Below are 71,744 nucleotides of genomic sequence, written 5' to 3'. Positions count from 1 at the left end.
CATCCAACGGGCACAGATTCATTCTGGTGGCCATTGATTATTTCACCAAGTGGGTTGAGTCTAAAACTTTCAAGTCGGTGACCAAGAAAGCAGTGGTCGATTTCGTTCACTCAAATATCATTTGTCGATTTGGGATACCAAAGGTGATCGTCACAGATAATGGTGCTAATCTTAACAGTAACTTGATGAAAGAGGTATATCAACAATTTAAGATTACGCATCACAATTCTACCCCTTATCGCCCCAAGGCAAATGGAGCAGTCGAGGCAACCAATAAGAACATAAAGAAAATACTTCGAAAAATGGTGGAAGGCTCCAGGAAATGGCATGAAAAGTTACCATTTGCGTTGCTAGGTTATCGTACTACTGTTCGCACTTCAGTAGGTGCAACTCCTTATTCGTTGGTATATGGCACTGAAGTAGTGATACCTGCGGAAGTTGAAATCCCGTCCCTTCGGATTGTTGCTGAGGCCAAGATTGAGGATGATGAGTGGGTCAAAACCCGTTTGAAGCAGTTAAGTTTGATCGATGAGAAAAGATTGGCAGCAGTGTGTCATGGGCAGTTATATCAAAAAAGAATGGCAAGAGCGTACAACAAAAATGTGCGCCCCAAAAGTTTGAAGTGGGTCAGCAAGTATTAAAGCGCATCCTTCCACACCAGGCCAAAGCGAAGGGCAAGTTCGCCCCAAATTGACAAGGACCGTTCATTGTGACAAGAGTGTTGTCCAATGGTGCTTTGCATCTAACAACTATCGAAGGCAAATGTGTAGACATGGCTATCAATTCTGATGCAGTCAAGAGATATTATGTATGATTTCTTTGGTTCAATTGTTGATTGCTTGTACTTGGCATTGTTTCGAAGATTGGAATGATGAAGGCAATTTGTTCTACTATCTAAACACTCTACCCTTTGTTTTCCCTTTTGAGCCTTATTTATTTTATTTCATACCCCCTCTTTTGGAATCAAAAACGAAAAAGAGAGAAAAGAAAGAAAAGAAAAATAAAGAAAAGAAGAAAAGAAAAGAAAAGAAGCAAAAAGAGAAAGTACAAAATAAAGAAATTCACGTGTGAACTACGTTTGACCTGATTCCTGTTAAGGATACGTAGGCAGCCTCACGGCTCGGTCATATCAAAATAAAAAATAAAAAATCCTCAAATAAGAAACTGGGCAGAAGTTGTGATTGTGGTAAGAAATCAGATTCCAAAAGTTGTAATTTTGAACCCATCTAAGCTATTTTGAGCCTTTTTGATACCCTTTTCTTTCCGAACATATCCAAGAGCCTGCATTACTGTCCAAAGAAAGACCTCCCGATCAATATTCGAGAGATGCCAAGTCAAGCAAGTAAAGAGGATTTATATCAGGGGCAACACTCCGGTTTAAGCAAGAGAAATCAAAAAATGAGAGAGTCTTATTGGTGAAAACCCTCGTGGGCACCATGAGACGACGAAAGCTGAGAGAAAGTAAAAATGAGAGTGTCTTATTGGTGAAAACCCTCACGGGCATCATGAAGTGACAAGGAATTGAGGAATGAACAAATGAGAGAGGTTTGTCGGTGAAAACCCTTCCGGGCACTGCAAGTCGAACAAGGTCTGTAAATTGGCAGAAAGTAAAAATTGGGTTATGGAGATCTTGGAGCAAAAAGTAAAACAATTGGAAAAGTTATTGGTTAAATAAACTGGGTTGATTAATCCAAAATGCATACCATGATTATTGGTGCCAGTTAATCCACTCAGATAAGTTTCTTTTCCTCTCTCCAACAGTCATCCAAATTTGGATTTTCTTCTTTATTCTTAATTCTCAAAATTGTCACATTTCATTGTTGTTAATTTTACTCTATAAAGCTCTTCCAAGGTTAGCCTTGTTTCAACAAATAAGAAGGAATTTCAAAGTTTACTACCAGTTTCAAAATTGTACAAAGCAAAATGCGGTTAGGACATGCCAGAGATAGTGTGATGAAAAGTGGGACATAAAGTGTAAGCAAAAGTTAAATCGGTGGAATGCTTCAGTAATGTCGCGGGAGATGCAGAGGCTAATATAGAAAGGTCAGAAATGAAAAACAACGGTTGGGGTGTAGAGCACTCGGGTCATCTAGGATCCTTTGTTTAAGGATCAATCAGAAGTTCAAACAATTTTCGACCAGTTCAAGGCAGCCAGTCAAAGCAAAGCATTGCAAAGGAAGAACCACCTTCAGCAAGAATGCCATAATTAACCACTATATTTTAAACTGACAAGATTTTCTTTGATTTGAAACAAGGGCAAAAATTTCGTTTGTTTCGGAAAGACCCCCGTAAGGAAAGCAAGTACCAAGCAGGTTTGATCGCAAAATTCTCAGAACCCTCCTAAATAATGGGACTTAGTTAAAATTCAATACAATTATAAATAACAAGATCTAGCATAAGTCTTACCTCAAAAAAAATGTAAGTTGTCTTTGAAGTTTTCATTCTTAGAATAGGATTCAATTCGACATTTCAGGATCCTCCTGAATAATGGGACCTAGCTTTAAGAATTACATTATAACAAGATTTAGCGTAAGTTCTACTGTAAGGGACTATAATTTAACCTTAAAATTGTCACTCTTAAGATAAAACTTGATTTTGATTTTCAGGACCCTCCTGGATAATGGGATGAGTTTTAAGACTGTCTTAGATAACAAGATTCAACAGAAGTCATACCTTTAGAAGATATAATGTAGCTTTGAAACATGCATTTTACTAGAAGTTTTCACGACCATCTTGGATAATGGGATCTAGTGTTCAAATTCTTATAGATATTTGATAGAAGAATTCAATTAACACTCACGGATATGCCCGGCTACCAAACTGGGGCAGAAATTTTTGTTTTGTCTGTTTTGTGCAAGTCAGGTGCCCATTTGAAGAACAAGGAAGGACAACACTAGTTTCAAAGAATAGAAAGCAGTTCATACCCAAGCAATCAGGCACCCACCTGGAGAGCAAGGGAATACAATTCAAGTTTCAGCAGTCAGGCGCCCACCTGGAGAACAAGGAAAGAAATACAATTCAAGTTTCAGTAATCAGGAGCCCGCCTGGAGAACGAAGGGAAGAAGCAATTCAAGTGTTGGTAATCAGGAGCCCGCCTGGAGAATGAAGGGAAGCAGTTTAAATGTTGACAATCAGGAGCCCACCTGGAGAACAGAGGGAAGACAACAATGGTCAAAGGAAGACAGTTCAAGTTTCAAGGGGAAAGCAATTCGAGTTTCATAGGAAGGGAACACAATTCAAGTATTGGAAATCGGGAGCCCACCTGGAGAACAAAGGAAAGACAACAGTGGTCAAAGGAAAACGGTTCAAGTTCAGCAATCAGGTGCCCGCCTGAAAAACAAAGGGAAAACACCCCAAAATACCATTCAAGACAGCAACAAATGAATCTCACCTAGAGAGTACAAGTCAACAAAGCAGCATAAACTGCAAGATCAAGTTTGAAGAAGTATAAATAGGATTCTTGTAATGCATACATCATAGCTAGTATAGCTTCTTTTATTCTATCTTGGTGTAATAAGGGGATCAACAAGCAGTAGCAGCAACAACAACAGTGAAATCACAGACTCCAGGAAGTCCCAGCTACTGAAACTTCCAGAACTACACTGACCTGATTCCTTTATAGCCAAGGATATGTAGGCAACCTTTGAAGCAAAGGTTCGATCAGGTTCTATTTCAAAAATGCTTCCCACGGAGTATTCAAACGGGTAAAAATCGCTCGTATCCGCTCACTTTATCTTTGCACGAAAACTCTTTATGTTTTCGGACAAAGAGGGGCAGCTGTGAGCACGTGATTTTTTCCTTATATGAATTACTCCCACAAATTCAAAATAAAATATATATTTTTTCATTGTTAGCAATTTTGTGAGTTTTGTGGTATTTTCCGTTAATTATTTGTATTTGTGTGTGAGTGTTTATTTTATTTAATTAATAAAAAATACAAAAATACACTGCATTTGCATTTACGATTTGACTTTGCATTTTCCAGAATTGATTATTAATTAATTAGTTGTTTTAAAAATGGAAAGATTAAAAATAGTTTATGTTGCACTTTTTAAATATTGGTAGTTTTCCCTTTTAATTTAGAAATCAATTAATTATGGTAATTATTTAGTTTTAATTAGTATTTTTTGATAAGTTAATATTATTTAATTTAGGATTTTAGTTTCAATTTTTGAAAAAAAAAAAGAAAAAGAAGAAAACAAATGGAAATTAGGAAAATGAAAGAAAGAAAAAGGGAAAAGAAAGAGGAGTAAAATCTGTTGGGCCATCTCTCATTTTTACCCAGGCCCAAGCAAAATCCACCGCCATTACCCGCCCAGACCTGTCTCCCCTACCCGACCCGACCTAGCTTAACCAAAACGACGTTGTTTCATGCTGGGATTAATCACAGTTGTTGGATTTCAATCATCCAACAGCTCTAAATTCCCCATTTTAATATACCCAAAAAATACCTCAGACCCCTTACCCCAAATCAAATTCACAGACCCCACCGTCCCTAAATCGTCTCCGCCTTACTCCGCCCACCGGAAATCGCCTCGCGGCGGTTCCGGTGGCTCAATCACCTCTAAATTGATACCATAGAATCCCCATGACTCCCTCATACCAAATCCATAACGATATTCCCTCCAATCTAGCTAGAAATCGTCGAATCTTAAATCTAAGTTCGAACCTTAAAAATTCAAAAATCAAATTCCATTGAAACTGATGACATGCATCGATCCAGGCCTCTGGCCTTTCATGATTACAAGGCTAATTCATCATAAAACTGATGCTGTTCATTTGTTCTTTACAAAGAACAAGTGATTATCATCAGTTTCGTGTGAGTCGTGATATCAAGGGTGAATTCAAGCCTATCTGGTGAGTTCCCTTTCGTTTTTCTGTTCATTTTTTTTAATTTGTTTCACCTTTTATTCTTCTTCTTTTCTTCTTGTTTTCTTTCTTCAGCATTCTTCTAAATTATTTCCATTCACAAGTCTGTTTCCTTCATCAGCATTAATCTTATTTCAATAGCATTTTTGAATTTATAATCATATAAGAAAGGTCTAGGTTTAATTGAATTGGTCGAGGCTTATTCGAATATGTTTTGGAAGTCATTAGTTCCATTTAGAGTCTTATAGCAGATTAATTCAATGAATTGATATGATTCAGTTGTTAGATGTTTTCTTAATTTTGAAGTGCATTTGTATTAGCTCGTTTGTTTCCTGTTTATACGAACTCAGAGTTTAGGAGTGATAAATAACAGAAGCTTTGAGGGTAATTTAGGTAGTCTAGCCTAAGGAAACCTATCAATAATTGAATTAGGAAGCTTCTAATAAGTGGTAGGGTTTAAGAATGCACTACTAACTAATTTAAAGAACAAAGTTAAGTGAAGTTAATTAAAAATTATTGAAAGGGCATTTGTGAATCCAAGTGGGTATTTTCTACTGCCTATATAGAGATCAGAATTGAAAGAAGGAAGTGGGGAGAAAAGAAGAGAGATAGAGATCCAGAGAGAAAAAGAAACAGAGAATTTTAAGATAGAGATTTCAGGAAAAAAAATCACAAACGACTGAGTCTACTGTTCCTTTGAGCTTCATCAGGATTTTCTGAGTTTTTTTTTCTGAAAGCAAGCTTTCTTATTATGAGATTTGGAATGGATTGATATCAGTTTTTTTAAAAGTCTTCTGGTTCATGCTTTGTTAAGAGTCACTATTCCATTGGTTTCTAATTTCAAGTTTTGAGGTTTATGAGCTCTTGAACCAATTCCGATTCATCTGGGCTTGCGGTTGTTTTGAATCAAGAGTTGTGGTTATTTCCTTGTTGTTTGGTCTGCTGTTACTGCTGCCCTGAGTCTCAGGCTGATTTTGGTTCTTTATCTTGTTATTGTTCATGTATATGCTTCTATTTTCACTTAATGTAAAACTTAACTTGGAATCAAAAATGGATTTATGGAGCTTTGATTAGTAGTTGTGTTGTGATTAGTTTACTTGTTTATTTCTATTTCATTTAGGTAGTTCTGCTTGTTACCCCTCTACCCCTGAATATGTGACCAAGAGATTAATATTCTGAATATTGTAGATTACATAATAGTTTGGATTGGTATCTCTTTTAGTCTAAGCCTTTTAAATGTATCCAGTTGGTTGCCTGTTTTTGCTTTAAGGTCTGGATTTGAGCCTTGTTGAATATAGATGATTCAGGATCTTTTGGATTGTTAAATGTGTACTAGTTAAGGTTGTTCTAAGTTTACTATAGCATAGACTTGAATCTAGTATGCAGAATTTGCATAATGAGTTTCAACGTAAGTGCATGTCTACCTTCCTACAACGTGGCTTTAGATTTGTTTCTTCACTTTACCTTTAGATCTAGTTTAAATTGATTTCAGGTTTGGTTCAGTTTTCTTAAGCATCTGAGTCTGGCATTACAATTTTTTTTATCTCAATGTCTGTTAAAATTCAAGTAAGGCATTTGTGTCTTGAAGAACCATGATTCAAATAATGAATTATGGTTTGACAGGTTGCTGGACTATGCTCATGTTAAAGTCTTTGTTTCTAGATCTAGCTTTTGCATTCTTCTACTTCTTTGAATCCAATTAATTCTCGTCCGTAATTATTATCATGATTCTGGTTACGATTTTAATGCATAAATCGTTTAGTTTAGTAAAGTAATTTGATAAATATTAGCTTATGAGGTTTGGAAGTACTTAACTGAATTTTACATGTCTCTTTGACTTGATTTTATTTCATTACTAAAAATATCTCAAAAAGCTAAAAGTACTGCATACAGGATCTTTATTGTGAAAGTGCTTAGTAAATGACAATTAAAGTTCTGTAGTCAACAAGAGGAAAGTGAAACATGCGTGTAAGGAAAATTGAAAGAGGTTTACTATATTATGTCTTGTTTGATAGTGACCTTTTATTATATGAGTGTCTTTCTTCCGACCAATGTGCATTTTAGGCAAAAGTAGAAGTATTAAATTGCATAAGGGTGGGAATGGAACAAAATTCAATATTGCGTCTTGGTATGCGTTCTTGGTGGGGTAATATCTCGTGTAGATGTTTGTTTTCAATTGAAATCTTGACCAAAGGATGTTAAAATCCTACTGCATTGTTTTTCTCTGATTTTTTTTAATCAATTAAATGGTGCGTTTTGTATTATGAACGTGTGTTAGAAGCAATCAGCTATTGGACTTGAGTAATTCGCATTAAGCATACTTGGAACCTCACGATTACGGGTATGGTTCCCATGGCGTAGTAGTGACACCTAATTTCAAACTAGTTTAATATGAATATCCATAGTTTATTTAGTTGAATAAACTTGGGGCGTGCCATAATAGACAAGATGTAGTTTGTGGTCCTCAAAAGCTTAGTTTTGAATCCCTTTTTTAAAATTGGAATCGAGGTGCGCTGTGCCAAACAAAATCTAAAATGCATGGCCCTCGCTTAATTGATATTTTTATCCTTAGATATCGAGGTGTGCCATTTAGCGAACTTTCCATGGCCCTCGCAAAATTACAAATGCGTAGTTGCTTAGGCGCATTATTTTAATAATTAATTTCCTAAACTCGGGTGCACATTTATGTGACTCAAATCCAAATCTCAACAACGTTAGATAAAATGTGTTGCGGACTACAGGTGCATTTATGTGACGTGGTTTAAAACGCGTTTTATGTGACGTTGAATTTTTCCTAAAACTAAATAAAAGCGGTTTAAAGTAAAAAAGGCACCTAGGTTTAAAAATGTACTAAAATCAGATAATAAGCCAATTATAACAGTTGAACGACCCTGCTAGAACCACGGAACCCGAGAATGCCTAACACCTTCTCTCGGATTAACGGAATTCCTTACCTGGATTTCTGTGTTCGCGGACTGTAAAACAGAGTCAATCTTTTCTTCGATTCGGGATTTGAACCAGTGACTTGGGACACCATAAAATTATCCCAAGTGGCGACTCTGAATTTAATAAATAAATAATCCTGTTTAGATTGTCACTTTAAGTTGGAAAAAATCCCTTATGCCCCTTCCGGGGTGTAGGAAAAAACAGAGGTGTGATACACGAAACAGCCCACAAAACAGTCCCACAAGTTCATCAACTCAAAAATAATTTTTCAGTTTACTTAAACACGTTTCGACTTGTCTTTTATTTCAAATTGAGAAACACAACCAAAAGTACATAATTATACCTCTTATCCAATAAACCATCCATGAATTCAACTTAAAAATAAGTTCACAACCAACCAACCATTACACAAGAACAAACAACATACCATTCTTTCGAAACTAGCTAGGTCTATTCTTTACGATCAAGTTACAACTCGCAAACGCATAGATAATGGAAGGAGAAGCATAACCTTACCTTGTACTGAGTATAACCCACGAAATATGGTCCTTCTTCATCAAAAATAGAAGGAGAAAGAGAAACTAGCAAACTGTCCGAACTTTTCAGCACTAGAATCGAGTCGTAACATCCGGAATAACCTAGGATTTGTGTGGGAGTTTTGGGGAGGAGTTGCAGGGGTTCAATTAGGTTTTCAAGGTCTGGAATATGGGTGAAATAAATGATTTGATAATCCCTTAAAAGACCTCTCTTGGCCGACTTTGGGGCTTTTAATTGAGTCCTCTCATTTTGGCAAGTAGGTGATGCACCTACTTGTCACCTACCAGCCTGCGCAGTCTCGCAAAAATATAAGTATCTCTCTACTCCGACTACGTATCGAAAACGGTTTAATTCTTTAGAAACTATACTCATAGATCTTTAATTTGGTAGGTAGATCATCCCCTAATTCCAAGTATATTGGGAGAAAAGCTCAGTTACATTCGACCTAATTTTCAGCACACTTAAGAATGAAACTTGTGATGACCTTTTCTAACTTTTGTTCCATAACTCGCTTGACTTCAAAACATAACATCAACTATCATATGACTAAAATAACTAATATTATAATCTCCTTATAATGTTAATAACCCTAGTTTCACCCCAAAAGTACATGGTAAAATATTCCAACTTGTCGACTTTCGACGAAACTTATTTGCTTCAATTTGTTTAGCTTCCAATCCTTCAAACCCTCTTGCTACTTGGTATCAATGATCTTAAATATTTGTAACCTTCACGTTAACATGATGAACTAACTTTGTAAACTTTTCAAAGATGATTCTATTTCTGAGCTTACATTAATTGACTTATATCATACTCTTACGTACGAAAACATGGGGTGTAACAGACACGATGTGTTCAGTTCTGACGAAGAAGTACTTATGCCAAAATTTGCGACTCGTCCAGTCATCAGTTCCAACTACCAGCCCTTTTGTCCCACGGTGCTTCAGATGCACCATAGTACCTTTGTGAAAGCTAGGAGAAAACAAGTGTAAGAGGTGGTGAATGGTAACTTTGCACCCCGCCAACTCCGCGTATTTTGTCAACACCAGGAGTATTTTGCACGTGTAGGAGGAGATCTACGTCGGGCAAACCTGACAGAATCGACAAAATTCTTCTGCTAACGGGATAAGGGGGGACGGAATAACAAATCATAAAGGGGTATTCATAAAAAGTACAGTACCCCGGTCTATGGACTTCTATGAAGTCCCTTCCCGCTGGAACCATCTCAATATGGGGGAATGTTGAATTTAGCGCGGAAGGCATCGATATGGACCTACTCAGTTTCAGAAAATACTGAGGCGGGAGTAGGAGGGGGTTCTTTAAGAAAGCCACTTCGAGACATGGGGTGTCTCGGTAGTAACTCTTCTACGATGGGAAAACTGCCCCTTCCTCCATCGCCATGTCCTCACCACAAGAGGGGGGAGCCATGGACAACGGGGTGGCATCAGAAATCCCCTCACGTGATCGATGTGTTCTAGGCATATCTATGGTGGGAGATGTGTTACTATAACAGAAAAAGCTAAGAACGGAGAACGGAGGAGAGAAAGCAAAGAAATCGCTAGAGCAAAAGCGGAAGGGATGAGAAGGATTAACCAAAGAAGAAATGGCCAAGAGTTTTTGAAAAAATAAACCCCCACCTATTTATAGGATTGGGTGGCACCAGAATCGAAGCGGGAGGCTGCAAAAAGGCACCGAAATTGAAGCGACAAACCATCAACCTCTGTCTCGAAAACACGCATAATGATGACCGCATGTGGAAGTGACATCATTTTCCGATAAGATACACCACCCAGGATATCGTTGAGCACGCTAAACTTCCGTTGTTGTCCAAACCATTACGATTTGTAAACCAAATTTCTCCGCAGGTGTGGGCGATGTCTGCTTATCGAGGACGCATCAAGCCGCAACCTCGACAAGCAAATGGACTAACTGTATAGGTCCAAATTTGGATGATCATAACCATTGATGAATACGACAAGGGACGAGACCCTTACGACACAACGTCATGTGGTCGTTGAAGACGGTGACGACTGATAGCAGTTAGAAGACGCACGACATTTGTAGTAGTGTACGCTCAACAGGAGGCAGTAGGAATACACTTTCGAATATTCTCTATGTTATATCTTTTAAGGTTCAAGAGGGGGTTGTCCCTTATAAATAGAAGGGGAAGACTTTGTAAAAGGGGGATCCAAATTTCTTACTCATCTTTGGATAAGAGCATCCATTACAATATCTCTCTACATTCAAAGTTGTCATATTCACGCATAATCATTCGGTTTCAAGATATTAAAGAAACATTATTCATCTTGTTCATCCCTTGCATCTTTCAATCTAGAGTTTATTATACTTGACTGAGATTTACCTCTTCATCTTCTTTAATTAATTTAATCAAAAAGGTTTCAATATCTTTTGGGTCAAACAATATGCACTCTCAGGGGCAGATGCATGCTTACCGAAGCGGTGTCACGCGATACAGCTTTGTCAAAAATTTTTACTAAATATATGTGCTAATTATAATATTCTCAGTTCTCAACTCAAAGTTAATGAAACAGTAACCAAAAGATTCAACTATATTAATAAGATGGACATATGATTACAACTCAAATAGGAAAAGATCATAACTAGTTAACATAAGACATTAGGAATTGCAGAAAAATAAGAGCTAAAGATAGATAGAAGAATGAGGTGAGGTGCTAGAAGAAAGAGGTGAGAAACCAGAAGAAAGGAGATGGGAATTAGAGTTCACTCATAACAGAATTGTCTGCCCTTAATGTCATACTGCTGGTACTTATATAGTTCACTCCCCATAACAAACCCTATCCTTTTATTCACGCGATCCCCCACCTTTCCAAACGTAATCCTCAAGTCTAGCTGGTGCAATTATTTTTCTAGAATTCCTATGTGGCAGACCCATGGGTTCTTCTCTCGTGGCATCCTTGTTGTCATCTATGTCAGCATTTACTGGATTTGTATTCACAACATTAATATTGCACGAAAAAGGATAAGTAGGAAAAAACGACACCACTTGACATAAATTGTGTCTTGGTGTGTTGATTGTGTGCTTGATTTTGCTCTAAGAGGCCAAAGGTTCAAACCTCAACTAGCACATTTTTCTTTGGCATATATTTGAGAGAGTCTCTGTGGTTAAAAGTTATGATGAAGTAGAATTAAACTCAGAACCTTTTCTAACTTAAGACTCAACAAAACCAATAGACTAATGCTAGTTCTTGTCTAAAAGTATGACAATCAAACTTATATTCCAATTCTTCTATAAATTTCGATATTGTTTACAAAAATTCCTGCGTACGTCCTTGTGCACTCTTACCTTGCATTTCTACAAGAAACTTTTTCGTGGTTCAAATCATAACCCATTTTCATGGCTTTTTCATCTGGTATTTGGTATCAGCATCATAATCTTAATAAGTTTTAATTCACACACCATAAAATTTATTAAAATGGAAATATATTTTTTTCTTTCCAAAATTTCAAACTCAAAATTGCTTATTCCACCACAATTTAATGATGGGTGAGAATGAAAGGCAAGCTGGTTTTGGATCGTAGCAAAATTGTTTATAATATAATAATGTATTTATTAATATAGTAGTAGTACACTACAAACGTTTTAGCTTGGTTTTGTGGGAAATCCAGGCCAGGGTGGTGTGCTACAAAAATTAGAAGTGGGGTCATTCTCTCTTTATTAGGAGTTGGCACATAGTAATAAAGAGAGAATGACCACTTGTTGTTGGTCTTTGCTGTCTTTTGCCCCCTCTCCCCTTTTCCCAACTGACCACTTACCCCCTTTTCGCTTTTAATTTTAATTACTCCTATGACTTGTAATAGTACTAGTAGTAGTATAGAATTTGTCATTCTTCATGTAAACTCCAATCTTTCTTTCTCTCTCTTCACGCAATCCAATATCTTTCTTGCATTTTTGTTCTCCCCCCTTTTCTTGATTTGGTCTTGTTACTGAGTTATTAACAGAACAACCTTTTTTTCTTTTTTCCTGATTTTGGAATGTTTTTTTCTGTCAGTAGATAGAATATTTGTCTCGTGACATAATACATGTGTGCATATATGAGAAATCAACCGGGTTGGATTCTTAAATTGTGTTCAAGATTGAGTCTTTGTTCATCCAACAAGGGGATAATTCTATTTTCTTGAATTTGCCAGCTGGGTTCTTGGATGTTGACCTGAACTTATTAAAGGAGATTAAACTCTGTACTTGTTGTTTATTGTGATTTTTGGTATTGAGATTCATGCTTGGAGTGAGACAATGGAGAGGTTTATGGCCTGCTTTCATTTTTCTTTAACACTTTGTTCAGAGGTTTAGTTAAGACAAGAATGAAAAATCTTCTCAAGAAACTCCATTTAGTGCCAAATGAATCAGTGGATTCAGAAGGGTCAACGTCATCAGCAAAGACCAAGAGATTAAGTGATGTTTCATTCCCTGATAATAAGCCCTTTTCAGCTATTTCAGGATGGTTAAATTCAGTTACTAATAGGCATAATAGTCCTAGTCCTCCATCATCTTCAAATGTGAGTAGAGGGAATAATAATAGAATGGAACCTTGTGATTCTGCTAGTAGTAGTGGATTAGATGCTGCTTTAGATTCTGTAAGGCGCGATTCGGAGTCTAGCAATTCGAGGGAGCCTGATATAGAGGAAGAATATCAAATACAATTAGCTCTGGAGTTGAGTGCAAAGGAAGATCCTGAGGCAGTTCAGATTGAAGCTGTTAAACAGATAAGTTTAGGCTCTTGTGCCCCAGAGAACACTCCAGCTGAAATTGTTGCTTATAGATATTGGGTAAGTTTGTTTTGATCTATTTGGTTGTTTCTAAATTGTTTTTTCTTTAGCTTGCTTCCTCTCTGCATTAATAGGCATTTAGTTTAGGTTAACTAATTGAATTGAACATGTTGTTTTGGGACTTAATTAAACGGCAGCCCAGTATATAAGCATCCCGCGTTCATGCAGGGTTCGGGGAAGGGCCGCATCCCACAGAGGTGTGATATAGGGTAGGCATATAGGCAGCCTACCCTGATGCAAGCATCAATGGAATTGGCTGATTCCACTGCTCGAACCCGTGACTTATAGGTTACACGGAGACAACTTGACCGTTGCTCAAATGCCCCCTTCCGTTTTTGGACCTAATTGAGCATGTTAATGAATTACTTAAAAGTCTGACAATATAAGTTCTTGTGTGTTGGTGATCAAGTTTGTTATACTGTTCTGGTTGGTCAAAGGTTGGTTTCAGCTAAGCATTGCTGGAAGCCTGGAACAGGGGTTTAATATGCGGTTGCTGTTAAGCAAATCCAGTCTTCATTGAGCCATCATTGTCGAATAATGATAATGGTACTGACACTATGTTGCCGTTGATTGTACTTGGCATTCCTCAAGCTGTTGGTACTGGATCATGGAACCCTAATGCCCAATCAATTGCTTAGGTTCTTACCATTCGTTCTTCTAGATCGAATGTGGTCTCAAGCTAGCTGGAGGTCAAAATTTTCATGGCAGAATTATGAAGACATTGAAACATAACAACACGGGAGAATAATTCGATGGCATTACATGGAACAGAAGATGCGTTGACACTGAAATACTATTATTATAGTGTATTATAGTTATTCTGATGCGGCGTATTGAATAGTACCTGTTAAACATGGATATGTTATCATTTATCAGAAAAGGAAAAAAGAATGGATATGTTACAGCAAGACAAGACTTCATCAGTGAATTTTTACTGAAATACATGTCTCCAAATGCGGCAGTGAAGTTCATGGAAAATCTTAGAAGTAAAAGAAAACATAGTGCACTTGCTTGCTCGATGGATGTATTAAAGGGTGAGCAATGAAGGAGTATAGTAAAGGGAAGTTTCAACTCATGTTTTATAGAAAACACGCTTATACTAGATAATGCATTTCCCTGACACACTGTTTTCGTCCTTCTCACACTCTGTAGATGAAAGGAAATGACCTGAGTTTAAAAATGGTTAATTCTCATTTTCGATTCATTTTCTCTTTTAATCCTGGTTTTCTTATTTCAATGCCGTTGATTTGAAAGAAGATAGAAGCACACCCTTACTAACAATCCTGGACCAGAAATTACAATTAATTACAATTAATCAGGAAAGGACTAAAATTACAAACCGGACGAGAAAACATTCGGATAGACTTCAGTAACCAAATCTTTCTTTTGTAATTAACGTACAATCCTGGCAGGCATGCGTTGAAGAGTTATGTGCATTACTTCCATTTTCCTATTTGGTTGGGTTTGGGGGTTGGGAAGCCTTATATCTGATCAACCCCTAACTGCATAACCAAATTCTCAATTGGCATTTCACTGTTAAAAAGGCTATTGTTCATACACAAGGGTTTTTTATCTCTATTATTTTGTCAGAGTAATTACCATGCACATTCCTGTTTTTTCTGTTCTGTCCGATTTTCTTGTTACACATTTTTTAGTAACTGTAAGTGAGCTGTTTTTAATAATTTAAAAAAAAATAAAGTTAACACAGCCAGAGAACAAGGTTTTATAGAAAATACCATTATCTAACATTCGAATATTTACTCTATTATTTGATCAACTCATGATACTTATTTTGTAGAAAACATCCATGTTTCTGTTCCATATTCCATTCTAACACATGAATTATCTCACATTTATAGAATTATGAATGCTTTACAGAATTACAATGCTCTAAGCTTTGATGACGAGATCCTCGATGGTTTTTATGATCTGTATGGGATCATGACAGAGTCCAATTCCTCAAAAATGCCCTCCCTTGTTGATCTACAAAGAACACCGGTATCAGACCAGATCGCTTGGGAAGCTATCCTTGTTAATAGAGCTGCGGACTCCAAGCTGTTGATGCTAGAACAGAAAGCTCTAGAGATATCTGTCAAGGTCAGGTCAGAATCCATAGGTTTTACAGGTGGCAATTTGGTTCAGACGCTTGCTATGCTAGTTTCTGAACACATGGGCGGTCGAGTTGGTGATCCTGAAAGCATGTTAGTAGCATGGAGAAGTCTTAGTTATAATCTAAAGGCCACTTTTGGGAGCATGGTTTTGCCTCTCGGTTCTTTGACCATTGGACTGGCTCGTCATCGTGCTTTGTTATTCAAGGTACTGACTCTTTTGACCTTCAAAACATTTAAAATTAGTGTGTATATATATTTATCCCCAGACCCCACTTGTGGGATTACACTGGGTTGTTGTTGTTGTTGTTGTTGTTGTGTATATATATATATATGTATATGAGAAATATATAAAACTCAGTAGTTTCATGTGTAATTGTTTGGTCAAGGAAGGAGTGCTGGTTGACTATGATATTGAGATGTTTGAATTTCCTTATCTTACGTAAGAAGCCTGATTTACTTTCACAGTTGTGTCACGACTGTAATGATACCCATGTTCTATTAAGCGAAGACTACATGCACATTGAGAAAGCTTATTAGTTTTATAATAGAGGGCATACTATCTTAATATAAACAAATGGAGCTCATTTAGGTAGAATAATAGAAGTGTGCCACGGATACGCTATTGGACGAGTTTAGTTCAGTTTTATTTGAATGTTTCTTAAATCTTTGTTTGAAGTACTTGACTCAAACATGAGTTAAATCCAGTACATCCTCCCCATATACTGTTCAGCATTCCACATCCGTCTTTTCTGGTGTTGTATGCAGGTGTGCTATATCCGTCCTTTATAGAGATGTCAATTCAAGTATGCTGTGCCTTAATCAAATCTGAGTTGAATCCAGTAATGTCCCCCACATTCTGTTCAGCATTCCTCATCTATCTTTCTTCTGTTTGTGCATAAGTGATATCCCCATCTTTACTGGAGAATCAATGGCAAGTGTCTGCATGATATCCTTGTCACTTATCAGTAGCTTTACATATCAAACATCATGTCTGTTGATGCATTTGATGCATGATATTAACTTAGAGTATGTTTTCCTTTGTCCCCTGTAATTTGTTAGTCTTTAGTAATATTTAACTATATCCCCCTCATCTTCGACGGATTTGATTAAAATGAAATTTTGCTGCGTTCGTTAAAATTTTGAGCCAAAGAATAACAGCTTTGTACTGACTGTATCTTAATTCAAAATGACTTGAAAAGTGAAATTGCAGAAAACAGAGCTTGTAGGCACTCATGTTTTTAAAGTTTAGGTTCCATACCCTCTCACTCAATAAAATTTATTCCGTTACACCTATGGCTAGCACATTCTGCCAACTTTTTCTTTATTTTTGTTGTAAAGTGTTTAGTATTGCATATCTCAATTTTGAGACTAGATGTCAGTATTTTTTGTTTTCAAGAGTTAAAGAATAAGAAAAAGTATGAAAGGAATCAGATCAGGCCAAACATTCAAGATGGAATTCTTTTAGCTTTTCTCTACGAAAAAAGATTCTTTTGCTCCTTGCCTTCTCTTAAGTAAGAAAGCTTAGATCTCCATGCCGTTTCCTTTCTCAAGTTAGATATTGTTTGTCATCTTTTTCATATTTGAGCAATGTATTTTTGGTCAAACAAATTATATTATTCAAATAAGCAAAAAGAATGGCAACACATATCTCACCTAAGAAGGAAAGCCAATATTTGCTTCAAACAACTTATTTTATTTGTCTCTATCTGTGTGTGTCTGTATACATGTCTGTGTGATTTCAGTTTCTTATTTTCCTTCAAACACAGAAAATAGTAAAACATACTGAAGGAGTGAAGGTAAACTTCCTCTTAATCCTGTAAGGATCCAAAAAAGGAAAGAAATGAAGATAGCTAAAAATGACATGAGGATTTGCTGCTAAATCCTGTAGCTTGTCCCGAGGACTAATCAAGTTGGATTCTCATGTGTCTAGAACATATTATGGGGTTCACAATAGCACCTCCTCTGATAAAGGTTTTGGGTTTCACCCCATTATGTAGTTCTTATAGTTGTTTATTATTACTACTATGATTTTCTATCACTTGGCTTGTGCTGATGGTCAACCATGCCCTTTCCTTTTGGCCATGATTTGATTTACTTCTGAAAATGCGTGCAGGTTTTGGCTGATTGTGTGGGGCTCCCGTGCCGATTAGTAAAGGGGCAAGAATACACAGGTTCAGATGAAGTTGCAATGAACTATGTAAAGATTGAAGATGGAAGGTTCCTACCATTTTTCTTTTTTATTCGAACTAATTTCATTTGTGATTCCTATTTTTTCATAACTTAGTTGGTATACAGTCAGTTAGCATTTTCATAAGCAAGGGCATCTTAAACATTCAAGCAACACTGCTGGATAATCTTCTTTGTTTTTTGCTACTACACTCTTTTTTGATAAGTTAAATACACAACTTTTCTTTAAAGCAGTTAGGTGATCTATTTTGAACCTTTAATTTTGTTTTTTTTTCCTTTCATATTTGTAGCTCTTTTGGTGCTTAGATTGGTGCTGTTTTTCAACAAATTTATAAATATAAATTTTAATTCTTCTCGGAAAAGAAGTTTATTCTAGGATATAATTACTCTTCCTGAAGTTGCCTCTTTTGTTTACAAGGTCATGTGCTTTGCAGGGAATATATTGTTGATTTGATGGCAGACCCTGGCACCCTTATTCCCTCTGATACATCTGGAACACAAGTAGACTATGAGGAATCTATCCTCTCCATCAGTCCATCTTACAAAGATGTTGATTCTCATATGGGTTCTTCTAGTAGCGGGGTTGCTTGTTCGTCAGAAGATCATTCTGAGTATGGAACGGCAGAGAGGAGATCCAGGTTCAGGGAAAGCAGCACAGAAAATGCGTCTCCCTCTTCTAGTAATAATTCAGAAAAGCAGATTAAAGCTGAGAAAGGATGCAATAACTCCTCTAAGGAATTTACAAAGCTTCGGACCGTGAAGAAGGGACAAAGACAGGAAACTTCACCCGGGACTGGGCATGCAAGATCTCCTTATACACATGCAAGGTCACCTTCCTGGACTGAAGGTGTTAGCTCCCCGGCTGTACGGCGAATGAAAGTTAAGGATGTTTCACAGTACATGATTGATGCTGCTAAAGAGAATCCACAGCTAGCTCAAAAGCTTCATGATGTTTTACTTGAAAGTGGGGTTGTTGCACCACCAAATCTGTTCACTGAAGTCTATACAGAGGAGTTGGATGTGTCCCCTGTGGAGGGAAAATCTGGGCCAGAGGATATGGAAAGTAAGGGGAGCGATGAGATTGAGAAAAACAAGAGTCAAGCTGATCTAGATCGTAATAGTTTCTTGCCTCCTTTGCCTTATCATGGTATGTCCAAGGCCAATCCCCTTAGGCCATTTGATCCTCATCTTGATGGCGGAGAAGTTAGTGGGCATCAAGTTTCTCCACACTCTGAACTGGCTGCAGTGAAATTCACAAAAAGCATGCCTGTTGCTGCAGCTGCTGCGGCAGCAGCAGCTGTGGTTGCCTCTTCAATGGTGGTTGCTGCAGCAAAGACCACATATGGTTCAAAAGCTGATCTCCCTGTTGCAGCTGCTGTGACAGCCACAGCTGCAGCAGTGGTAGCAACAACTGCAGCTGTCACTAAGCAATACGAAAACCTGGAGCCGTCTGCTCATTCACCAGATAGTCCTGCATTCTTCCTTAATTTAATAGACTCTGGAAGAGTTGATGGAGATGCAGATGGTGCTGTGTATGAGCAGCGGGGTAGTGGTGATCAAGTGCATGAGGCATTAGGAGTGAATTCTGAGAGTGAAAGAATATCAGATAGGTCAACCAGTAATGATAGTGTTAAATCTGATGTGACCCTTGATGATGTCGCAGATTGTGAGATTCCATTCGAGGATATCACCTTGGGTGAGCGTATCGGACTTGGTATTGACCTGCATTAAATATTTACATTTGTAGAAGCTTCTATAAAGTAGGTAAAACCTGTGTCGTGTTACATTTTCATTGTTTCACTATCTTCCCATTGCAGGATCTTATGGAGAGGTCTATCGTGGAGACTGGCACGGAACTGTAAGTTTATGTATTCTTGTGCAAATTAGATTTCTTTCTTTAGTTTTAGGTTTTTCTGTAATGAATTTTTGCATTTTTTTCCTTTACATAGTTGAGAGCTTGAACTTCTTTTATCATCTAATTACTAGATGCAAGTTGTTAGAGTAATGATATAGGGCATCTGAAACTTGTGGAGGTTCTTAGTGTGTGAAGTTATTGAAGACTGCCAAGTTTTATCTACAATTTCGTATTCTTGGAGATAAATTTGTACCACATTAGCTTTGAAGAGTCTCCCGAATAGTTTATAATGGCCTTGAGCTGCTCCATATTCTTTGACTTGAAGTTTTGGGTTGGATCCTCATATTCTTTGACAAACTATTCTGTCACGCATGCTGAAGTGTCACGGCCCATTTTTTGAACAAGCCGTGACCGGCACCCGATCACTAAACATGATCGAGCGTACCATCTGTGCTTATTAAATCTATTATAACTTCATACTTTATATGCAACAAGGCAGTACTTTAACCAAATACTTTTGATTAATTTAAATATTTAAAATAAATCAACTCCAAAACTTTATTCGTAGTAACTACTGAAATACTACTAAGTTATTATCCAAAAACATCTGAATCTTAACCCACTGACTGTGTCTATGAAGCCTCTACTGATAAACTGACGCACTGCTCAGGACATGAGATTTCCTGGCCAGTTCTCTAAGTAAACAAAGAAATAACTAAATAAAGATGACTCTAAGGAATACTCCACGAACAAAAGTGGAGCTCATCAATAGCACTAGAAGGGAGGGAAGTTTTAAACTGTAGCCTGCTCGCCTGCAAAACCGGTTCCTACGTTGTACCGCAGACCAACGTAGGTACCCAAAAGAGAACGTCAGTATCATCCATTGTACTCAGTGAAGCTCAAAGACAGGAAACGAAACTTTAATAAAATATACATTACGAGCAAAGATTCTAAATGCATGGAAACATAAAGCTTCTAAGAAGAATTCTAAAATAATTGCATAATAGCACTTTATGAATATTCTAAAAGAAGTTCTTTTCTTTTTCTTTTTTTTTTTTAAAAAAATACTTCACTTCGTAAAAAATATCTCCGCTTCCAACCGAGAGGTTGTGAGTTCGAGTCTCCCCAAGAGCAAGGTGGGAAGTTCTTGGAGGGAAGGATGCCGGGGGTCTATTTGGAAACAGTCTCTCTACCCCAGGGTAGGGGTAAGGTCTGCGGACACACTACCCTCCCCAGACCCCACTAAGTGGGATTATACTGGGTTGTTGTTGTTGTTTCGTACTTCGGGAGTTCCAACTATCCTGACTTATTTCTGTCTTAGTTACCATGTGATCGGCACGGGTTCGATCCCAACCTGATCGAATAGGCCCAATCCACGAGGTGTCACTCGCTTCATGGTTCTCAGCGCTCATGTACCATACCTTAGCTTGGCTAGGCAAAATCCTCAGCAACGAGACCCTCGGCTCGTGTGCTCCCTACTTTGACACAAGTAGTTTCAGGAAATCAACACCTTGGTCAGGACCCTTGGCCTGGACGATGATCCCTTCTCAGAATAGAGGATACTTTGAAAAATCTTTTCTTTCTAAAACTTCTTCTTGTGACTTTTCAAGTCTAAATCTTTCAAACATACTTATTCTGGAATCCTTAAAGGTAAGGTATGGCATAAGAATGAAATAAACATTCAAAATTATTTCTAAAGATTCTTGCTTCTTCATGATTTTTCAACATGAAAATGACATATAAGCATAACACAAAAATCTGAAAATTTATGCACATATATCAAAATAATCATCTAAACTTTAGCTGGAAAATAATTCTAAGCTAATAGGTACTCACACACTCCAATTAAGTGCATATTAGCTCTTTTAAGCAATTCATCAAACACCTTGTATGCGTGCTTTTGTGAGTTAAACTACTTTAATAAAGGGTTATATCAACTCACCTCAAAACTCCTTGAGCTAATACGTAGGCCCCAATCTAATTTATACCCGTCAAATAATTGATTCTGAGTTCAAGAATAAGTGAGTTGTGAAAAACCCTAGAATTTTCGTCGCCTGCGTGAATAGTTTGTTGCCTCTGTTTCTTGAGTGTTAATTCTGTTTTGTTTCTTGTAAGGCTATTATGTTTACACCTCTTGTACGCTATTCTGTTTGGTCCAACAACCCTTTATGGGCTTGGCTTGGCACGTGCTTATTTTAGTATTATTATTTTTTTTTGTCTTTTTTATTTTGACTTAATTAGTAGTATTTAGTTATACCTGTTTTTAATAATTAATAATATTAAAATTATTAATATTCCCCTAATTGTATATCCAATTATTTATAAATAGAGAAATAACAAAAAAAATCAATCACAAGGGTTTAAATCCATAATAGAAGTATAATTTAAGATTATAGAAATTATAATCTATATTTAACGTGTCTTGAAACTTTTATAGATTTGAGGAGTGTTACATGAATAGTGTTGGAGATATACAAATTCTCATACCGGGTATTTAAGGGCATTCAAAGACCTTTATAAACCCTTATTAGATCCTGTATATACCTGATGTGGGATTTAGTATACCGAGGACATGCATGATTGCTCTAAGTTGATTCAACATAGATAGGTCAGCCGAAGCTGCCGACAATAAGTCAATTACAAAAATATTTGCTCTTCCTGAACTTACTGAATCTTCTTACACTTGTCATTCCCAAAATAAATAAACAAACTAATAAGAAGTTTGTCCACTATGAATTACATTTTGTTTAGCATGTGACCATTATTTAAAGTTGTAATAGACTTTTTTGGCAGTTTCCTTTTCTTTTTTCTTTTTGTAAATTTTGAATGTCCATGCCTCTTCGGGAAAATGTCCTACTGGATCACTTTCTTCATGATTTCACGGCCACTATTATTGCGGATTAGCGGTGAATGTGATATAGCTGATATCTTAAGTTTGGTATGGACTGTTTATTTTGTTTTAACTTCAGGTTGTTGCTAAAATCTGTATTTGGGTTATGAAGTCATACTTCACTTGCGTCAAATATAAATGGGAAAAATGAATTGCTCTTACAAGCCTTCATCATTGTCACCAACTTAAACTGATACAATGTAGAACTTTCTTATTTTCAGGAAGTCGCTGTGAAGAAATTCATAGACCAAGATATAACTGGTGAATCCCTTGAAGAATTTAAGAGTGAGGTATACCCTTTCTTGTCCAGCATAGGCCCGTTTTCCCTGGGTTTTCAGCAAATTTTGTAAATTACAATTCATATCATTACTATCTTAATCAGATATCTTATTTTTTTTCTTCTTGATGATGCATGCCTCGGAATCTTTAGAAAGTCAGTGAACAATTTTGAAAAGCTAATGAATAAATGCCGAAGGAAGTTCTAATTTTCTGTAAAGATTCCGGAATAAGAACACTAAAATGTGGATACAAGCCCTAGTACTACAGACCTAACAATAAGAAGACTAGCTCAATTCATGCCCTAGTCGCTGACTCGCTATAGTCCAGCACAGGATACTGGCGGAAAGTAATGCTTGCTTTTAAGTTATAATTATCAACTGATGGGATAAGAGAAGGACTAGTGGTAAAGACCCAATAATCCAATCATAAATTTGGGGGTTCAAGCCACCAGGGGAGCAAAGTGGGAATAGGCCACAGTTGGCTCCTGGGTAGGGGTGCTGACAGAGGAGTTTACCATGTCAAAAGAAAAAAGTGTGGAATTACATCAGATAGATTTTGTGAGGTTGGTGTAACGAGAATGCTTGATCTTTGTGAAAGAATAGTGACCCATGCAGAGTAATAAAAGGAATATATTGCTAAAGTTGGGCCAACATCGAAACGGGGAAGTATGCTGCATATATGCTTTAATGGAAGTATACACTTCCAACTAGAATTGGCAAAATCATTTTTGCTTTCTGTGCATCATGTCCTGGTTTGTAATGGCAGACTAACTGATTGAGTCAAGTAACCTTCCCGTTTCTCAGTGACTAACTGATTGAGTCAAGTAACCTTCCCGTTTCTCAGTTGTTTGATGATCATGTAAATATGTTCAATGATTCTGAATTTATTTCCTGGCATGCTACCAAGTTTTATTCAGATCTATTTTTATTTTTTTGACTGAGTTTAAATTTTCAATTTCAAGCTGTCAGAAAATTGTTTGTTTTCTAAATTGATCCTTCGTTCTTGCATATGAGTCAAAAGCTATATGAAAACATTTCTTCATGTTTGCTGTTTATTCAGCTACATCATTCCTCTAGGTTCTTCTTACTTTGTAGCTTTTGGTAACAAACTGACAGTATGTCCTAAATAGATGATAGGTAGTCATTCTTTTATCAGTTCCTTTCTATCATCCAACGCTGCTGAAAATTTTCTCCAGTGAGTTCAATTCTTTGACCGATTTGCCTGATTCGAACTGTTAATGATGCAGTATCTTAAGTGATTTTACTAAATTACGTGGCTTCTATTTTAAGATTCTTCATAGTTTTTTTACTCCTAGTAGGATTTCTTTCAGAAGGTTGTTGCAAATATATTTGTGCATTTAACCATTTGTAATCTGCTTCTTACACTAACAAAGTCAGTAGCCATTGCTGTAATCCTGGCAACTGTTGTGTTATTTAGCATAAAATGAAGATCTCAATCTTACTCGAACTCAATATTGCCTTGGAAGGTGAGGATCATGAAAAGACTCCGGCATCCTAATGTAGTCCTGTTCATGGGTGCTGTTACTCGTCCTCCAAACCTTTCAATTATTACCGAGTTTCTTCATAGGTACATCAAAACACTGTTATTTTTTGTTTTGGGGTATTTCTTGTCCTCCAAGATTTTTGAAGTTGTCAAGTTGCCTTTATGAAGCTTGAAAATTTTAAATGTAATTTGTCTGTCAGCTGCGAATTTTAGATTTAACCATTTGAATGCTTGAATTCAAATTATATTTTGGTTTGCAGAGGTAGTTTGTACAGATTAATTCATCGGTCCAACAATCAGTTAGATGAACGGAGAAGATTGAGGATGGCTCTTGATGCTGTATGCTCCACTTCTCTCTCTCTTTTTAACTTCTCCATTGGTTCAGACCTTCTAGATTACATGGTGACTTTCTATTGCATGTAATTTATTGAACTAACAGGCTCGAGGGATGAACTATCTACACAATTGCACTCCTATGGTAGTTCATCGTGATTTGAAGTCTCCAAATCTCCTTGTGGATAAGAACTGGGTTGTGAAGGTGGAGTCCCTTAACTTGGAAACCTAGGGAATGATACTGCATCGTTCAATTCAATTTCCATGTAACGCATAACTATTTGTGACTCTAGGTATGTGATTTTGGGTTATCGAGAATGAAGCAGAGCACCTTTCTTTCTTCAAGGTCAACTGCTGGGACGGTAAGCAGGAGGGATTTGATTCAATTACTTGGGACATGCTTCTTTCAACCTTTGTCTTTTCATTTCCCATAGTTTCTACATTCTTTTAGCTGTTGTGTCTTGCCAATATGCTTTGACATTCTCCAATGCTTGATATTCTTCTCCATACGGTGCTTCTTGTTTCCACGACTTTATTTCATTATGGTGCCTTTCTTGATGGAACTTGTAATGTTCCAGTCATGCATACATCTAATTTTTGTACATCATTTTATATCAGCCCTTTTGTAGAAGATAGCTCCATGCTGTTGGTCTTAAAACACTTCAGGCTTTCGGAGATGTTTACATTGCCAAGTTTCTACTTCAAAAAGGTGGTCGCTGTGATCCATGATTCAAAAATAACTTAAATTTATGGCATGTATCTAGGCTTCCAGTTACATATTTTAGTCCTTTGCGAGATTATCAGAACTTAATCCTAAAGTTGTGAAAAAGGTTTTACCTTGTTACCTGAGCGCATGATGGACTTGTTGCAGAAGTAGGACTCCTGCTCTTTATATATTAGTTTTGAATGAAGTAGTTAAACATATATAGTGGGAGGCAGTTCCGAGATGACAATAATTTGCTTATTTCTAATGTCGTTCCACATGTTCTCTTAAACCTTGATGCATAAATATAATTCTGTAGATTTCCGTTGTTTGAGGAGCTTCACATCTTATATAGTGGTTATAGTATTCATAAAGTTGGAAAGTTCTATTAATATTGTATGCATTGCCGTTCGTCATAATACCATATGTAAATTTTCCCTTTCTGCTGATATATGTCGGGAATTAGCAGTTATAATGGAATATCCTTGCTGAATCTGTCAATTTTCAGAAGACAAGTTTGCTATATTGTAATTAACTTGGACGACTCTTGTAGTTAAGCCTGTGCTTCACAAAATGATCACAGTTTTGATGGTAGAAATTAAGGCTTGCAAACCATTAGTCTTTGTTCGAATACTAGGGTATGGACTGTTGTATAGCACTTGTATACGGTAAGTTTTCCCACATTAGTAAGTTTTTACTTTTATCAAAAAATACTAGGTAATGGAACTGCTGCTTTTGTGAAGTTTCACTGAATTAAAGTTATTCATGTATTATGTATAATTTTGGTTTAACTAAAGCCGGCAAACAGTACGGCAAGTTTCTGTATCATGATTCTCTGCAAGAGTTTGATGCATTATAATTCATACGTTTGACTCTTGTTGTTGCTAGCTTTACTCCGTCCTTCTGCGTCAACTACCAATCTGCTGCATCTTTTTGTTTTCAGGCCGAGTGGATGGCCCCAGAAGTGCTGAGAAATGAGCCTTCAGATGAGAAGTATGTCTTAAAACCATATTACTCTATTCAAAGTGTTAATAAAGATGTATTAATTGAAACAAAATCATATAAGGCAAGAATCAGAACAATCCTACAAATGGTTGTTGATGTTGTGCCATGATATCATGCGCTGTTTTTTATATATGGTTGTTGATGTTGTGCTATGATATCATGCCGTACAGATGTGATGTATATAGCTATGGTGTCGTGCTTTGGGAGCTCTGTACTCTGCAGCAGCCATGGGGGGGAATGAACCCCATGCAAGTTGTTGGTGCAGTTGGATTTCAGCATCGCCGTCTTGACATACCAGATGACATGGATCCTGCTATTGCAGACATCATCAGAAAATGCTGGCAAACGTGAGAACATTTAATATTTCAGTCATTCGGCCCCTATTTGAGCTTCCTCCACTATCTTTTACTCACTTCTTTAGAGCTTATCAGGCAAGCTAATGGTTTTGGTTAATATAAGAATCAGTGTTTATCATATGTTGTCAGGCTCACTTCCTCCATTAGAGTGTTCAGTGCTTCTATTAATATCTGCACAATGACACACTTATAAAGAGTAAGGGTTGCTTGGGTTGTTGATTCGTTGTAGAGTGACCTCAAAGTGTCAATGTAGCTGGGTTTACCACTTCAGTACTTTTAGATAATGTAATGGTTCGAGTCTCTTCTTTTAAAGTCTACCAAGGAGATCATAGTTGTATAACCTACTATATGAAATCAAATGAGTAATTTGATGATTGTATCTGAAAAAACATACCTGAAAATCCTGCATCCAAGGGTGTGGCCTAGTAATCATGAAGTGGGTTTAAATCTTGGAGATCAGGGATTAAATCCAAGCAGAGACAAAAAATACTAGGTGACTTCTTCCTGCTTGCCTAAGCCTTGATGGAGAGAGTTACCCGGTACGTATGCTGGTTGGGTAGTTGGACATGGTGGAATAGGCAAAGTGTACACAAGTTTGCCTAGACATCACCGTTGGAAGAAAGAAAGAAAAAAAGATGGAGTGAGTCACTTATAGATGATGTCGGTATCAAAGCACCTCGGCATGACAATCATGCCATTAGTATTGACAAAATATAGTACTTGCTGTGTGCGGATACAAGGTCATCTATGTTTTTGTTGATGTTAAAATCTTAATACTTTTTTTGCTTTTCCTGCTTAATGTGCAGAGATCCAAAGTTGCGGCCATCATTTGCTGAGATAATGGCTGCTTTGAAACCACTGCAAAAACCTATAACCAGTTCACAAGTAATGAAACCACTGGGGAACAGAGGTCAAGAAAAGGATCGGTCATAAAGAAACTTGGATAATCCAGCAGCACAACAGGTTTAGGACAGAAGGGAAACGGAATTTTTATCTTTTATTGGAAATGAAGACAGGTTCATATTTGCTCAACCCTAAACTGAAGGAAGCCAAAGGATCTGTTAACAAGACATATACTTCATATTGAGTCAATTGTGATTCTTTTTTCTTACTTTTGTTTTCTGGTAGTTGTCAACCCACAGTCCTCAAAGTTGTGTATTTTCTCTCATGTATATTCATTTTTGGGATCTCTTTGTAATTAAAGAGTGATTGAGAATACTTTCATCAAATACTGATGCCGAAAGAAAAGCAATGAAATTGAGATGGTTGATTATCCAGTGGCAGAAGCAGAGATGTTACCATGTTCTTCCTTTTTTAATTTTTTTTTTTTTTAAAGATTTGGTTAACCATCTACCCTGTTGATGAAGCTTTTAGTTGAAAGCGCAGGCATGATTTGGGCACAAGGAGTTTTCAAGACTTTCAAGCCGGACAACCCTGAACCCTAAACCTTATACTTTAAACCCTAAACCTTAAGCATATCGCTTAGTGGTCAATGTAGTAAGGTGAAAATTATGGAAGACAAAGGTTCAAATTCTAGAAGAACGTTCAATGTCTTTTTTCTTTCTCTCTAATCTTTGATGCTGAAGAGAGATAATGGGTACCGGTGGAATAGTCAAACTGTACATAAGTTGGCTCGGACAACACTGTTTTATATTAAAAAAAGGAGGATTGGTTCGGACTTCGGACACCACTATTTTTAAAGTCTATAAGAAAAAAGGGAGGAAAAAAAATGAGGCATGTAAAGATAAGGTAGGGACCATTTACAACTGAATGCAGTTGAGTTACTACAAATATCTGCAGCTCTCTCATATGCTCATATCATATCCAAAAAAATGGCAACCTTCTTTGGATCACCACCATTTGTGTCTCACCCAATTACCAGAACTAACTTCTCTTTATCCTCACAAACTCCTCCTCCTTCTCAGCCACCAAATCAACCTCCACAACCACAAACTCCACCACCATCTCAAAATCTAAGTGCAACTTCTTCAGAGCCTCCATCACCTGCCCCAGCAGCTAATGTGCAGCAGCAAAAGCCTAGTAAACCTGCTCGCCTATCGACGAGTGCAGAATCCACCGATTGGATTGCCTCTTCCTTAACAAGGAGATTTGGCCTTGGTGCTGGACTTGCTTGGGCTGGTTTTCTTGCTTTTGGTGTTGTTTCTGAGCAAATCAAGACTCGCCTTGAAGTGTCTCAACAAGAAACAAATACAAGGTAAAATTACATCTTTTGTAGTTCCGCATTCGCATTTTTTTTTCTTCTCTATATAATCATCAAATCTTTAATCCATAAATTTCAACTATTTACCTAATCATCAGGGTTGTCGAGAAAGAAGAAGAGGTGGTCTTGCCCAATGGGATAAGGTATATACTTTATCCAGTAAAGTCGCAAATCTATTTTTTCACATTAAGGTAATTGGACTTCACTCACTATAATAACAAAACCTACCCATCAAGATGATTTTACTATTATAGTGGTTTAAGTCCAGTTATTTTAATATGAAAAAAGAATAGTTTTATCAATTAATCCCATATTGTTGACTGTAGTTGTAATTGCATATCAAAACACATGAATCTTCCAACAGATATTATGAACTGAAAATCGGCGGCGGTGCAACTCCACGGCCAGGGGACTTAGTAGTGATAGATGTGAAGGGAAGTGTAGAAGGCAGTGGACAAGTATTTGTGGATACATTTGGTGGTGATGGCAAGAAAAAGAGGCCATTGGCATTAGTAATGGGATCAAGACCTTATAGTAAGGGAATTTGTGAAGGTATAGAATATGTTTTAAAAAGTATGAAAGCTGGTGGAAAACGAAGAGTGATTATTCCTCCTAATTTGGGATTTGGTGAAGAAGGAGCAGATTTAGGAACAGGGCTACAAATTCCTCCATCTGCTACTCTTGAATATATTATTGAGGTTGACAAGGTTTCTATTGCACCTGCTTAATTGATTTCATTTTCTAATCATTAGTGCAACAGAAGAACCAGTCTCTTTCTACATTGAAGATTAAGGTTAACTGTTCTTGCAAATTACGTATACTCAATGGAGTAAAAGCTCGTGTCTATCTTTTCATTACCGAGATTCGGACTTTCAGTCTCTGAAATACTGATTTTTTTTTCTTCATTTTGGCTCTTGTAATATTTGACTAAGCATATTCAACATCAACCAATTGCGATATACAAAGTTGTTTTTATTATGATATACATTGGTATAGAGACAACAATAAATTTTGAATAACTACATTTATAAATTCATAGTTTGGATATACAACGAAGGAAAACAAAATTTTAGTCTTCATTTTGATACATACAAAGAACGAAAATAAAATTGTAATATACATTTTGATATACATGTTGTGATATATATTTATTGGCTACTTGGTGCCAATATCTATAATTATGTCATTTTTCTGCTAATTATGTGAATGCGTTGTCACACCGTGCCAAAATCCCAAATATCAATGAAGCCTGAACTCCATCTTTTCATGGGCTTTTACATCTATACCTGGTTGCGGGGTCATAATTGAACTTATAACCACTTTGCAAAAAAAATTGCAAGTCTACCCACTTTAAGATCAACTTTAGACTTATCAGGTCAGAAGTTAAAAAAAAATTAGTTTGAAGTGAAAAAATTGCACTTCAGATACACTTAAGGCTAAATAGGTCTAAAGTGCAACCAATGGTTTCATGCACTTAGGCCAATAAGTCTGAAGTGAAAAATTACACTTCAAATGCACTTGAGGCAAAAAGGTCTGAAGTGCAACAAACGTTTTCTTATACTTAAGGCCAATAAGTCTGAAGTGAAAAATTGCACTTCAAATACACTTAAGATCAAAAGGTCTGAAGTGCAACAAATGTTTTCCTACACTTAAGGCCAAATAAGTCTGAAGTGAAAAATTGCACTTCAGATGCACTTAAGGCCAAAAGGTCTGAAGTGCAACAAACGTTTTCCTACACTTAAGGCCAAATAAGTCTGAAGTCAAAAATTGCACTTCAGATGCACTTAAGGCCAAAAGGTCTGAAATGCAACAAACGTTTCTTTAAACTTAAGACCAATAAGTGTGAAGTGAAAAATTGCACTTCAAGTGTATTTAAGGCCAAAAGGCCTGAAGTGCAACAAACGTTTTCCTAAATCTACTCCAAATGAGCTCAAATTTGAAACATAACGTCCAAATATCAAGAACAAACCTCAATCATCAATTTGTCAAAACAACAATAAATCTAATGAAACCATTTTGCAATTAAGAAAAAGAAAAAGAAAAAACCTTAAACAATAGTAAAAAATAAAGCGCCACAATAGCTCACCATTGTAAAATATCATAAATTACCTACAAATATATTCACAAACACCATATAAAATTATTGTTACCCGAAGAAGAAGAAGAAGAAGAATAAAGAGGAGAAAAAAGTCCAAAGTTCTTTAAACAGTGGGTACAAATTAAAAAAAATTAAAACATAGGTATAGATTAAAAGATTAGTTACCTCCTATAGCAAAGGTTGATACCTTATTTATTTTAAATAAATACCCTTTTAAAAAATTATATTCCATAGCTACCTATTGATTTTTTTATAGCCAAATATCTATTTATGGTCACCTCCTACCCTTAAGCCATAAACAAAAGGAACCCTAAAACTAGAAGATGATGGATTTGATGGAATTCAAACTTTGGACTTCTTCCCACTTCTCCTGCAGCTTCTTATACTGATGAAAATGACTCACACCAGAGTTAGAGATTCGGGGTTTCATATCGCCCGTGGAATGGCCAACAACGTTCGTGACCCCGTTTGTAATTTTGATGCGTGGGAACGGTGAGATTCAGGATTTTTGCTCGACGGTGAATTCACCGGAATCTAGGGTTTGTTCTGGAACAAAGACGACAGAGTTTGGGGCTGAGCAACTTGATTTTATGTTAATATATTTCAATGTATTTTCAACGTATCACGCTGTATTTTCATGTATTTCATTACATTCATTATCTTTTTTTTCATTGTAATTCAATGTATCTCGCTATATTCCATGTATTTCATTGTATTCACTGTCTTTTTTTCTATTGTATTTCAATGTATCCCGCTGTATTATATATATTTTATTGTATCCACTTTCTCGCTATATGCCATGAATGTATTCATATATTTTTTTAATTAGTATAATTTATGTATTCAGATGTATTATATAATTTCTCTGAAGATTGTTATATTTTTGGGGTATTTTTCGGTTGAGAATCTTTTTTATAACTGGAAATACAAAATTTGTGTGTTATAATTGAGTTTGTTGAGTTATATTAGGAGTCTATTATATTAATTGATTCACTTTCCGTTTAAAAACAGTGTAATCCCCTGTTTCACGCCGTGAATACAGTCGAATACAATCGAATACAATAATCTGTCCAGCTATAATCCCATGTTTCACGCCATGAATACAGTCGATACACTCGAATACATTCGAATACAACAACTGATTAGCTGAACTTTCCTGATTCACGTATCTACAATCCGTAATATCTTTTATATGAATACATCTTATAACAACAGAAAACGTATCTACAATCCGTAATATAGCAAATAGTATCTATAGATAGCTAATTACCACTAAAAGATAGTGCTTTATGAAAATTTATCTAGATTAAATGAGGCGGCCAAATAAAACGCTGGTGCAATTATTCCATCTTTTCATGGGTCACAATCACATTGGGCTTTTAGCCAAATGGCCCTTTACTGAGTTGTTCATTTGGGGAAAGAACCGGTAAAGATATGACATTGTTGAATCGATAAAGAAATTCATAGAAGCTCAAGAACAATAACCCCTCCTAAAACCCTAGCGCGAAGAAGATCGAGATGCAACGATCTCTCGCCAGAAGTGTTTATCTCTGTTCGCGCAGTTTGTTAACACCGAACCCTTACCCCGCTACCTCTTCATTTTGGCCCATCTATAGGCGTTTCACATCCAAAAGCCCTAATCAACCTCCTGCTGAATCAAATTCGGGTCATACCAATGACAATAACCTTCAAGACGAAGATGATATCAGCAATAAGGGTGAATTTTTACCAAAAGTTACAATATTTATTAGTTTGGATCAGGGGCGTATCTGGCAATTAGAGTATCGATTCAAATGAACCCATCTTTATTTTCCTAAATCATATATAACAGTAGTATATTTTTCAAAATTACTTAAATATATGTGTGTGCACCTATGCTCAAGAACTCCATTCTATACAATATATATATATATATATATATATATGTGTGTGTGTGTGTATTAATCAATAAAAATTTAAAAAGTATAAAGTTTGAGCCTATAATTTCAAAAGTTTAGTGGGTCCAGGTTAAGTGACAAAAGTTAAACTCGTCAAATGAGAATTCTAGATCCATCTTTTTATAATAGTGCATCCATACTCTTGAAATCCTGGATCCACCTTAGGTTTGGATTAGTTCCGCTAAAAGGAAGCAGCTTGTTTTTAATTTGTTAGATTTATTTCAATTACTAAAGTTTTGATTACTAGTAATTCATTCTGATTCTGAGCACTTTGATAATTAGGTTGAAAGTGATATTGTTTTAGTAACTGAGAGAGGATTGAAACAATGATTGGGATTCATATCTGAAATTGATTCTTGTCGAATTATTACAGCGTTGAAAAAGCAGATAGATAGATTCTTTGAAGGAGACGAAGAAGCATTCCCATCAATATTTGAAGCCATATTGAAAAGGAAGTTGACTGGAAAAAGTGAGGAATCAGATGAGGAATGAATGAATGAACTTCAAGCCCAGCCTAGACAGCATGATGTTGTTGATAAGGAGTCCGACTCCAATTGAGTTGAAGCGCAGAGTATCAAGTTTTTGTATATTCATGATTCCGTCATTGTAATTGCATAAACTCTAGATGGCCTAATACCTTTGAATAGGGGTGGACATAGTTTGGGCAAACCCGAAATTCAAATTCAAATCCGAACTTTTTGGATTTTTGATTTGGATTTTCGAATTGCGGATTGGATTTTGGATTTCGGATTGGTTATTGGATTTGGTACTTGGAACTTTGGATATCCGCAAATTCAAAATTCTTATACTTTATATTTAGTTCATTATTCATATGTTAATAGTAATAAGTTCAATACTCTACTCATTAGATATTATCTCATATATTCAATATTAGTTACTCCTGCTGAGATTATGTGAACCTATTTCTTTTTTGGTTTGTTCCAAAAAGAATGATCACTTTCTAAATTTGGAAATAATTTAGCTTAAACTTCCAACTCTACCCTTAATGAGAAGCTTTTATAATCACACAAATACTCTGGATCATTTTTGACTTGTTTAGGACCACAAATTATAAAAGTCTTCATTTTTTTAAACTAAGTGCCAAGTTCACATAAATTGGAACGAAGGGAGTACTAAGTTACTATGAGAATACTTTCTATGTGGATATGGTTTTACTATTTCTACTTTTTATTGACCGTATTAATGTCTATATTGTATTTTTTTTTATAATTATTTCTTTACTTGAATACTTCATTTAGATGATTGCGGTGAGAATGAGGAACTTTTCAGGCAATTTAATATGAGTACTTCATTTGGATATTCATTTTTGTAAAAAGAAGTAACATTTCAACTTATAAGCTCAAAATCGAAAATCCAAAATATCCAAACCGATTAATCCAAAATCGAACTTAAAAAATTTGATCCAATCTGAACTTATTGGATTGGATTTGGATTGTCATTTCTTCAATCCGAAAATTTAAAATTCAAACAAAAATTTTCATATGCAATCTGAACTGTCCGAACGCTCACCCCTATCTTTGAAGTACATTTTCAAGTATTAATAGTATTAATTAGTTAATTTAAGTTTCAAGTGAAATACATAAAATATGAGTTTTAGGCATAAAGGATTAAATTGGCAGTTTAATCTTTCACATTTTCATAAAGTAGGTTTGGAACTAATTGCACTGGAGGATCTTGTTCCTCTAAATAGCTTCCTTTCAGCTTTGTTACTTCTGTAATTCGAAAAACCTTGAAGCTTGTTTGGATGGTTGTTACTACACATTGTTTCTTAATGCACTGTGTCGTATTATATTGTATTATACTATATTATTTTAAAAATACAATTTTTGACTAGATTGGATAATTTTTGTTGTTTCATAATGTCATATGCTAACAATTTGAAGAATAATTGTACAAAGTAGAATATGGGGTTGAGTAGTTATTAAAAGTAGGTTAAAGAATAATTAGAATTATATTGAGGACAAATTTTTAAAAAGAAGTACCGTAACAACATAACTCCACCAAATCGGTCATTACATAAAAGAAGTTTTTTCATCGTTATGTAACAAAGAATTTAATAGTATAATGTAATAAGATTTAAATAGCAATTGAGTTTGATGGCCAATGACAAATAGCAAGAGGCTTACCTTGAGCCAGTGGAATCTGAAATTTTAATCTTTCCTTTCCTTTCCTTTTCAGCTTTATCATTCGTAAATATTTATATATATATACCTTAAATGCTAAGTAGATGATTTACAAAATTTAAATTCTAACTAGTTACTGTACATAAACGCTAACAACTTAGCAAATTTAATGTTCTTGTTTAGATTTCTAAATTTACTCTATTTGATTTTAGCTTTATTTTAAAATTTCCATTTCTTAATTTTATTTCTTTTACTTTACAATTGGTGAAAAGACATTGTTCACATTAATATGATATAACAAATAAATGGCAAAATAACAAGAGTAAAATATCAACAAACAATTATTTTACCACGTAAATAAACAAGATTAAACAGCAAACATTTACAAAATAAGAAATAACAAAAAAAAAAGACAAGAATATAAAATAAACTATATGTAGTAAAAAGCAACATAATATTTTAAATTAAGTTTGTTAAATAATCAACTTCCACCACTAATACGAGGTGGACCTTTTTTCATGGTTGAAGCGATACTTGTAGACTTTTAATAAATAGAAATTTCGAAGTGGCGAGAGAAAGAAATAAAAATAATAATAATTTATAATGTCAATTCTTTCCACCTTAACTATCCATTAACAGAAATTATTCCAAAAGACGAGGAATAAAAATGAAAAGGAAACCAGAGGGACAGGAGAAAAAGAAGAAGAAAAAGTAAAAGAAAGAGAAATTTATGCGCTATGCCCACTAAAATACTAGTTAACTTTATATACATTTAAAATATTTATTTTACCTAGTTTACCAAAAAGAATTTATTTCAATTTCAGAGTCAACATTCAAAAGTACATTTTTTAGTAATAAACGCTTCGTCGTCGGGAAAAACAATTAAGCAAAACCCCCCATTTTAACATTCTTTTCGATCTACAATGTTTTCTTTTTCTTTTAGTAAAAATGTAAAAATTGTTATAAAATAAAAACAATGCAGTAAAATGTAAATAAGAAGAGATAGAAAGAAGGAAGAAGTCTTTTCTTCTTTCACTTTGGTGTATATTTCCATTGCAATTACATAGTCTTTTATAGGCATAAAAAGTAAAGATGATGGACATAAAGTAGGAGATTTAATCTCTAAGTTATTCACAACATTAGCATCCAATGTAACATCCAATGTACAAACTACGTTATTCACAACATGAGCATTCAATGTAGCATCCAATGTACAAACTATTTATAACACTCCCCCTTGGATATCCATGCAAGATAATGTGTCTCATTAGGAACTTACAAAAAAAATATTGGGATGTACATAGTTATTTATAATATGCATTGCTTGTTGCCTCATTAAAAACCTTACCAGGAAAACCCAGTGGGACAAAACTTTGGTTAAAGAAAAGAGTGCAGCGTGTAGTTACTTCCCCTGATGAAAAATCGCTTAATGTCTCGAAGACGATGCATTCCAATCTTATATATCAGCTTTTCAAATATTGAGGTTGGTAATGCCTTAGTGAACAGATCAGCCAAATTATCACTTGAACGAACTTGTTGTATATCTATTTCACCATTCTTCTGAAGATCATGAGTGAAAAAGAATTTCGGTGAAATGTGTTTTGTTCTATCTCCTTTGATATATCCTCCTTTCAATTGAGTTATGCATGCAACATTGTCTTCATACAATATTGTTGGAATATTCTCTTTCGAAGAAAGACCACATGTTTGTTGAATGTGTTGAGTTATCGATCTCGACCAAACGCATTCTCGACTTGCTTCGTGAATGGCTATTATCTCTACATGATTTGAAGAAGTAGCAACCATAATTTGTTTTGTCGAACATCATGATATGATTGTACTTCCACTTGTAAATAAATAGCCTGTCTGAGATCGACCTTTGTGTGGATCAGACAAATATCCTGCATCTGCATAACCAATCAATGATGGCTTGGATTCATTTGAATAAAATAAACCCATATCAACGGTCTCTTGGAGGTATCTGAATATATGTTTAATACCATTCCAATGTCTTTGTGTTGGCGAAGAACTAAATCTTGCCAATAAGCTTACTGAGAAAGCTACATCTGGTCGGGAATTATTGGCAAGATACATTAATGCCCCAATTACACGAAGATATGGTACCTCAGCACCAAGAAGCTCTTCATCATTTTCATGAGGTCAGAATGGATCTTTCTTTATATCAAGTGATCTCACAACCATCGGGGTACTCAATGAATGTGTTTTATCCATATAGAATCGCTTTAAAATCTTTTCGGTGTAGGTTGATTGATGGACAAATATTCCATCTTTCATATACTCAATTTGTAGACCAAGACAAAATTTTGTCTTTCCAAGATCTTTCATTTCAAATTCTTTCTTCAAACAGTCTACTATTTTTGGAAGCTCCCCAGGAGTTCCAATGATATTTAAATCATCAACATACACGACGATTATAACAAATTCAGATCCAGACCTTTTTATAAAGACACAATAACAAATTGGATCATTCTTGTACCCTTCTTTCAACATGTATTTACTTAGGCGATTGTACCACATATGACCTGATTATTTCAATCCGTATAAAGATTTCTGAAGCTTTATTGAACAAGTTTCTCGAAAACTTTTATATGCTTCTGGCACATTAAACCCCTCAGGTACTTTCATAAAAATTTCGTTGTCTAATGATCCATACAAATAGACTGTAATAACATCCATTAGATGCATATCAAGTTTTTCTTGCACTGCCATATTTATGAGATACATGAAGGTGATAGCATCCACTACAGGAGAATATGTCTCCATATAATCAATTCCAGGCCTTTGGAAAAACCTTTGTGCCACAAGTCGCGTCTTATATCTAACGACTTCATTTTTATCATTTCGTTTTCGCACAAAAAACTCATTTATACCCTATTGGCTTTATGCCTTCAGGTGTTAGAACTATGGGTCCGAAGACTTCACGTTTTCCAAGTGAAGTTAACTCTGCCTGGATAGCGTCTTTCCATTTTGGCGAATCATTTCTCTGTCTACATTCATTGATAGATTTTGGTTCAAGATCCTCATCTTGTTGCATTATTTCAACAGTAACAGTATAAGCAAAAATGTTATCGATAAAAATATTATTTCGGTTTCATATTTTTCCGGTTGAGACGTAATTTATTGATATCTCTTCATTCTCATTATTTTGAGGTACTTGGACCTCCCTTAAGGTCTTATCATTTGTTACGTCTTGGGGCTCTTCTTGAGCCACTACCTCTGTGTTATGTTCACTTTGATCACTTGCTCCTTTTCTTCTTCGAGGATTTTATCTTTAGAACCGGTTGGTCTACCACGTTTCAAGCATGGCTTAGACTCATTTGCTTTAATTAATTGTCCGGCCAGGATATCAAGTCGAATTGGAGCATTAACAACTGGAATATGTGACTTAGTCACCCTTGGTAGGTCAGTGAATGCATCTGGCAATTGATTTGCATTATTTTGCAAATGAATAATCTTTTGAACCTCTTGTTCACATTGATTTGTTCGAGGATCTAAATGAGACAGTAGTAATGCATTCCAATCTATCTTCTTTTTCAGCTGCTTATTTTCTCCCCCTAATGTTGGATATACTAATTCATCAAAATGGTAATCAAAAAATCTTGCCGTAAATAAATCTCCAGTCATCAGCTCTAGATATTTTATAATAGAAGGAGATTCATATCCAACATATATCCCCAACCTTCTTTGAGGACCCATCTTTGTGCGTTGTGGTGGAGCAATTGGAACATATATCGCACAACCAAAGATCCTAAGATGTGAAATATTTGGCTCCTGACCAAAAGCCAATTGCAATGGGGAGACTTTATGATAACTTGTGGGCCTTATCCGCACAAGTGCTGCTGCGTGCAAAATAACATGACCCCATACTGAAATGGGAAGTTTTGTTCTCATAAGCATTGATCTAGCGATTAATTGGAGGCGTTTGATCAATGATTCTGCTAGACCATTTTGTGTATGAACATGAGCAACCGGATGCTCAATTGTTATCCTAGTTGAAATACAATAATCATTAAAGGCTTGAGATGTAAACTCACCAGCATTATCAAGACGAATTGTCTTAATTGCATAATTAGGAAATTGTGCTCTTAGCTTTATTATTTGAGCCAACAATCTCGCAAATGTCATATTGCGAGTTGATAGTAAGCACACATGTGACCATCTTGTAGATGCATCTACCAAAATCATATAATATTTGAATGGTCCATATGGAGGGTGAATGAGCCCACATATATCGCCCTGTATATGTTCTAGAAATGCAGGGGATTCCATTCTAACTTTAATAGTTGATGGTCTAATAATTAATTTTCCTTGAGAACATGCAGCACAAGAGAATTCCTTAAATTGAAAAATCTTCCGGTTCTTCATTGCATGTCCATGTGAATTCTCAATTATTTTACGCATCATATTAGAACCAGGATGACCCAACCAGTCATGCCAAATAATAAAATTATCTTGATTAATAAACTTCTCGTTTACTACGGCATGTGTTTCAATCCTGCTAATACTTGTGTAGTATAAGCCGGAGGAAAGAGCAGGTAAAATTTCAAGCACATATTTCATACCGGACATTATTGTAGTAATATAAAGATATTCAATCTTTTTATCATTTGTTGTCTCAATATGATAGCCATTTTGTCGAATATCTTTGAAATTTAATAGGTTTCTTTGAGATTTACTATAATATAGTGCTTCATTAATAGCCAAATTTGTTCCTCCTGGTAGTAATAAATTGGCTCTTCCAGAACCTTCAATTAATCTTGTACTACCGGATATTGTATTAACATTCGCTTCTTTCATTACCAAATAAGAGAAATATCTCTTATCTTTTAAAATAGTGTAAGTTGTAGCACTATCCAGAAGACATATATCATCTTTATTAATCTTGAGTCCAACTGAAGACTGGGGAATTTTCATATTCTTCATAAAAAAATACATCATAAGAAATATGAAAGACAAACAGAAAAAAAATATATTAAGAAATACATTAGGAATGTAGAAACTAGCCACACATGATACATTAGGAAAATACACTCAAGAAAAATAAACTAGTTGCAAACATAAAAATAACAACTTTTATAGCTTCATTCCCCAGTAAGATGATTAGTTCTTCAATCAATATCCTCAAAGAAGTCTCCAGTTTCTAAATGAGTAATATTTGTTAGGCCTCCAAAATCATCATCTTTATATGCAAGATGTGCCTTAGAATCATATTTGTTTGAGGGACCTGCTTCATCATCATTATTTTGAAAGGTCAAGTGTGCCTTCACATTATTTTCTTTTTTTCTGAGGGAGGTTTGATAAAGTTTGACAAAATGATCTGGACAAATGTGTGCCCAATGACAATTCATACCACATTAGTGACACATACTAGTTTTACCTTTTGAATGATTAATTTGAGAACCCTTATTGTTCTCCAATTTATTTCCACCATAATGACGATAATTGTTTCGTCCCCTGCCACGTCCACGTTTACGACCATGTCCATGACCACGGTAATTATTTTGTTTTCTTTCAAACTGATATATGTTGCTGCAGTATTCACTTCCGGAAATGGAACTGACCCAGTGGGACGGGCTTCATGATTTTTCATTAATAGAGTATTATTCTGCCCGGCCACAAGTAGGCATGTGATTAACTCAGAATATTTCTTAAAACCCTTTTCACGGTATTGTTGTTGTAGCACCACATTTGAAACGTGAAAAGTAGAAAATGTTTTTTTCCAATAAATCCTCATCTGTGATAGTGTCTCCACATAATTTTAATAGAGAACTTACTTTAAAGATGACAGAATTATACTCACTTACGGTTTTAAAGTCTTGCAGCCTTAAATGTATCCACTCATACCGAGCTTTCGGTAATACCGTAAGTTTTAGGTGTTCATACCGATCTTTCAATTTAATCCATAATTCAAGTGAATCTTTTACGGTTAAATATTTAGTTTTTAACCCTTCATGCAAATGACGACGACGGAAAATCATGACCTTTGCTTTATCCTGATTTGATGTTTCATTTCCTTGTATAACAGTATTTCCAAGACCTTTAACGTCAAGGTGAATTTCAGCATCAAGGATGCATGATAAATAGTTCCTCCCGGTGATGTCAAGTGCCACAAATTCAAGTTTTGATAAATTTTACATAGTGAAAACTATCGTAAAAGATGAATAAGTTAGAGAAATAATTATAATAATAAACAATTAATGAAAACAAAACGATTAAGGTAAAAGAAATGAAAATAGAGTTATATCATGTTAATAATATACTATTTCATTTTATTCTTGCCATAAAGTAGAAATTACATACTTGTTTCATTTCACTTTATATTATTGATATATATGTGTTAATAGAATTGAACGTGACTAACATTATTTATATGTTCCAATAAATATAAAGTAATTAAACTATAAAATTATTGCTTGTCAATTCATTTCTCACAGTTCTTTAAAATGCCTTAAAGATATGTTTTGATCTAGGGAATCCATGAATATTATAAGTATGTCATTAGTGCATAGCTAGTTTGATGACTTTGAGGTCCTCTAAGAGTTGAGTACGGAAGGAAATAGTTATTTTATCACTACAATGTACTTAAACTATTTAAGATGCCTAAGAGCACAAGTAATCTGCAAACAATGAGCATATGATATGTACTGCCATAAATAAAATGATTATAATGATACATACCTTAATAAAATATGGCTCAACTTAGCGGGAGTTAAGAATAAAATTAGAGCTTCGTGCTGATAACGTGTTATAAAATAAAAGCAATACAGTAAAATGTAAATAAGAAGAGATAGAAAGAAGGAAGAAATCTTTTCTTCTTTCACTTTGTTGTATATTTCCATTGCAATTACATAGCCGTTTATAGACATAAAAAGTAAAAATGATGGATATAAAGTAGTAGATTTAATTTTTAAGCTATTTACAATATGAATATCCAATGTAGCATCCAATGTACAAACTATGATATTAACAACACGAACATCAGTACAAACTATTTATAACAAAAAATATTTTTTTGTCATTCCTATGTTATTTCCCTGTATAGTATCTACTTAACACTTCAGGCAAAGTTGTAACACACAGGGAGCTAAAACCCTAAAACCATGAGACTTCTTTGTGTTCTCGCAATTTCCATATCTCTCAAAACTTCAAATCAAATTTGAATTATATCAACAGCAGTAGTAAAATCATACACTCCCCAGTTGTTTCTCATTTCCCTTCAAAGTTTAGATTCTTCTCATCATCAGAAAATGATTCATCGAATCAGAACGCATCTGAACCAAGCCCTCAGCCGGAGACGCCCGAGACTAGCTTGGACGAACCCACAAAGAAAGAGGTCTCTCTCAATGTTGAAGACATCAACAATAAAGGTGGGAAAACTTGTATTTTCTGATCTTCATATTTTTTTGGGGGTTCAGTGACTGTAATTTCTGAAATATGCGAAAATGGGGTTGTGGGGTTAATTTCCTCGCTGACAAAAGTATGGACGAAATTAGTTTTTGGTCTATGATGCATGTAGTATACTAGGAAACTGCATTATTTAGCGATTTTGCTGATTAATCTTTATAAAAAGAGTGATTTTTCTGGTTAAATTAATGGATCTCTTTTGCTATGATTGATGCTGAGTTACCCGTATCTGTGTTGGTGGGAGGTAGCAGATACTTGGTGGAATAGTTGAGATGCGTAAGCTGCACGGACACCACGAGTTATAAAAATAAAATAATTAATGCTGATTGCTAACAATAAGATATTGGAGACAATTTAAGGGATATAATTCTAGGTTCTAGTCCTTATAAAAAAAGGATAGAATTCTGGGTTCTAGTTTATTATCGTCTCTATGTTTGTTACTCCAATTGCAATGTCCCAGAAAAAGGAGTTCTTTTTCAACTTTCATGGCGTTCTGCCCAATGGATATTCCTTTAGGAGTACTTTGTTGTATAAGATCGGGGATTACATATTTAAATTTAAATGTGTATCTTGGTTTCATATTAAGTAATCTTGTTTATTATATCTGCTGTAGAGTTGAAGACGCGGATTGAGGAGTACTTCAACAAGGGCAATGAAGAGGCGCTACCATCAATTCTAGAAGCAATTTTAAAGAGGAAGTTGACGAGAAAGCATGAGCATACAGATGATGAGTTAATGGAGGAGCTTCAAATGAAACCCCTGGATGATGTAAATGACCAAGAGTTTGAATCAGATTTCGAGGATGCTCACTCCACTGATGAAGAGATTGAAGATTTGTATGACACAACGGATTTAGTGAAAAGGAGAATGGCGTCTGATCAATTCTTCAACATGGATGACAGAAAGTGGGATGATATGATAAAAGAGGCTACCGAGCATGGGTATCTTAGGGATACGAAGGAGTGTGAGGAGATTTTGCAGGAGATGCTTAGCTGGGATAAAATTCTACCTGGTACTACTTCTGTATGCTCTTATGACTTCTTGAAAAGTTTTTCAGATTAGGCAGGTGCATAAATTCGTTGCTCCAATTAACAACTAAATATAATATCTATGCTCCAATTCAGCTATCCTACTGATAATGCCGGAACTTTGATGGGCACAGGGTATCAAATCCACAATGAGTTTTATAGTTAAATAAATTTTCGTTTTCTAATTCCTTTCCCGTTAGGCTTATGAAATTGGTGTAGTTAAGAAAAGAACGATTAAAACTCAAAGAGGTGTGGTAGAAACAATGAAAAAGTAAATGCAAATTTCTTGATTGAGCAAATTACATGTTACCTGCATAGCAAAATTCTTTAACTCTTCAGTCAGTTATATATATCCTTGCTTGCTAATTTTTTGATAGCTTGTACGAAGTTACAAACTTTATTATATTTCAGTTTCACGTAACGTTGTCTCTTTAGGACACAATACCTGAACTTGTCTTTTACAGAGTGTAGAGTCAGTTTTTGGTGATCTATTTGACATTATTTTGTATTTGGATTCATTGACTCATTGGATGTTTTATTTTACCCAGACGAAATTAAGAAGAAGGTGGAAGTTAAATTTGATGAGATAGGTGAAAGGGTTGAAAAAGGTGAGATTACTCCTGAAGAAGGCTATGCATTGTTCAAGGAGTTTGAGGATGGGGTGGTCGTGGAGTGCGCAAAACTGATGGAGAAGGATGCTCCACAGTTTGATGACAATATGTTGCCAGATAAGAACAAGAATTTGGATGACCCGCCAGGTGAAGGGCCGGTTCTTAGATGGCAAACAAGGGTGGTCTTTGCTCCTGGTGGTGATGCATGGCATCCGAAAAACAGGAAAGTCAAATTGGCTGTTACGGTGAAAGAGTTGGGTCTGTCAAAACATCAATTTCGTTGCTTAAGAGAATTGGTTGGGAACCGCTACCATCCTGGGAGAGACGAGCTTACAATAACTAGTGAAAGGTAAGGTCACATTGTGGGTCATCTAAATTACTAATGTCTGATCTTGTTACGGGGTCACTGTTACTGTATGTTTAGGCTTATCTTCTAACTGCGTTTTATTATGTAACTACCTGTTGAAACAATTAGTTAGGAATTATTTGACTGCTGCTTATTGGTGCTCCTTTATACACGCACTTGAAGTTTGTGAGGCTTACCAGGAATAAATATTTCTTTTTCCTCAGATTTGAAGACCGCGAGGAGAATAGGAAGGACTGCCTGAGGACTCTATTTGGTCTCATTGAAGAGGCTGGAAAGGCTAACAAAATGGTAGAGGATGTTCGAACTTCATATGTGAAGCAGCGACTCAAAGCAAATCCTGCATTCTGGAAAGGCTGCATGCAAAAACCATGAAGCTAAAAGAATCTAGCTTGCTGCATGCATGACATAAGCTCTTTCCAGCTGGCATTTTCTTGAGAAGATAAAGGAGAGGTTATTGATGTGCCTTCTCTTTGATATTTTAGAACATTTTTCCACATTCACAATTAGTACAGGTTTGCAAGGGCAACTCTTACATGGTCTGGTGCGAAAGAATTATCAGTTACTTTGGTGGCATGTATTAGCTATCCTTGTTCTCAAACCATATCAAGAAGATTGGAACGACAAGGGTCGAAGAGGACGAAAAACCATGTTAATGAGATGACCTATTTGTATTTTAACAGCACCCCCTGCACCCCACCCCCTGAAAGAAAAGGAAAACAAAATGAGTCTCTTCTTTGAGAGAATAGTACCAACTTCAAACTTTTTGAAGCTGCTTTTGCCATCTATATTCTAGTTCTTAAAGCCCTATAAGTTGTCTGCTAATCTAGGCTGTGGGGTGTGAACTGTGGCAATAAAATGAATTATCTTCCTTTAATTATCATTTGTTTGTTAAGTGTGTGAACTGTGCTAGGCTGTTTGGGATGTGATTTTTCTTAGTTTGGTGTTGTTGTGTCCTGCTTTTTAGTTATTTTGTTAGCATTATTAGTTGCAAACTTCATTTTCAGTTGATCCTTCCTGAGCAGGTCGCGCACTTGGGAGTAATGGAATTCATATTGCTACCAAAGTGGTATCCAGTAAACAGATCGCCCTTCTCAGTTTCAAGATACAAATTGAGTGGGAGATCATAGATTAAAGCTTTGTTAATCACTTGTAGAGGGTCTGGTGCTGATGGAATGATCATTGATGATCCAAGTGGTGTCAGTGAAGAACTTGAATCTGAATTATCATCTATTTGCTGTATAATCTATATGTTTGAAGCTGATCATGCCTGTAGCCAGCTAATGATGAAACCTAGAACATTTTTCACTTTTAACAAGATTAGCAATCAAATGTAGTGTGTTTTCCGATCTTGACTACCTGAGCCACCAGTCTGTTAACTGCTGTAATGATATTTTCATTCTTGATAATAGTGATGTTCGTTCCAGCTTGTACGCACTTTGACAAATTGCCAGATACCTGTCGTGCTGTGTACCTTGTGCATTTGAAATGTCGTCGTGCGTCCATACTGATATGTTTAGATGACTTTGCTATTTGTATAAAGTCAGATCCATATCGTTCCCAGATTATAATACGCTGAGAAATCGCTGATTTGGTTCCCAATCTATAACCGGGCCAGTGGCATGAAAAATCTCCCCAATATTCCACCCAGATATAGCGAACTCTTCAAGCTGTGCGTCCATGATAAATCTAATGCATGGAGAGGATCAGCAAATAGCAATTATGTTCCCCAGTAATCAACTGACTAGAGAATAGTGGTGAAAAAGTAGAGATAAAAAAATGTGATGTAGGATCAATCTGTAGACAGAAGAAGGGAACTGGATGTACTAAAGAGAAAGTAACAGCCTTTGTAAGGACATGTTGAAGTTAAATACTGGAGTATTATCTATGCTCATTATTCCACATATCATTATGACTTCTCACCTCAAATAATTAACAAGATAGCCATTAACTTGTGACAAATCGAAAATATTAATGCTTTTCCTTTGTGGTAGCTAATTTTGTTACATCTTCCTTGCATGGGCATGGCATTTATTAAGTTTCTGTAAGGTCAATATGTAGGGAGTGAATGCTAAAAGAGCAAAGCGGCTGACACTAAAGAATATGTTGCAATGTTAGAATGGTTGGAAAACTTTCTAAATCAAGGTTCTCTTGGCATCTGCCTTCTCCTCCTAGTTCTCCTCATCATTCTCCTCGTCCTTTCCATGATCAGCCACCGCCTGCAGCTGCCACCACTTGATGGATTTTGCCTGTACCTCATGCCTATTATATGTCTATTGTCCATTATCCGCCCCATAGAGCCGGTGAATTCTGCTGTTTATGTATGTGCCAATTTTTTTAACACATACAGTCTAAGATAGACGCAGTGGCGGAGCCACATGTATCGTTGGAAAATTGCACAGTGTACCTAGGTAATTTTTTTTAATGTAATTATATGCTATATATTGATTCCCTTGGCTTCTTCGTGCGTTTACTTTTTTATATTTTGACTCCCTTTAGTGAAAATTCTAGCTCTGCCAGTGGTTAGATGAGTGGGTTCTGTCAAAACCCATTAGATATGGTCATATCTCAGAATAGTCTGTGAAGACCATTAAGGCAACCAACGTTCTTCAAAGGCTTTCAAGTGGCCTCTGTGGTGGATTTGGATAAGAGTTGTTTCTGTTTGCAAAACTAGCAATGATGGTTAAACCCAAATAACATGTATTTTTTCTTCGTTGGGGTTTTTATTTTTTATTTTTATTTTTTCTGAAATGCAGAGTGATCAAAATCCTGTTTGTACTTGTCTGGATAGATTTTGCATACCTCAGATTATTTGTTGAATAGTATATTCCAAATTAAAACAAAATTGGGAAAGAGATCCCAAAAATACAAGAAAAAATTCTCTGTCAAGAATTGGATTCGAACCCATGCCCTTTCGGACCAGTACCTGAAACTGGCGCCTTAGACCAACTCGGCCATCTTGACGACGGAGCTAAATTACTGGAGAAACACAGTCTCACGAGAATATGTTAAGGACGAAGAATATCTATTGAAACATCTAAAGTCTGCCTACAGTTTCTTTTTACATTTTTGGTGGCCATTGGATGACATTAGCTACATATATACTAGCAAAATAACTCAACAAACTTATGTAAAAACAGCATGAGCTCTATTATAACATTCTTTTTTCTAATCAGCAAATGCAGAATTTACCTCTTTTGTCACTTTAGTTTGAGTGTTTGACCTCAAACATATAACAACACTTCATTGATAACTTTCTCTGGACCCTGTGTTCAGCTGGAGGAGTCACTTGAGTATAAACGAAAAAAGAAAGAAAAAAACTTGAGGAGAACTGAAGGAAAGAGTAAAGCTTGAGCCTCGACCATCATTTTTCTTTCCCATCATTGATTATTTGAGAATGCTATCCTTTTCTTAAAAGGTGACGAATGCAGTGTCGATTATAAAAGAAGGCAGAAAAGCCAAAAACAACTGGATAAACTCAAAACTACTCCTGCATCAGCATTAACACCAGTGCTTATTGTTTCCCTGTAGGCTTTTCTAGTCAGTTCTAGGCTTCTAACTTAAAGGATTTCTATATTACTTTCATCTTTAGCATTAGTACAAGAGACTGTTTATGACGAAAAATGCACATCCAAGCGGATTTAGGACGGATTCTATGAGTCAAATGAATTCCTTATTTTTTTATTGAACTATCTATACATATACATATGCAAAAAAATTAATGTATGCATATGCTAAAATCACACTCGTTTTCAACTCACTAACTCTATATCCTAAAAGCGGCTTTGTATTCAGGCACCACATCCTCCACCACAGCCTGCACCGCAGCCTGCTGCACATCCGGCGCCTCCATAGGCACTTGATTCTGCTGCTGCTGATTTATCTCTTGGCACTGCCCCTTGTGCACATGACAATATTATGAACGTTACGACGAAAATCGCAGCCAAAATTCCCAAGAATGTTACCAAAACATTAGTTCCAATATTACCAAAGCCTTCACCATCAATCAAAATCCTTATTTCTCTTGCCATCTTTTCTCTTCAATCTGTTGTGTGATTGTTTTTGACTTGTTTTTTGTGAGGAAATGAAGGAGAACTTATAGTTGTTCCAAAGGCCAAATTCACTAAAATTGACCCTTCTTTTCTTTGCTAAATATGTCTCTAAGTCATGTCTAAACTTTTTATAACTTTATATATATATGTGATGTTTCTCTATTTCAAGACTTAAGATGGTGGGTCAACACAACCCACTATCAAGATTTGGAGTTTTCAGATCCCACTCTACTTTGTCACTTTCTATGATGTGTGAGAAAGATAGCATAACAGTTATAAGCCCATTAATTTGACACCTCAAATCCAAATTAACTAGAGGCGCGACTATATGGATTTTCAAATCTCCCAATTTCCTAGCAAACTTAAATCAAATCTCCCACTTTCCTAGCAAACTTAATGATAATACTTAAATTTTAATTCGTATCGCTTATATGAATACTATGCTTTGACCAAGTTTGCATTGATTTTGAAAGACCGGAAATCATTTGAGATAACTTGACTTGATGTGATTTTAAGTCTTCCATAATGCGGCTAAACGGTGATTAATATTTCTTGCCCAATTGATCATACAGTAAGTGCTGGATTTGCATCAAATTAGAGTATTTAATTCTAAATTTTGCCAAGTCTCATCTTGGGTAGGTTGTAATTAGCAGTGTGATCTAATCCTTAAATTAGTGCGCATAAAGCCAAGCCAGCATTCACTAGATTAGATTAGTGGAAGAATTTATTAGTGCAATAATTTAGTGTATTTAACTAAAAGAGAATAATCTTTTAGAATTTGTCACACGTTTGCTCTGGTTGTTGAGGTTGATCTAATACTCCAACTAACATGGCTATTTCCATAAAGGATAGACAAACTTTGTGCAAGTATTAAAGTTCTCTTTTTCTATTTCTCTCATAGTGCTATTGAATCTGTGTGCCTAAGAAGATTTCTTCTTGATGTCAAAATAGTACCACAACACTGAGTGGTTGGAACAAGAAACACATCACAACCTCTCATGTATATATCACAAATTTACTATGTTTTGGTGTACATATTTTTTTTAGGGCAAAAATTATTAGATTATGTCGAACTCATAATTTCAACGATAAGTTTGTCCTAATAGCGTATGATTCGAAATTTGATGAATAATGGACATGCGTTTCTATCAACTTTCTCCACTTAAGTACCAGAGTCTAGACTTATATATGTGATAGGGTTTCAATTCGTGATTAACCCACACAACTTGCACGATGCTCTTACCACTAAATAGCTGTTATGAGTTTATGGTTTTACACAAAGGTGGACCTATACTATACAAAGAGGGGTCACCGGCACATGCAAAGTTCGATAAAAATTACATGCATTCATTTTTATGTCTTTAGAAAATAGTAATATATTAGTAGTAGTACCCTATATACAAAGCAGATTTTGGTTGAACCCAAAAATGCATTCGCGACCTTCAAATCCTGGGTTCGCGACTGGTTTTACATAGTCTATTATTAGTCAGCCTACTTTTAATGTGTTCCTTTGCCAGAAATTAGAATTTAATCGTTAGTGCATCAGTCACTGTTGTTGCCAATTCTTATCCATCAGTTAATCTCATTTTTCTTCTTCCTTTTTTTCCTTACACATCATTGGCATTTTTGACCAGTTTCTGAAAACACATTTCATTTTTTTTTGTCAGAAAGATAACATATATTACTAGTGAATACGTACAGAGAGTTGGGGCCTAACTGGCTCCCTATTACAAGCCGTAGTTCTAGAATCAAGCCATAAGTTACTACTACTATTTACAGTTGACATGGTCATCCTATTGGAATTATCATCATGACAACTAATTACATCATAGGATAGTTGAGCCATGTTGCCACTATCATTATGCCAAGAATTTTGCTGGCCTGATTGACTCTGATCCATACTGGCCTTGTCTCTTTCAAAAACTGGTGCAACAAAAATGGGAACAACTTCAAACACTCTTGGCAACCATGCATCTCCAAAATTGTGGCCTACTTTAGCTAGTTGGTCTGCTACCATATTTTGCTCTCTATACGCATGTTTAACTGTCGGGTTACCTAGTAGGCCCAGATAGTACCTGCAATCAGCAATTAAGTTAGAGAGGGCAAAATTTTCAGTATGAAGTAATAATATAATATCCTTTGCATCCACCTCCACCTCAAGAGGTGTGATATTTCTTTTATATGCATATCTCAAACCCTGCATCAAAGCATAAAGTTCTGAAAAATGGCAGATTTACATGGAGGAGCTCGTGCAAAGCCCAAAATCCATTCAGCTTTAGAATTCCTAATGACCCCTCCTATACCTGCCTTAGTACGTGAATAAGCCCCATCTGTATTAAGCTTGTAGAAATGTGCATTAGGAGGATTCCATTTGATATCCTTGTGCAGTTTGGTTGTGTAATTAGTCTTATGTGAATAGGCTGTTAAAAAAGAATATTCAGTTGCTTGTTGAGTAACTGTTTTTAGATGGATACTATCCCTAATCTTATTGTGAATGTTTTTATTACAAGTAATCCAAATGTTCCATAAGCTAAGTGGTAAGTATGTGTTAGGGTTACTATTAAAAGGAAGGTGAACGTTCCTATAATTAATAAGATTACGAACCCAGGTATGTGTGCATGTGGAGTTCGTAATGTGATGAATAATTTGCGCAACTCCTAAGTCATTCCAGAATCTGCTAGTATTCTCACACTCCAGGAAGATGTGTTTAATTGATTCATCTTCCTTTTGACAATAAAAACAAGTAGCATCCGGAATGATGGTAGTTTTTTTTTAAATAAAGCTCCGTTGGTAACCGGTGATGGCATAAGATCCAAAAAAACTCTTAATTTTTGGATGGATAGGGAGCTTCCAAATCCATGAAAAGTTTGTCGACTCATTTGTAGGTTGTTGAGCTCCCAACTCAAGAATATTATACATAGAATGCACAGTGAAATTTTCCCTTTGCGTTAAACCCCAGTAAATGCAACCCCAATAATTTTTCATTTGTGAAACATACGTAGCATTTATCATGCGAGTAATACTTTGTCCCAAATCAAAATTAATTAGTCCCGTATTCAACCTCTGGTTCTAAGTAGTTGAGAAACTATTAAATTATTTTGGTCCAAAGTTAACGGTCCGTGAATCATCGAACGTAGTGTTGTGCCTGGCCGTAACCAAGGATCATTCCAAACACTAATATGTTTACCCTCTCCTATCCTCCATTGAAGTCCTAATTGGCAATGCTGCCAGCCTTTCAAAATGTTATCCCATGTATGTGAATTATTAGTAACATTGCGTTTATGGAGGTATTTGTTAATTAGAATCCTTGACCACATAGCTTGTAGTGATTGAAAAATTCGCCAAGCAAGGCCTGCTAATAAAGCCTTATTCTTTTGCTCTAATTTTTGAATTTCCAGCCCCCCTTTAGCTTTAGGGCTTGATACAATATTCCATTTAAGAAGATGCATTTTTTTCTTTATTGAGGTAGTACCCCAAAGAAAATTCCGTTGGTATTGCTCCATTTTATTAAGAATATGCTTGGGAATTTGAATATACTGCATAATATGATTTGGAAGATTGTTTAGGGTAGATTTAATAAGAGTAGTGCGACCCGTCATTATAAGTAAATTACTTTTTCATCCGGCTAACCTATTCTTAAAATTATCTAAGAGGAATTGGAAGTCTTTATTTGTAGGTCGAGTCTGAAATGTAGGAAAGCCTAAATATTTTCCAAACGCAGTCCCTTCCTTAATAGAGAAGGACTGAGTCACATAAGTTCGATGACTCTGTAAAGCATTTTTAGAGAAAAAAACCTGGTTTATTTTTTGGCCAGAAGCATGAGTGAAGTGATCTAGCACATCTATCATTGCATGACAACTTTTAGTAGATATTTTTGAGAATAGAATAATGTCATCTGCAAATAAGAGATGTGATATTGACGGACCTTTCCTAGCTATACAAATAGGTTGCCATTGAAGGTAGTCAACTGATAATGAGATGCTACGTGAGAGCATTTCCATACACATTATAAAAAGATAAGGCGACAAAGGATCACCCTGACGAATTCCTCTAGTTGGAGTAAAGTAATGTGTCCTAGTGCCATTGATCAGAATAGAGATAGATGATGTTGTGACACACGACATGATTAAACTAACCAAAGGTGGGGAAATATTAAAATATAAAAGAGTCCTCCGAATAAAAGACCATTCTAGTCTGTCGAACGCCTTTTCTAGGTCTAATTTTAACAGCATGTAGGACGATTTTCCTTTTGCATTCCTAAAGTAATTTAAAGCTTCCTATACTATAATAGCATTATCAAAAGCACGTTTCCCTTGTTGAAAACTCGTTTGGGTAGGTCCTACAATTGTATTAATGACAGGCTTTAACCTATTAACAATGATCTTCGTAATCAGCTTATATAATGTATTACATAAACTTATAGGGCAATATTGCCGGATAGTGGTAGGGTTTTTCACCTTAGGAATAAGACAAATAAATGTTTGATTTAATTCCTGGGGAATTGTCTTGGAAACAAAGACATTTTGACAAAATAGAGTAACTTTATTGCTAACATCCAACCAAAATTTTTGAAAGAAAAATGGATGGAAACCATCCGGGCCAGGTGCCTTGTAGAGTTTAAAACTAAAGAGAGCACACTTAACTTCCTTATGATCAAGAGGTGCATCCAAAAATTGATGTTCATAATTTGAAAGCGCACAACTATTTAAGTCAAAATAAGCATGAACGGAAGACAGTTGATTAGTTGTAAATATAGTTTGATAAAAAGCAAGGATATGTTGGTTAAGTTCACACTGGTCAGTAATCCAGTTACCAACTACATCCCTTAAACTATAAATTCTATTTCTTCGACGCCTATGAAGAGTAGACAAATGGAAGAATTTGGTGTTCGCATCTCCTTCATTTAACCAATTAATGCGTGATTTTAATTTCCAAAATTCTTCCTCTAGACGTAAAATATTACTGAACTGTATAGAAAGATGTGTTTCTAAATTTTGTAGGAATAAGCTAGTAGGGTAGTGAACGGATGCCTGAATTCCTGCTAGTCTAGCTAGCAAAGATCTTTTTTTGTTGGAATATATTCCCAAATTCTTGCTTATTCTGGAAACACATTTCATAAGATGTACTATTGCATTAATTAATTATCATGTACATTGATGATCACATTGCAAATTATTGTTTTGGACGTCAAGAAAACAAGAGTAGTCCACATTTAAATTTTGTACTTAATTCATCCTATTTCTCCTTTCTCTCTTTGGCTGGCACTCTGGGTATTTTGCCCAGAAAATCTGCATTAAACTTCCTGCACATTTTTCTCATTTGCCTCTTCAATTTACATGCAATATCGTCGACTTCTTCTTCATATTTCTCATAAAGGAATGGGAGAGTTTCCACACAAAGCAAACCTTGTAGACAATATTCACAGAAAAAGTTTTAAAAAAGCGAGAGAGTAATAATGTTACTAACAGAAGAATGAGAAATAGCTAATTAATCTTACCAAAAAACAAAAGGTTCAAGGTGCTGATATAGTTTCCAAATACTGAGAGTATATAGAGAGAAATGATAGCCTAAAACATAAAAAATGGAGTAGATAAGTATAAAATCCATTGAAATGAAGGACATGAATTAGTAATTTATTTGGCTAAATTGATTCATAATACCAGAAAGAAGAGCTTTGCATCATTTCCACATGCAACAAAGTGAAATATGGAGAGGAAATTGTTGAACTTTTTGTGTAAGATTGAAGCAACATCTTCAAATGTAGTATCTTGTAATATGTCCTTGGGAATACTTGGAGGTGTCCTGAACATGTTATGAGAATCAATAAATCATATGTATATACAGAGGCAGAACATAGACATATAAGCAAAAAGTCACAATTTTTTTGATAAGCATCAAAATTCTGAACCCATAATTTCGGAAGTGTAATAGCTTCATTCAGTGGCGTATGCAGAAATTTTTGTAAGCAATATCAATATTTGAAAAAGTGAACAAATGAATAAATTACGGTAACGACAAACGATATAATTTTTTTATATTTTATCCAATATTTTAATTTTATTTATTATTTATACATATAGATTGCAAAAAAATTCGACGAACGTGACACCGCTTCAAGCAGGGTGCCTACGCGCCTGCGTTCAGTGCTAAGAACTTAAAAATTGTACTTAATCATGGATCCGCTTCTGTGTGTGTACGTATATATACATGAAATGTAGATCTTGACGAACAGATATTTTCATTCGTAGCAAGGGGAAATAAGAAGAATACCAGCCAAAGATATCTGCACCAGCAGACCAAATGAAGACTATTAACATAGTGGTGATGGAGACATGACAGAGGAGAGTCACAAAGGTATAATCCACAACCTCAAAAAGAAACCACATTACTGCAACTGCAATTAGAATTGCTGCAGAAAATGTTTTGTCTCTCCATAACAATATGTCCGCAACTGCACTTAAAAATATTTTAGTCCACGAGTAATTAACCAATCACAGAATAAGAAAAAGGTGAAAAGTCAGCAATTTCTTGATAGGATATAATAATGAGAAATTGATATTTTGATACCTCTTCCTCCTCCTAGAACAGAATGAATAGGCCTTTGGCGGCCCAAAAGTTTTGATCTTGGTGCAAGATTATTATCAGAATCAGATGAATAAGAAGCCATGCTTGCAGAAATATTGGGAAATGTGGCTGTAAATCATGTATATTAGCCAGCAATAAGCTTAAATAAGACTATTCAGGTACTAAGCTTAGTGGCCAAGAAACAAGGAAAGAGGGAAAGAAAAGAATTTCTTGAGCATAGAGTTTGCACTTTGCAGCTAGCTTTCCATTCCCGCTACTATACAGAAATCTGATTAACTTTTTGCTACATACTGTTAGTGGCATGCATGCATCTTCTATGCTTTTCGTTTGGCAAACTTTTAGTATCTCTTAAACTTTTAGCTAGCTTTATGTACACTACATTACCTGGAGAATATTCTCACAAATTGCAGCACAAAGGCTAAGTATTACCACAGATTTCTGGTTTCAATTTTCAACTCAAGGACTTGGATATCGTGCTTTTCCTCATCGCCCCTTTAATTCTCGGGGACTTCTATGAATCATGAGGTCATTAGACTGTCTTCCAATAATTTGAGTTAATTTCTCACTTGAATGTGCATGTGGCCAAGGCTAGATCAAGACTCAAATTAAGAATGAGTGTCAACTTTAATTAAGAAGTTCCATGACAGATGATAATTTTTTTTATCAACCAAGTTAATTATTATTTTGGAATGTACTATCATCTATGTCACAACTAATTACTAGAGCACGGAAGGAGAGGGGATCCGGAATTTGAACATTATGAGTTCGAGTCGGGGATTTTACTGCAAATTATCTGATTTATTGGGTTAAATATCAGTTACTTGCACTTATTTAGTAAATTTTTAAAAATATATATAGGATCTGAGCCAAAATTTCAAGGTTCGAATGAATCCATACGTTACACAATGGAAGGTTGGTGACGCATATGCCATGGAAGTACCTCTTCTCTAGGACGTGCCAATGTTACACCAATTAATTAGTTGCACACAACAACATCACTTGCTACATTTAATTGCTCGAGCTCAAGCATGTTGGATTTTGCTATATGAATCATCATTATATTCGTTACTGCCTTTAAATCCTTCTTATTCCAATATTATAAAAATTAATTTCTAATACCAAAAGTTCTTAATATTTCTTACAAGCAACCAAAAGTTCTTAATATTTCTTACAAGCATAATCACATATAGTTGCAAGAAAATTTGCTGCTTTTCTTTGCCAAGAAGCAGTCTTACCTTGCTAGATTGACACTTTATGAAGAGAGGAGTCCATTATTTAAATGATCACTCAACTGTCCGAAATTAACTATTAAAGTCATTTTTCTTTTGTTTGTAATAACAACATCATTTAACTATGCCTATAACACTCGAAATGTCATTCAACTGGATTTCTCAAACTTTTGATTGCAAAATATCGATTTTACCCTCTATATTATCAACTTTTGTCTTGTTTATTTTTTATTTTTAATATTATAATTTTTTTTTACTTTTTAATCTACATTATGGACTTACCTATAGGATAAATAAATTTTATGTACAAAATAAAAATAAATAAATTAATATTCTAGCATAAATAATGTCGGAATAATAATATAATTGAGCATAATATTCAAGAATATATAATATATATTATGAAAATATTTTTATTTTAAATAATTATTTTCTTTCATTCTCAATTGTGCAAATACATTTTTGAGTTTTTGTTGTTAATATCAATACTATTATTACGAACAACTTACTCTAATTAATATTTTTTATTATGCTCAATATTTTGTTATTCCAACATTATAATATTTGTAATTGGATTTTCTTGTTGTAGAAACGTTTAAAACTTTTATGCTTTTCAATAAAGACAAGAACTTAGAAAATGCTTAGTATGAGAGAACCAACGGACCGCGACTAATTCACCCTTTGGAGATCAAATAGGGATATGAACTACAGTATATTAAGTAGGAAATAACCCTAGGAAGCATCCAAGAGACATCCTATTATATACCATAGTAGTAGTATATATATAACTACTGATTGCTGAGTATCACGTTGGACTACTTTCTGAGAGCATTATTAAATCTTGCTAAAATGATGGTTGATCTATTTTGAGAAAATATATATTATTGGGGAAACAACAAATAATAATAAAAATTTCTAGCTGTCAAGTTATCATGAATTAAAAATTCCCCATAGAAACCAGAAGACTACTTTGTTTACTTGGTTGTCATTGGATCTTAGCTTTGTCATTGATGTGGGAGTAGACATTATTGTCAGCGTGGTTTTTTAATTCTAATTTTATTAACGTGACTAATTATAATGGACTATAGTGTAATTTAAAATCTTGAAAATAAGATAGCTTATCGGTTAGCTATAACGAACAAAGATGACCTTATCGGAGTTAAGTTCCTTACACTTGTAATGTGTGTAACTTAAACTTGTGTAGAGTATACTCGGATCCTGACATTAATGGTAAGAAGGAAGACGGTTCAATTCCGTTCGTGCCTAGATAGGCTTCATAAAAATAAATTCTTTTTTGTTAAATGAAACTTTTATATATCAAAAGTTCAAATTTCAATTTTTAATCCCGAGTAAACATCTAATTAAAAATAAACAAATTTCGACCATTCGCTCTAATATCCCAATTATCCGATTTTAATATATATATACTAGCTATGCTAGTAAGTACAAAGATACCATCAAGATATGAGTAATATCCGCACATTTATTATTTCTCACATATTTTACTTATGAAATTATAGAAAGACACCATTTTTCAAAAGGCAAGACTGCTTTCTCCACCAACCCCAATATAACAAAACAAGAAATATACGACAAAAGCAAGCCCAAGAATTTCTCCCAACATAGAATAGATCCGACCTTGCAAATTGCAATAGAGGATTAAAGAACTGACATTTTTCAAATAAAATAAACCCACCACCCTTTCACTCACAGTCAGCTGGGGACAATTACAAGAACAAAGTACTAAACTCGCTATGTCAATTCTTGAAATCTTTCCTTTTCTGCCCAAAGAGACCAATCAGAAACACTCAAACTCAGTTCTTAGTACTATCACTGATCATCATAGGAAATGGGTCGAATTGGGCTTTCCCAAAACTTGCAATCCCACTGCTTTCTTCACTCATCAACACAACATGCCCAATTGTCCAAAGCTCAAAACTTTCCACTCAATTTCAAGAAACCCAAAAAAACCATCAGCGCATGCATGGCTGCAGCTATACCAGCGCTGACACCCACAAGCTTTGGGTTCAAGAATTTAATGGAAACAGTGACTATTGATGTTCACAAAGCGGAAGGGAGGCCACTGAATGTGCCACTGATTGCTCCTTTTACAATTGCCACATCAAGATTGGACAAAGTGGAAAACGTAGCTATAAGGATAGAGTTGAGTAATGGTTGTGTTGGGTGGGGTGAGGCTCCTATTCTTCCTTTTGTTACTGCAGAGGATCAGCCCACAGCCTTAGCTAAAGCAGCTGAAGCATGTGAGTTCTTGAGGCAGAGTCCTGAAATGACTTTAAATCTAGCTTTAACAAAAATTGGAGATGTGCTTCCTGGCCGTGATTTTGCTTCTGTGAGTTATACCAGTAATTTCTTTTACTTTGTCATTATGGATTGTGCAATAAAGTGTATTTTCCTTTCTTTCTGGGCTGAAGTTCACGGGTTCAAGAATAACCTCTCGCAGAAATGCAGGGTACAATAGACCCTGATGGTCCAGCCCTTCTCGCACCCCCGCACGGCACCGGGATACCCTTTTCTTTCTTTCTGGGGTTTAGTGTTTAACTCCTTTTATTGTTGGTTCTAATATTGATACAGCGTTTGATTTCTTCTCGTTTTAGCTTTGGGCCTATGGTCCTCCTTTTTTTGTTCAATCTAGTAGGTAGTACTAATTTAGTTTTGTGTCAGTTGTTTACTATGTTCCATAGGGAACTGGAGTTGTTTTTTTCTGACTAGGAGTGTGATAACTGAAAATTTTACACTGTATTTTCTCTGACACAAGCAGTTCTTTAATCTTGACGTTAGTTTGTTATCTTAAACAGAATTGTGAAATTCTTTTGACTTTACCATTTTAAGTTTATCATGGAATTGGTTCTCAGGATTGAAACTCAAAGGTCAACATAAAACTGAATGTTATAGGCTTATCTGTTTTTATGTTATTTTCTCTAGGTCTAAGTGACAGATAAGATTGCTGATAATGGAGTTAATTTATCTTCTTTAATACAATGGTAGTTGGCTAGTAGGTAGTCGAGAGTTCCCCGTTCTTTTTTAGTATTATTAGTAGCTCCCTTGTTTTTTCGTTCGCTCTGTGTATCGTATGTTCCAGTTTGTTACTGGTTGATGCTATTTTTTGTTATTGGTTGTTGTTGTTGTTACTATAGATGTCTTTCTCCCCTTTTCCTTATCGTCCTTTGTCCCCCTACTCTTTCTTTCTTCTTCCTCTTCTTCCTTTCTCTCTTTTCACCTTTTCTTGAGCCGAGGGTCTATTAGAAATAGCCTCTCTACCTCGCCAGGTAGGGGTAAGGTCTGCGTACACATTACCCTCCCCTGACCCCACTTGTGTGATTATACTGGGTATGTTGTTGTTGTTGTTGTTGTTGTTGTAATACAATGGTTATTGAGTGGAGGGCTGCCTTTGTTACAACAATTCAATAGACCTTTTTTCCAGCTTATATACATTCGCAGTTGGTTTCCAGAGTTTAGGGGGTAGGATAGGGAAGGCGTAGAATTCTGACTTGGCGACACTGAAAATGGAAAGGGAATTGAGAGACAGTGAGGTCGTTGTCCGATATTTATTGTCGAATCCCCAAATGTGCATCTTTGAGTGTTTCAGCGGATCCCCAATCTCCCAGTATCAATTATCCTCCGAAAAGACATACAAAACTAGCATGCGTGTTTCTTCCTAGCCTGAGATTTTTACGTAAAGACGTTGTATAGCTGATCTAAAGTTTGCAAGTTTCTGATGTATAGCTGATTCTCGTCTAATTCTTTTGGCTTACCTTCAGTCAGCATCTCTTTTTGGCATTTGGCGACGTCATGTGGCGGACCAATTTCTACACTAGTTATCTTTTCATATTGTGACATATCTTTCTTGATACACTGGACCGAACATGTACTTGTGTGTTTTTGGACGTCATGGTTTCCACAGGATGAGTAGACAAGTTGCCTTGAGTCTTTATATACTTTTAAATATGTGGATTTTTATCTTTCAAATTCATCTTTGTAAACTGAAAACTTGTGTGATACTGATTCAAATGATAACTTGATTGAAGGTCAGGGCAGGAGTTGAGATGGCACTGATTGATGCAGCGGCGAACAGCATTGGAATACCTTTATGGAGACTATTTGGTGGAGTATCTAGTTCAATATCTACTGACATTACAGTTAAGACTTTTCCTTTCTTATTCTGCTTTAGTTGGCAATTCACAGTAAATTTCCACCTCTGTTGCTTTCCAAGTACTTGCTGCCACAAACAGTGCTCTCAAGTTACAACAATGCCATCAAACATATGCTAACTAGAAACCATATTTAGCAAGAAATTCTTACAGAAGAAAATTATAGTAGAAATTAAGAACTGCCATAGACGTGTTTAAATTGATCTCAGTGACCATCTTATTGTAGATTCCGATAGTTTCACCCGCGGAAGCTTCTGAACTGGCTTCAAAGTACCGTAGACAAGGTTTCAGGACGTTAAAGCTTAAGGTGGGCAAGAATTTGAGCGGAGACATTGAAGTGCTTCAATCCATACGTGCAGCACATCCTGATTGCTTGTTTATCTTGGATGCTAATGAAGGTTACACGGCAAAAGAAGCTATTGAAGTCCTTGAAAAGTTGCATGGTAAAGTACTCTTTTTATTTAAGTACTAATAATCTTGATAAAATTTTACCTTATCTGTATTGACAGAAGAATAATAAAGAATTTATAAATCTCATATTTCTTCCCTCTGATATGCTAGACATATCTTCATGCTAAATGATTAGTTTCTTTCAGTTCATTATCATCTGCACTAAAGTGAAATTCTCAAATCTCTGGTTTCCTATCAGAAATGGAGGTAACTCCAGTGCTCTTTGAACAACCTGTTCATAGAGACAATTGGAAAGGTCTTGGACATGTCAGTCAGATCGCAAAGGACAAATATGGGGTATCTGTTGCTGCTGATGAAAGCTGTCGAAGTTTGGCTGATGCTAAAAAGATAGTGCAAGAAAGTCTTGCTGATGTCATTAATATTAAGCTTGCCAAAGTGGGGGTGCTTGGGGCTCTCGAAATTATTGACTTGGCGAGATCCGTGGGCTTAAATTTGATGATTGGTGGTATGGTTGAAACCAGACTTGCCATGGGCTTTGCAGGTCATCTAGCTGCTGGCCTTGGATGTTTCAAGTAAGTTTCTGTTGAAATTTCTCTGGAAAAATAACCTGCTTTTATCAAACTCATAATATATCCATCATGCTGGGAAAAATAGTATTACTTTCGCTCTCCTCACCTTGCCTGTATCGCCCAAACTCAACATAGTATTAATCAAATCCTCGGGTTGGACAATTTGGACAATTCTATCACTAGATCAATTCTGCTTTGAATTCTGTGAGAGTATTTTCATTAAAGTTGAGATCAGTATATCCATGTTAAGTTTAGGCAAACACTACGCATAATCATGGTTGTCTTGCTATCCCATTTTGATTGGTATTCACTTGGTTATGCAATTCAACAGACATGGTCCCTAATTTGTGTATCTAACTTCCACAGATTCATCGACCTAGACACACCCCTTCTGTTGGCAGAGGATCCAGTTTTTGGGGGTTATGAAGGTATTTCGCTGTCTTTGCTCAGAACTTTCACTGATGACTCAAATGGATCTTTGTTTGTAGTGTTTAATGTTTTTTGCTTGTACTTAATCGATCTAATGCATCTCTCACTTCTTTATGTGCCCAGTATCTGGACCTGATTACAACTTTTCGAATGCTAGAGGGCACGGTGGTTTTCTTCACTGGGACAGTATTGCATAGTAAGTTTGATTTTGACATTAAACTGTGAAGTAACCATGTCTTGTGCGCTATAGCAATATTAAGCAGACATGATTATTAGACTGATGTGCCAATTCTACATCTTTCGTCTTATTACTGGTGCAAAGTGCAAACCCTTGTGCATTAGTCTGCAGAATGGCTGTTCTATACATATGATGAACAGAACCGATGGTCTATGATATGTTATTACCATTTGCAAAAAGTGTTGACCAATTAATGGAGAGTATCTTCTTAAAAACAAAGTTCTTTCCTTCATTACATGGAAGCACTTCATATCTGACTTGTGCTTCTCCATTAACATCCATATATTGGCAGAAGGTCGAATTATGATAGCCTAATTTTCCTTGGCCGAATAGAAAGACTGATCGCTCAACTATGCTTACTTTTTCCTGATTTGAACTCCTTGAAATTTTGTTTCGGTGATAGCATAGGTTCAAGTTTTCAACATGCTTTATCTAGCTAGGCTTTGATAAGTTTAGATACCTTCGGACAAGTGACTTGATATATGTGGTTTTACTCTTAAATCATAGAGTTCATCTTGACCTTTTAATCCAGTTTGTATGAAATTAATCTATTTGCTCTAACGTTTGAAATTCCCTGCAGAAATTAGAAGTGGAGTCTGCTCTCTCTTTCCGGATTGTCATTTGCAACAGCCAACCATCCATGAGTATTAGTTGCTGTCATGTTTGTATGTGTATGTGCCAATCACTGAAACACAATACTAAAAGATCCAATCTTTGGGGTGAACAAATTTGTAAATGCCTGATTGTCTGTGAAATTGTTGTAAGTGAGAACAGTCTTGCTTGACAATTTTATTTCAACAGATATAGCCTGAATCACTCTTATCTTCTAAGCATCTATCTTTGGACATAAAGCCCGACAATTCCAATGTAAAAGTGAAGGATTAGGAACTCAAGATAAGATGTATACCTAAGTGTGGCAATCAACTTGAAGCCATATGACCTATGCAAGGCTACCTGAAAAAATGAAGCCCTATGTTGTTCATGTTGAATCTGGTATGTCGAGTAAGAGGCAAACCCGAAAATAAAGAATATCAAACTCCAATGTATTATTTTCTTGGAAAATACATTATATAGTTGTATCTTACTAGGAGGAGCGCAAATTACATATTTTGTGCTAAGAATACTTTATCGAGAAAAAAAAAAACTCAAAAAAAACCCGAGATTGAAAAACACGACTTTGTTGGTTTGGTCTGGTTTATATATTTAAAAATCCGACATTATTGGTTTGGTTTGGTAATTGAAAAATTCGAATCAACGTGGCCTATATATATCCCTAAATTGCACGTAAGAGATCTAAAAATAAGATACATAAGATTTTTGTAGAATCATTTTCTTTTATTCAATGTAAAAGGTTATGTTGAACCATTTTCTTCGATGGGAATATATTTAGATATTTAAAATACATATATATTTTTTTTTTGTAAAAAAAGTATTGAATAATAAGGGAACCTTTTTCCCAAAACATCAAGTGTCCTCTCCACCACGTTTCAAAGTTTCGAATGCCTTAGGTTAAAGAGCTTACGAGTATTTTGTGGTGCTTGTGTTTGCTCTGTTCTGCATATGCCATAAGGAAAAGGGACGACGGAAAATATAAAGAGTTGCAAAGTACTACTCCGTGTCATATGATGTGCCGTGTTTCTCTTTTACACATTTTTAAAAAAAAAATTAATTAGGAAACTTTTTTTTGACTATTTTACTCTTATTTATGTCTTAAGATGTAATTTTTCGTCATTTAATATTTAATCATAATTAAGGTATTTGTAGTCTTTAAAAATAATTAATATTAAGGATAAAATAGGAAAAAAAATAATTAATTACTCTTGAACTTCTAAAATGACAAATAATTTGAGATAACTATTTTTAAAAACCACAAACTCATAATTTGAGACTGAAGAGTAGTACGTAGAATGAGAGCAGAAAAGGGACTCGCGTTGAGAGAGAAATGTGTAAAGGAGGAAATCAACGGAAGAGAAAGAGTTTTTCTTTTTTTTGGAAAAAAAAGAATATGAAAAGTCAATCGATAATCAAATAAAAAAAAAAAAAAAAAAAAAAGAGCGACAAGCAAATCATATAATTACCATCAATTCTTTGCCCTCCTCCTTTATAGTCGGATATTGTAATTGCTCTCTCTCAATTAAGCTCAGTTTCATCTAAATTATACTTATTTTTTTTGAATATATGCATTAGTTCTCCCAATATTAACAAATGCTAATCATTTTTCGGGACAATTTCTTTTATAAAGTAAATAAGAAAAATATAACTCCACCGTGCACAAGAAATTAAAAAATAGCTAGATTTACAAGTGGTCAAAATAGACAGTTTCAAAAGTAATCGAAATTTAGCCACTTTTCATGTAGAGATAAATCTGAATGAAAATACTGCTCAAAATCCAAAAAATACTCCAGTATATTATATTGGAGTTCCAACATAAGTATACTGGACATCCAGCTTAATATACTGGAGTTCCAGTATAATATACGGGTCCAACATAATATGATGCAAGTTTATATACAGGTATTGCAATCTCCAATATATTATGCTGGAACTTTCCGCGTGTTGGACATACACAGGTGCACCGATCTCCAGTATATTATGCTAGAACTTTTCGTGTTGCAGCAAAATAGTGGCTATTTTTTAATGACTTTGCAAACGCTGGCTATTTTTGAATAACCAGTCCAAAAACTGGCTAGCCCGTGCTATTTTTACCCCAAAGGTTGAACCTAAACAACGAACATTTTAAAAAAAAAAAGTCCACTCGACCCCCAAAGGAAATGAAAGAAAAAAGAGTAGAACTTGATAATTTTTTATTTGGGAAAAATATAGCTTTTGATAAAAACATGTTAGCAGAGAATTCATAATTAAACAAAATCAAGGTGTGAATCAAAATAATGATAAGGCGCATATTGGGACACACTAAAGCTTGCAAATAAATGCAAAGTCAGTAGTGGCAATCACTATATATCACCGAAAGCAGAGTCGCTATGCTGCAATATGTGTTGTATATCCCGTAGGGTCCGCCACAAGCGGATCAATTAAACTTTTGCCTACAATATTTGTATTAAGAAATTTATTAAATATTATCTCAAAATTTAATTTGTTGATTTCATTATTATAAAAATTCATAAATTTTAAATCTTAAATCCAAACCATTCATTGTCCTACCGTGTGAAAAATGGACAGTTCGGATTCGATTGTTTTGTTTTTGTTAGTCGGCGAATCCCGCATTTTCTTCTCAAGATCTTACTTTAGTATTCTCTTTATCAATCGGAGGGACTACATTAATGCAAAATGGTGTACATTGGTCATCATTATTACCACCAAAGAATGTGGTGTAGTAGATGAGACTGTTCCTCCCTTAACCAGAGGTCTTGGGTTCGAGCCTTGAGTATGGAAAAATCTTTGGTAGGAGCGCTTCCTCCCAAATGGGATCTTACGCGGCGCGAATCCGGATATAATCCGGCTCCAATGCGGGTACCGGATATCGAGTGAAAAAAAAAAGAAAGATCATCATTATTTATTTAAATAAAACATGAAGTTGAATTGTTTAAAATAATGGATCTTATTATCAACTTTGAAAAGAAAAAAAAATAGAATGTTGGTGCGTCTATAAAAATGAGACACTAATTAGTCATGCAACAAGTAGTCTGTGTTGAGTAAGTTTCAAGAGAACTATTTTGTGACTTAAATTTTCCTAAACAAAGTCCCGAGATCCTTTTTAAATGTAGAATTCCCAATTTCATTTTTCATAAATCAAATGAAAATGTATAGAATAAGCAATGGATCTAGCTGAAAGTTTAATAAGTATTTGCAATTACTCTTCACGTACGGAGAAAAAGATAAAGAAGAATATGTCTAATTTCTATTGCATAAAAAAATAAAAAAATAAAACCTCTGTAGATTATATAAAATAGAGAATGGGGGACGCAACTTTAGAATGCATAATGATTAATGGTATGCCATGCCACAACTAATTATTATAACATGAATGCAAACAAAGTACTAAATCATACACCTCGATGATTCTCTATAATAAACTTCTCTCTCTTGGCATTAAACTTTTTTCTTTGTTATTATGGAAAGCTAAATTACTCACTTATCTGGTAGATTAACTCCGATACAATCGATTCTATTAGCAATAGTCATTTACTCCATGCAAATAAATCTTTTCCCAACTAAGATTAGAAACAATATTGATCGCATACATCAAAATTTTCTATGGGGTTCAACAACGGAACATCGAGAAATCCATCACATCAACTAGAATAAAGTAGCTTTTCCTAAATAAAAGGGTGGCCTAGGACTGCACAAAGCAACAGGAAAAAATATTGCACTCCTTTTTAACCTACTGTGGAGATCCCTCACAAACCCCGACACCCTTTGGGAAAAAATATTTAAAGGAAAATACAACAATACCCAAACAAGAAATCCCACTATTTTCAGAAATAATAACTCTTACATCTGAAAAAGTGCTGCCAAAACATATTCTTTCTTTTCCAAAGGCATAGTAGAACATTCAAAACGAGAACAAAGTACGACTTTGAGAAGATAGATGGGTTACATGCAATCACACACTAAGGGAATTAATTGAGGGACCAATTAACAAGGAAGATTTTACTAAAAATGTTAACAGTATCATTAGTAATAAAAACTGGAACCTAGACGCACTACCTTATGATCTCCCAAATACACTCTCTGACATCATACAATAAAGTTACATTCCATTTTCTGAACAACTAAATGACTCCTTCTTATGGAAAGAAACGAAGGATGGAAACTTTACAACAAAATCAGCCTACAATCTCTTCATTAGGCTCAAAGAAACTACCCAACTGCAGGAGCCTTTTAACCACTTCTGGTTATGAAAAACATATTGCCACAACAAACTAAAAAACTTCCTATGGCTTCTACTACACCAACGACTACCAACTGCAGCTGTACTCAACCAAGGAACATAATATAGGGCAACTCATGCAAACATTGTGGAAGAGAGGAAAACACATGCTACATATTCTTCCAATGCCCCATTAACAACATCATATGGGGAGAGCTCAACATCAACACCCCACACACTCAAACCAACTAGATTGGATAAAAGATATTGCAACTTTGATGATAGGATATAATTACGTATTTTAGTCGCTAATTACACTCTAATTTCCTGCACTTTAATTGAGTTTGAGCTTTAATCGCTAGTGTTTTGCACTAATTGTGTATTTTATGCCTTGTAGGAGTGATTCCGAGCTATGTAGATGTTATGAAATAAATTCAAATGATTTGGAGCTTTGAAGTTTGAGTAAATGCCCAAGGAATTAAGTCAGGATCGTGTTCGAAGATCAACAGATGAAATTTAAGAACAAACGAAGAATCGAGTAGACATATTGCGCACTGTCTAGTAAAATACACATAATGTTTCGCTCAGAACTCCATTTGGGCTCCACAATATATGATTACAAAGCTAACTTAAAGGGATACAACTTTTATGTTTTACTTTTTTTCCAAATTCCAAACATAACAGGGTGAAAAGTTCGCGGAAAGTGTGTGGCCGCGCGCTGGCCGCGCAAATGGGGCAGAATACTGGGCAAGATACGCGGTCAATCCGCAGTTGATCCGCGGTCGCGCACGTCCTATCTGGTAAAAGTATCCTTTTTCGCGTAGGAGAAAGTATAATTATTTGGGCTCGACCCTACTTTGTATATATACATGGAAGAACGGTATTTTGAGGACTTTTGACATAATTTAGACCTATGGAGGCTAAGGAGACCGGGATTCGACCTAAGGAGGCAAGAACACACTAAGAGCAAGGCGGGGAATTCTTCTACGAGTTTTCACTTCCTTCTTCCTATTTCCATTATTGGTTATGAATTCTAGTATTGTAGTTATGCATACTATTATGAATAGCTAATTTGTTATCTAGAGTTTTGATGGAACCTATTGAAGGATGATTTTTCTGTTATGTTAATATAGATTTTGTTACATCTCACATTTTCATACGTTAAAAATTTCGTCTTTGGTTAATTGACGTAGACTCGAGGATGAGATCATCTTGACGTTAACGTACTTACGCTATTTATAACAAGCGATAAATAAGTGTTATAAAAGATAAAGGGGTACACGGACCAACGAAACGAGTTTCGTTGGAAGTGGCCAATTTGGAATAAAATATGGGTCGAGCGATAATACCCGATAATTATGAACTAGTACCATGCAAGGTGCTATATGACCACGGTAGTATAATATATAAAATATATATGAAGTATTTTAAAAATAAATAGAATTTTAAGTAATTTGTGGTAATTTTAAATTATGTAGGTAATTGGTTAATTACCGGGTAGCAGGACATTACCCAGTTAACTAATAAGTGAATAAAAATCAACTAAAATATCCCCCCCAAACGTGGCAAGAAGCCACCAAGTCAGAAGTGACTAAGAAGTCACTTATGCAAGATGTCACTTATGAGAAGTGATGACTATTTAAGATGTCCGTTACATATCCAATATGAACCAAAATGATATGTATTATTGAAAGTTACTTCTTTTATAGTCAACGTTCTTCTCAAAAGTACTATCATACATGTATCACCTTTTCCATTACTAACTTTCATTGCCTAATCCTACTAAAGATATCTACATTTCTATGTGAGACAGTAATTTCAAGAAAAATTATCTCAAACCAGAAAATTTCTCAAACTCAATAAGCGTTATATAATGGTCAAGTGCAGTAAACGAATTCAAAAACATTGCTTTCCAAAACTTCAAGAAACAGAAACGTTTTCCTTTCAAATTCTCAAAGAACAAAAGCAAACATTTTCCTCTCAAAATTTCAAACCAAAAACGTTTTCTTCATTCCAAAACCAGAAACGATTTTCGTACATGAATTTCTAAGGAGTAGGGAAAAATTTTGTTCAATCAACGAATGTTTCCCAACGAAATATTATACGGAGTTTTTCCCACTCCAGGTATGTTAAGGCCCTCCCTTCTTTCTTTTGGCATGGTCCAAGTTATACTGAAGAAACAAGCAAACACATAGTTTTCATAAATTACTCTATTCATAGAAATAGTAGGGGTATCTATATTCTTGATTCCCCATGATAATTATTATTATCTCCTGTTCATAGGTCTCATAATAATACACAGTTGAAAAAGTTTATCCGTAAGGAATATTGAGATTATTACGTATTTTTCATGCATTTCACTCATTTATACATGTGCATTCACCCATGGCCCGATGGATTTATATACGCGTATATATATAAATATATGTATATGGGATATGGTAAAAGGTTACAACGTTATATACGCACCACCACCTGATCAGCTAGTATATGTTGATGATATTGCCCACAGTGGCTGAGATGATATGATGGGATGCCCTCAGTGGCTTGATGATATTATGTACACCCATACCTATGCATGGCATGACATTTATACGCACGTGCATGACATTATAAACGTTTCAGAATTTACAAAGTTATTCAGATTTAAAGATGTGTTTCCTTATTCCATGTTTCATCTATGTCTTTTACGTACTAATTTTCATGTCTTACATATTCAGTACATTTTTCGTACTGATGCCCTATTTCACAGGCCTGCATTTCATGTCTGCAGGTGCAGGTAGGCAGGCTAACGGTCCCCCTTCTTAGGATCCCTGATCAGTGAGAGTTGGCGTGCTCCACTTGATCCGGAGCTGTTTTTGATTTTGGTACGATACGTTTGTGTGTATATATATATATATATATATATATATATATATATATATGGATATGACGTGGCTCAATTCCGTCTTTGTACAGTTATGTTTCTGTTAGAGGTCTGTGGATAGTATGTCTAGTTGGGTTGTATGTGGCCTTGTCGGCTTTCAGTTTTGGATGTATAGTTGTCTATAGCAGCCTTGCCGGCTCGCCCACTGTATTCTGCCTGTATACGTATATATGACTTGAAGGCAGGTTTCCTTCTTGTATGTTATTTTCGTAATTCAGTAGATGTTATTCAGGTTCATATCTTAGACGCATGCTTAGGAGTGTTTGACAGGTAGGACTCAGGCACCCGTCGCGGCCCATCGATTTGGGTCGTGACAAAAGTGGTATCAGAGCAGTTTTGTCCTAGGGTTATCTACAGACCATGTCTAGTAGAGTCTTGTTTATGGGTGTGTCGTACACCACACTTATAAACAGGAGGCTACATGACATATAGGATGTTATCCTCTCTTTTTATCTCAGATCGTGCGATACAAGAATTCATGTTCCTAACGATACGTTATATTTTCAACAATCTCTCCAAATAGTACGGCCGCCCAGAAGGGAAAGTCCGTGGCTAGTGAGACTACTAGTCGAGTTCCACATGAGTTACCAGGGCTCGGGGAGAGTCTCATGGTGAGGTTCCATCTTAGACTTCACATACCCCGCCCTTTCCAGAGGAGCTCTGAGGGGCACCAGCTCCAGCGCCCACCCCTGTACATTCAGCACCTCAGCCGGATGCACCGGGTCAGGAGATAAGAAATGCTATTCAGTTATTGACCCGATTAGTAGTCGCACAGGCTCGGTATCAGGAAGTAGGTATTGGTCATGCAGATAGGTCTGTCAGTGCGAGGGTTCTTGACTTCATTAATTTAGACCCTCCGGTATTCACTGGGGCAGATCTGAATGAGGACCCTCAGGTATTTATTGATAGAGTGCAGAGGATGTTACGGGTAATGAAGGCCACTGTGACTGAGTCAGTTGAGCTAGCTTCCTATAGACTCCGAGATGTTCCAGTTAATTGGTATGAGTCTTGGGAATTGTCCAGAGGTGAGGATGCCCCTCCAGCGGTATGGCAGGAGTTTACAGAAGCTTTTCTTCGTCATTATCTACCACCAGAGCTTAGGCGAGCCAGAGTTGATAGGTTCTTGACCCTTCAACAGGATAACATGAGTGTTCGGGAGTACAGTCTTCAGTTTGATTCATTAGCTAGGTATGCTCCCACTATTGTATCTAAGATGGAGGATCGAGTGCACCGGTTTGTGATGGGGTTAGAGCCTCGCTTGCTTAACGATTGTATGTCGGTCTTGCTTCAGCCAGACATGGATATTTATCGTATTCAGGCATACGCTCAGGGTGTAGAGGAGCGTAAATAGAAACAGAGGGCCGATCATGAGCATGATAGGGCCCAGAATAAGAGAGCGAGGTCTTCGGGTCCTTCTAGTGAGTTTTGAGGTGGTCAGAGGAAGCAGTACTCGATGTATCCATCCCAACCCTCTGCTAGCGTGCCCCCTCAGTTTGGCGGTAAGATATTTGATCGTCCTACATATTCAAGGCCTCAGGTTCTCAGTATAGGGGTGAGTCAAATCAGATGAGGCCACCCTTGCCACGATGTACTCAATGTGGTAAGCAGCATACCGAGCAGTGCCGTATGGGACTAGATGTTTGTTATATTTGTGGTTATCTGGGCCACGTTATGAGGGATTGTCCAATGAGAGGTAATGCAAGCATAGCTCAGCCATCGGGATCTATAGCTGGTTCGTCATCATCAGTACGCCCCCATGGGCAAGGTCCACAAGCACCAATGAATCGTGGTAGAGGCAGAGGTAGAGCATCTAGTTCGAGCAATCCTCAGAACCACATTTATGCGTTAGTAGGGCGACAGGACCAGGAGTCATCACCTGATATTGTTACAGGTATATTATCAGTCTCCTCCTATGATGTATATGCACTGATTGACCCAGGTTCCACCTTATCATACGTTACTCCGCTAGTTGCTGGTAAGTTTGGAATAAAATCTGAATTGGTTAAACCTTTTGAGGTATCTACACTTGTTGGGGACTCGGTGATAGCTAAGCAAGTATATAGGGGTTTGTATAATAGTAGTTCATGGTCGAACTAC

At 35.7% G+C, this 71,744-nt stretch overlaps 4 protein-coding genes, 1 long non-coding RNA gene, 1 other non-coding gene and 1 pseudogene across 8 annotated transcripts; 5 read left to right on the top strand and 2 right to left on the bottom strand.

Annotated features, from left to right (window-relative positions):
- Positions 1–12,096: 12,096 nt before the first annotated feature.
- Positions 12,097–27,657, top strand: LOC107793969 (putative serine/threonine-protein kinase SIS8). 3 transcript variants are annotated; one of them, XR_001649847.2, is made up of 14 exons: positions 12,097–13,158; positions 15,037–15,474; positions 17,383–17,486; positions 17,891–19,170; positions 19,274–19,314; positions 22,423–22,491; positions 23,967–24,067; positions 24,244–24,322; positions 24,423–24,521; positions 24,610–24,678; positions 24,935–25,025; positions 25,963–26,012; positions 26,195–26,371; positions 27,187–27,657. XR_001649847.2 is itself a non-coding variant. In XM_016616420.2 (14 exons), exons 1-14 carry the CDS (start codon positions 12,694–12,696, stop codon positions 27,311–27,313), a joined length of 2,583 nt encoding a protein of 860 aa, XP_016471906.1. In that variant the 5' UTR covers positions 12,175–12,693; the 3' UTR covers positions 27,314–27,657. The 3 variants fall into 3 exon arrangements, 2 of the variants coding, with proteins under 2 accessions (XP_016471904.1, XP_016471906.1); XM_016616420.2 differs by lacking the exon at positions 24,935–25,025 and having other exon boundaries at positions 12,175–13,158; positions 17,891–18,603; positions 19,120–19,170; XM_016616418.1 differs by lacking the exon at positions 24,935–25,025.
- A 500-nt stretch (positions 27,658–28,157) lies between these two features.
- LOC107793968 (peptidyl-prolyl cis-trans isomerase FKBP17-2, chloroplastic) lies at positions 28,158–29,566 on the top strand. The gene is made up of 3 exons (XM_016616417.2): positions 28,158–28,595; positions 28,700–28,744; positions 28,966–29,566. The coding sequence occupies exons 1-3, from the start codon at positions 28,213–28,215 to the stop codon at positions 29,327–29,329; spliced, it is 792 nt and encodes a 263-aa protein (XP_016471903.2). The 5' UTR covers positions 28,158–28,212; the 3' UTR covers positions 29,330–29,566.
- A 2,422-nt stretch (positions 29,567–31,988) lies between these two features.
- Positions 31,989–33,379, top strand: LOC107793966 (uncharacterized). Its single transcript, XR_012710190.1, has 2 exons — positions 31,989–32,416; positions 33,010–33,379. It is a non-coding gene; the product is annotated as an uncharacterized LOC107793966 (long non-coding RNA).
- Positions 33,380–41,897: 8,518 nt separating this feature from the next.
- On the top strand, positions 41,898–44,758 carry LOC107793964 (uncharacterized; annotated as a pseudogene).
- A 2,333-nt stretch (positions 44,759–47,091) lies between these two features.
- TRNAL-CAG (transfer RNA leucine (anticodon CAG)) lies at positions 47,092–47,172 on the bottom strand. The gene has a single exon. It is a non-coding gene; the product is annotated as a tRNA-Leu (tRNA).
- A 6,199-nt stretch (positions 47,173–53,371) lies between these two features.
- Positions 53,372–54,974, bottom strand: LOC107793965 (reticulon-like protein B9). The gene is made up of 5 exons (XM_016616413.2): positions 54,828–54,974; positions 54,531–54,711; positions 53,921–54,062; positions 53,758–53,827; positions 53,372–53,665 (listed from the first exon to the last, which is right to left on the bottom strand). Exons 1-5 carry the CDS (start codon positions 54,925–54,927, stop codon positions 53,496–53,498), a joined length of 663 nt encoding a protein of 220 aa, XP_016471899.1. The 5' UTR covers positions 54,928–54,974; the 3' UTR covers positions 53,372–53,495.
- Positions 54,975–57,789: 2,815 nt separating this feature from the next.
- Positions 57,790–62,720, top strand: LOC107793967 (L-Ala-D/L-amino acid epimerase). The gene is made up of 7 exons (XM_016616415.2): positions 57,790–58,424; positions 60,121–60,231; positions 60,470–60,686; positions 60,893–61,226; positions 61,590–61,651; positions 61,776–61,848; positions 62,471–62,720. Coding segments are annotated over exons 1-7 (1,299 nt in total). The 5' UTR covers positions 57,790–57,923; the 3' UTR covers positions 62,472–62,720.
- The last annotated feature ends 9,024 nt before the right edge of the window (positions 62,721–71,744 follow it).

The sequence above is a fragment of the Nicotiana tabacum genome, chromosome 6, assembly GCF_000715075.1.
Source record: "Nicotiana tabacum cultivar K326 chromosome 6, ASM71507v2, whole genome shotgun sequence".
Taxonomy (NCBI): Eukaryota; Viridiplantae; Streptophyta; class Magnoliopsida; order Solanales; family Solanaceae; genus Nicotiana; species Nicotiana tabacum.
Note: the sequence above shows the minus strand (reverse complement) of the source record. Positions and strands in the feature narration are given on the sequence as shown.

Bases quoted from the DNA above. Each gene is read 5' to 3' on its own strand.
- LOC107793969 (XM_016616418.1), top strand. From the start codon at position 12,694: ATGAAAAATCTTCTCAAGAAACTCCATTTAGTGCCAAATGAATCAGTG. The intron at 24,068-24,243 runs GTACATCAAAAC...TTTGGTTTGCAG, and splicing joins ATTACCGAGTTTCTTCATAG to AGGTAGTTTGTACAGATTAA. The intron at 26,013-26,194 runs GTATGTCTTAAA...CATGCCGTACAG, and splicing joins AATGAGCCTTCAGATGAGAA to ATGTGATGTATATAGCTATG.
- LOC107793968 (XM_016616417.2), top strand. From the start codon at position 28,213: ATGGCAACCTTCTTTGGATCACCACCATTTGTGTCTCACCCAATTACC. The intron at 28,596-28,699 runs GTAAAATTACAT...CCTAATCATCAG, and splicing joins CAACAAGAAACAAATACAAG to GGTTGTCGAGAAAGAAGAAG. The intron at 28,745-28,965 runs GTATATACTTTA...ATCTTCCAACAG, and splicing joins GTCTTGCCCAATGGGATAAG to ATATTATGAACTGAAAATCG.
- LOC107793965 (XM_016616413.2), bottom strand. From the start codon at position 54,927: ATGGCTTCTTATTCATCTGATTCTGATAATAATCTTGCACCAAGATCA. The intron at 54,063-54,530 runs GTATTCTTCTTA...TAACATGTTCAG, and splicing joins GGTGCAGATATCTTTGGCTG to GACACCTCCAAGTATTCCCA. The intron at 53,828-53,920 runs GTATTATGAATC...TTTATGTTTTAG, and splicing joins ATGCAAAGCTCTTCTTTCTG to GCTATCATTTCTCTCTATAT.
- LOC107793967 (XM_016616415.2), top strand. From the start codon at position 57,924: ATGGGTCGAATTGGGCTTTCCCAAAACTTGCAATCCCACTGCTTTCTT. The intron at 60,232-60,469 runs GTTAAGACTTTT...ATCTTATTGTAG, and splicing joins CAATATCTACTGACATTACA to ATTCCGATAGTTTCACCCGC. The intron at 60,687-60,892 runs GTAAAGTACTCT...GTTTCCTATCAG, and splicing joins AGTCCTTGAAAAGTTGCATG to AAATGGAGGTAACTCCAGTG.